General features: G+C 42.5%; 2 protein-coding genes across 2 annotated transcripts in view; one reads left to right on the forward strand and one right to left on the reverse strand.

Moving 5' to 3' along the window:
- Positions 1-13,583: 13,583 nt before the first annotated feature.
- On the reverse strand, positions 13,584-35,927 carry HSPB2 (heat shock protein family B (small) member 2). Its single transcript, XM_082274404.1, has 2 exons — positions 35,791-35,927; positions 13,584-14,274 (listed from the first exon to the last, which is right to left on the reverse strand). The coding sequence occupies exons 1-2, from the start codon at positions 35,882-35,884 to the stop codon at positions 13,844-13,846; spliced, it is 525 nt and encodes a 174-aa protein (XP_082130530.1). The 5' UTR covers positions 35,885-35,927; the 3' UTR covers positions 13,584-13,843.
- A 32,667-nt stretch (positions 35,928-68,594) lies between these two features.
- CRYAB (crystallin alpha B) overlaps positions 68,595-72,089 on the forward strand; it is a 9,653-nt gene continuing 6,158 nt past the window's right edge. Inside the window, exon 1 of the mRNA XM_082274405.1 lies at positions 68,595-69,149. Coding sequence (XP_082130531.1) covers positions 68,955-69,149 — 195 coding nt within the window. The 5' untranslated portion in view covers positions 68,595-68,954. The remainder of the gene's footprint in view (positions 69,150-72,089) is intronic.

Here is a 72,089-nt window from a genome sequence, read left to right on the forward strand (position 1 = left end):
GCAATTACATCTGGCAAAAGAATTTCGGAACTTCACTCATTAGGGATTGGTAAGGACCATATCTCCTTTTTCTCGGGCAGAGTGGAGCTTTGCCCTCTTCATGGATTCACGCCTAAATTCACTACTTCAAGTCACCTATTGGAACCCTGGGCATTGCCGGTATTCAGAATTGAATTCCTGTCATGATCTGGACATCTCCTCAGAGCCTACTTGGAAGCCACCAAATCATTCAGGAACTTTGAAAGGCTGTTCACCATCCTGCATGGTAAAAACAGAGGAAAAGAGGCCACCAGCAGAAACTTGGCATCCTGGGTGGTTAAATTGAATTAAGAAGGCTTACATGGCAAAGAGCATTGAACCCCCGGCTTAGGGGAATGCTCACTCAACTAGGGCAGTGGCGGTTTCTTAGGCAGCGAGGGCCGCCACCTGGTTTTCTTGTCATACGTTTTTCAGACATTACCGTATTGATCCAGGGTCTCGTACAATGGTGAAATTCTAAAGAAGAGCAGTTCATACTGCCATGTCCTTATCTAAATGAGTTACTTCGTGTTAGCATTATCCCACCCATGTGAGCTAGTTATTTATCACTTGTATGCTGCCATGGAGGCACCAGGAAAACGGAAAATTGTATCATACATACCGTAATTTTCCTTTCCTTGTGCCCATGAATGGCAGCATACACTCCCACCCTTGGTATTCTAAATTACAGAGAATGTTAGAGGAAGGGGCTATGCCTTTCTTATATGCTATTCACTAGTCCTGAGGGAGGAGTTGAGGCAGAGCTCCTCTATCACTTGTATGCTGCCATGGGTAGGCCCCAGGAAAGGAAAATTACGGTAAGTATGATACAATTTTCTGTTTTCCTGCTTGTGTGATTGGCTCACTGATTTTCCCAGAAGTCTGCACTAAGATACAAGTCAGATTTCAGGCAACAAAAATTTAATTTTTGGTGAGATACTCCCAATAGGAACACGTCTAAGGGTACTGATAATCAGTCATATACTGTATAAACCAACAAATAATAGTGTGTTTACATAATTATACTTTTGACCATATTCATGGGATCATCTTTGATCAATCTTCTGCCTGATAAACAGTCAAATTTATTGTTTATTGGTACTATCTATTGAGATGCTGTTTATCGGTAAGGGATTTTGTTATATCTATATAATACGCTTCTCTACCTTTATTATCAACATAAGGAAGCTTGAGAAGCCATGATAAATGATGTTCTAAAACTGGCTGGAGTTTCCAAGACTTTCTATTTATGCACATTATTCCTTATCTACCTCTACAATCTTCACGTGCTTGAGGGAACATACTCTGGTGATCCTCCACAAGTAGAGCCACCACAGACCTACTCACCACTGACAAGGGCCTAACTTTACCTCCCACATGCACTGCAAATTAGGAACTGAAACAGCTTGCATTCGAAAAGGTAAAATTAGAGATGCATTACCCACTTGCCAACCTGCCGCAGTACATATACTGTGGTGGGGTGGCTTATACAGGCACTGTAGCGTACCTGTATGTCAAGGCTGTCTTCTGGGTCTGCTCACGCATGTGCACCCAGATATCCAAGCTGACATTCGCTGCCGATCAGCGGGTCCTGGCCAATGTTTTATGGGCGAGCCCCCCTGATCAGCTGGACAAACTACAGAAAAGAGCCCTGTGCTGGTAAACAGCACAGAGCTCACTACAGAAAGCAGTGATGTGCCGTGTAGTAAAAGCCGGCACATTGCTTAGTAAAAACAGCACACAGTACACACAGTTAACCCCTTGATTGCTCCTAAATGTTAACCCCTTCCCAGCCAGTATCATTAGTACAGTGATAGTATATATTATTAGCACTGGTCACAGTATTAGTGTCAGCAGTGATGTCAGTGGTAGTTAGTCAGTCCCCCCATCCCATCACAGTCCCACTATAAATTTCTGATCACCGCTATTACTAGTTTAAAAAAATAAATAAATACAAATTCCAATATCTATATCATAGTTTGTAGATGCTAAAACTTTCATGAAAACCAATAATATACACTTATATACACTTATTGGTATTTTTTTTTTATTTTTTACAAAAGACATGTAGCAGAATACATTTTGGCGTAAATTTATGAACAAAATTGATATTTACATTTTTTTATGCAATATGTTTTATAACAGAAAGTAAAATATATATATATTTTTTTTCAACATTTTTGGTCTTTTTTTGTTAAAAAAAGCTCCATTTTGTGTAAAAAAAATTTTTTGTAAATTGCATTTGGGTACAGCGTTGCATGATTGTGCAATTACCAGTTAGGCCAGCCATAAACGGTTTGAATTCCTGCTGAACTAGCTGAGATTTGAACCGTGTATGGTCTGGCTGACTGTACCAAGTTGATCCATCGATCAACTTAAGTACAACCGGTCTGCCAGATTTTACTTGTGATTATTGCTAGCGGCTGCTATAGCAGCAAGCAATAATCACTGTCTTTTCTTGGCGGGGCGGCTTCCTCTGCTCCCCCCTGCTGGGAGGTTACAAGGTCTTGCAGGAGGGATCCCCCTGTCAGCACTGTCTGTGTTGATGGGGGAATTGTGTGACTTTCTTTGCCGGATAGAAATTTGCACCATCTTCGGCCTGCCTGAAAGTAGCGCAGTGCTAAATAGCAAAAAATTGCCTGGTCATGAAGGGGGTTATCTACTGGAGCTAAGGTGGTATAATGAATACAGAGCTGCATGTGAAAAGTTGTGTCTTTTACAGTATATCTGCCTGGAGTTTAGCTTTATTGTTAACTGTCCTTTTTTAAACTTACCAATTAAAATTTATGTCAAATGAAAAGCCAACAATACAACCTGGTTTAAAATGCTGAAACAGGTAATGAAATGCTGAATTTACCATTGTTACAATAAAAAAATACCCTATATTTTAGAGACCTCTAGTGGTAAGAAATCAAAACACATCACCATAAAGAATTCCGGTGCGCTTATGAAATGTATTTGAAATCCAATTTGCTAGGGATGGAGCAGGAGATCCCCAAGCCTGAGTATATTAGGTGGAAGTGATGGACTGGGCATAATGATTTATCTGAAGGTATCCATAATGTTTTAGGTGTAGCACCCTCCCAGGTAGGTGCTAGGTAAAACATATGTGTGACCCTGTTCTGCTTATCAGGAGGGTCTGATCTGTCAGTTAGCCAGTCACATGTTTCCATGTATGTTCTGTTGAGTCTGGGGAGTCTCCCCACTGTATCCAATAAGGGATCTTGTTGGACAGTGCAGGAAACCTAGCCAATAGCACACCATGGTTTACGATTGTCCCAGTGGGTGGACATTGCTGCAATGCATCCTGGGATTGGAAATTAATCTGGAGGGAGCATGTGACAGGGGGTCTTTGGGCGGGAAGCCAGGTCCCAAGAGGAGGGTGACGGCTGTCTCTCCTCCTGTTGCTGAGGAAGGTGGTCCAGGCAGTGGGCCTAGGGACCGGGGGATGAGCTGTGCTGTAGAGGAGAAAACACACATTACCAGTCCCTGCGCAGATCCTGGAGATTGATTCTCAAGCTGGGGAATCTTGTAATATGGCCTGTGGTGAAACACATGAATGAAGCGTGGCAGCTCTCCTAACCCTCCATGGGATATGAGGCAAAGCAGCTGTACAAAAAATAAAGGAACAGAGCGCACACCGCCCTAGTGTAACACCATTTATTTGAAGTTAATAGAAGCCATAAAAACAGGTACTCACAAACAGATAGGAAGTCATGCATGGAAATAAATATCCCCCGATGATGTAAACATGTAAACATCATCGGGGGATATTTATTTCCATGCATGACTTCCTATCTGTTTGTGAGTACCTGTTTTTATGGCTTCTATTAACTTCAAATAAATGGTGTTACACTAGGGCGGTGTGCGCGCTGTAGAGGATCCAGTGTGTGCTGACCAAGTGGAGCTGTGGGGCAGGATTCTTCTGGAAAACGGTATTGTGAGTACCTAAGCATCTGCCAAGGGGTCTGCCTAAAAGAGGGGACCACTCCAGAAAGGTCAAGGGGATCCAAGAGCCAGCTAACCCGGAGTGTTTTTGTAAAAGGGGGTGCCAAGTTGTAAGCCCTGAAGATTAGGGTGTAAAGGGGGCTCCAGGAAGGCCCCTGAAGTTACTCAGCAGTACAGTCTACTTTGAGGACAGTTACCTCAGGAAAGGAGTGCCTTAGGAAGCTAAAGAACTTTTTCACAGTCAAAAGGCAAAGTAAATTAAATGGCCTAGCCGTGACTAGTGCATAGTGCATAGTTTAGTTCTGTTGGAGTATCCCACTCTCCTATCCAAGTTCCTAATAAAACATAAAAAAACAAAGAAACTGGACTGGTCCTTGTCTGAGGTAAAAACACTTGGAAACATGTCTGAATGTTCTACTGTTGCTAATGGTAACCTAGGGGAACCCGTCATCAGAAGCTCCCTTGGGAGTAGTGCTACATAGGTTATTGGGGTGAACAGGTAACCATTTTTGTTTTATGTGAAACTCTGAATCAGTCAGCCAGAGTTCTAGAGCATTAATTCCCTCTTAGGCGCCTTTCACACTTGTGCAACTTGTCCTGCGACTTGGGACTGCAAAGTCGCATGACAAGTCATACCCCATTATTTCCAATGAGTACTGCTCATATCTGCGTGACTTCAAGTCGCAGCAACGTGACAAAATCGCGCAACTTTCCGATCTCACAAGTGTGAAAGGGGCCTTACCCTTCATTCTCATGTATTAATTGTTTGGTGGTCACACTGTCACATGCTTCACATCTTGGATATGAGACTTGCACACGACAACATAAAGGCGAGTGTAAATCGGCTTTTATTGCCTTCAAATTACTTTTGCATTTCCATACAAGTCTAGAGGAATGTAAAACCTATTTGAAGCAGATCAGATGCAGTTCAGAAGGAGGTCGATAGCAGGTCAAATGCACTTAATGAGTTATATCTCAAGCATCTCAAACAAATGTCAAACTATTTCCATTGACACAAGTCCAAAGCCCATTTTCTCAGGCTTTTAATCTGAAGTTATGCTTTAAGTATAAAATTTGGAATTTAAAGTTGAGACTGTTATACTAATTCTTGATGCACTACTTAGTTTTTCAATGTCTGGCACAACTACTGCCTACATGTTTTTTTATTTTATTTCAATGACTCATTAAAATACATCTCTAGGCAAAACATTTTTTTTTTTAATATTGGAATGTGTGAGGATGGGTTAAACCGTCTGCCAAGTTCTTATTACTGTCTGAGTAGCTCCCCCATTGGGGAGATCCATCGCTCTGTTTGTATTTGTGACCATTGCCCCTGGTAAAGAAAGTAAGGGTAAATCCAATATAGTTGTCCCGAGAAGAAGGGGTGATGGGAAATCCAATAGGACACTTGTTTTGGGGATAACAAATCTCAGTGTGAAAGATTTTCACTAACTTCCTGCTAATTTTCTGGGACAGGAAGTGAAGAGAAATTTCCCCAACGTTTTTTTTTTTTTTTGTAATAGCTTTATTTAGAAGAGTGCTGAGAGCCTTATATAAAAATATACTGATACAATTTTAACATGGCATGGTCCATAATACATAGTTGTTTTACAAAGCCAGACAGGTACAATTCAATTACATCTTATATTCAAATACAGGCTTTTTTGGCATTGAGAAGGTGCCATAGAATGGATCTACAGCAGCTTTTTGCCAGGATGTGGGAATTGTGTAAAAGGAAAAAGTAGGGATCATCCAGGAATTTATAATCTGTAAACGTTTGCAAGATTGATCATACTTTGCGTCAGAAGAATGCCCATTTCAGGCAAGACCAGAACATGTGAAGAATAGTTCCCTAATCACTGTGAAATCTGTCACAGTGACCGGAGGTGTTGAAATAGAACACATGCAGGACTGACAATGTTGTGTACCGTCTGGTTAAAATCTTGAATTTTCTCTCTTGGAGTTTGGTGCAGATCAAACTTCATTGAGCATGTGTGATTTTCTGGCACTGTTTTGGTGTAAAGATCTGCCGCAGATCTGTCACTGAGCACTTTGTACTTTGTACCCTAGCTTAGGATAAGAGGGTGTTTAAGGCAAAAAGAGAGTACTTGAGGGGACCTGTATCTACACAGAAAAGATTTAGGGTAGATAGGAAGTTTTTTTTTTTAATATGCCTGTGTGCATAAGGCCTCAGTTGGAAAGCCTTCCAGAGGTCAAGACCAAAGGGGCCAACATCATCTGTCAGGTTACTCACTGAGGGCCATTGATGGGAAATATTAAAGTGTGAGGCCTGAAACTGCTGTTTATTCAGCAGTATTTTGAATAATCCATTACACAGTCCCAGAGTAAATCAGGCATTGCCAAAAATAGAATATATGGGTAAATTGGCAGGGGCGATGTTGTGAAGGTATGGGCACATACCTGGAGAATAGGGCCAATAAGAGGGTGGACCTTCAAGACAGGGGGAATATTTAGGAAACACCATGAGACCCTAATCAAAGGGATGGTGGAGACAGACTTTGTTTCAGATGGGACCAGACAGAGGTTTTAATCCTTTCCTGCTCTTTACAAGACTAACAAAAAGAAATAAAAAAAAAAAGTTTTGGCTATTCCTATGCTTTAGGGCCCCATTTACACTTATGAATTAGGCTGTCAGCAATTGTATGCAGGAGACCCAGTGGGAGTTTCTGGCGATTCGCTGCGGACAGCAGCCCCATTGAAAGGAATGGGAGGCTGACCGCTCACACAACTAATTGTGGTCACTTACATGTAATCACTCATGGAGTGTTTACCTGAGAATAATCATCCCTGGACGGAATCTGCCTGCATCTCTGGATTTTCATTCACAGGTAATTGCTCCATGAGCGATTACATTCAAGCCTCCCATTGCTTTCAATGGGACTGCCATCACAGCTAATCACTAGGAAAACCTGCTGTGTCTCCCGCGTGTAACTGCTAACGGCCATTCACAAGTGTGTAAAGTCTAATTCCCTTTCACTTTTATATAATTTCCTTTACTAATTGCTGTCTGTCAGTGCTAAGTTGTGTTCCGGCAGCAGTACAGGGGATCCCTGTCTGCTGCCGAAACAAAATCAAGAATACGAGGCTTCCTCTGATTGGCTAAGATGGAAAGGCAGGAGATGACATCACAATTTCTACCTTAGCCAATCAGAGTAAGCCTTGTATTCACGGATAAAATACTAAGGCTTCCTGTGAATGGCTGTGCAGTGCTCAACCCAAATCAATTTTATTCCAGCAGTAGATGGGAAGTCTCTATACTGCTGCTGGAACACAGTGCTATATACTGTATGTAGCTGATGCAGTGGCCGCATCAATTAATAAAGGAAATAGTTTGTTTAGGTCAGCTTGGCCCAATCAAACTATTTAAAGTGAAAGTAAACATGGAGTTAGGCTTAGTAGTAACCAAAAAAAGGGCTAAGAAAAATATGGGGCTTTGTATGGGCAAATGGAAAGAGGATAATCACAAATATCACACAATTATATCACGGGAATTTGTACTTGGAGTTAGGCTTAGTAGTAAATTAACTTGTACCTTTTAAAAACCTGCAAAGTGTCAACTCCCATGTTTCCATCCTAAAATCTTCCCTTAAAAAAAAGGGGGAACTGTGGTTCAGTTTCAGTCACTCTTAAGCACAAGCCTAATGGCCCAGAGCCTAATTTAGACCATTAGTAATTACTATAATAACAATTAGCTCGACCCTCGGCCTTCTATTTTCTCCATAGCCGCTGATGTCTCTTTCTTCTCTCTCCCTCTTCCATTCCTGCTGCCCTCCTCTGCAGTTTCCTCCTTTTCCCCCAGTCTGGTCCCTTTCCCTCTATCTATTTTTTCTCTTTTTTCTTAATTTCTGATATTTTTCTGACGGTGCACGGACGACAGGCTGTGCCCCCCACTAGTGGAGGGTTTGCTATAGGGGTTGGGGTTCGCCCCCTCTGGAAGGGCGCAGTGAGTTCCCGTAGGGGCGCCATTGAGGGGTCGGGCCCGGACCGTCGGTCCTGTAGGGTGTAATAGCGGGGGCGCTGTCTGTCTGGGTGCCGCTATGCTTTCGCACAGTTGGTTGGATGCCTAACTTAAGTTTACATTTTAGGTTATAGTCTTATTGACTACCCATTTTGCTTTTGTGTTTTTCTGCATTGGCACTAATGTATGTCTTGTTTTCTGAGATATTTACTGTATACATACGAAGTATTTGAGCCATGTTGGCTCCTAGTGCACTGTTAACGCTTTCTTTCCAAAAAAAAACTTCAATAAAAACATTGAAACATAACAATTAGCCTACCTCCACCTGTATTCCAAGGTTTTGCCCAGGGTAATGGTCAGTTTTCACTGAAATATTTTAATTTCCCAGGACCCACCAATGTTTTGATGTCTGGTTTAATAAATGGGAAACTGGGTGATCTCAGAATCCCACCATTGCTGCCAAAGATACCAAACAAAAGAAGATCATCCGTTTGCTTTAGCAGCACCAAGTACAAAAAGAGACTAACAACACTGGCAGGGAAACAGGACATTTGGCCCGACACCTTGCATTCCTGGGAGCAATTGAATAAAAGAGGGGCTCCAGCCCAGATCACCAGCATTCTCATTCAATTATATTTTCTGCTTAGAAAGCATGGCAAAGAGATGTAAAAGCTCATGTAACCCTAGACCTGGCATCACAAGTGAAAGCTTGTCATTTTTATAATATAAATAATATAAACAAAGTAATGTAATGTTAGCACTGTTTAAGATTTGTGCAAATGCACAGTAGTAGATGCTAAAAGACGCAGACTCATTCATGGCATGTACAAATGTAGTGCTTCCCCAGGATTAGCCACTGGTTTGCTGGGGCTTCTGTTTTCTCCCAGTGATTATAATCCTTGTACCTGATCCCGAGAAACACCGTCACACTTGGAACTTTGGAAATAGGTTTTAATAAGCAGGCAAAAAACCTATTGGTTTAGATTGTTGGACAAATGCAGTAAGCTTTTGAACAGTCACAACTATTGGCACAGGCAGTGTCTGACAATATCCCAATAGAAAAAGACTCATATGGTAAGTGGAGAATTAACTATAGTCCTGTCAGCCTTGGGGTCCTTTATGTTTCTCAGTGGAATGCTCACTTACTCAACAGAGAGTACTTGTTATTCATAGAGTAAAGTAACAACACAGTTCCCTCGTGGCAGGAAACCTCTTTGAAGTAAATAACAGCAAACAGCAGCCAATCAGGCACTGAGTAGTGGCCCACAGGCCTCTCCTCGTCCTGATGATCTGCTGAGGTCCCACTAAGTGTAGTCTGACTCTTGATGGCTTCTGATATATTTAGGATGGATGAAGACTGAAAAAAGGCCACAGCTCTGTAAACTTATTCTTGTGGCTCTTCCCTGTATTTTGTTGCCCCCGAGGCTCTCTCTATGAACAAACTTTCTGCAACATGGTTCTGGGCAGCCTCGTGGTTCAGCCTCACCACCACTTGACTTTCCCTGCAGCTTTGTCCATCCAGATAGTGGGCTTACAATTTTAGCTGCTCAGCAGCCAATTGGAATCCTTCTCAGCTCATTAGTAGGGGTGCGCCTCTACCCTTGTCTGTACCGAAAGCCAATCAATGCCCTTCTGGGTCCTCTCACCTCCCTGTGCTCTGTCACTGGCAGGGAGTAAATAGTCTGTTACGGAGGCAGTGTGCTTCTGAGTGGCTTAAAGGGGCCACCGGCAGGAACCACATTACCTCTCTTATCTGTTTCTGTCTTTAGTGTCTTCTATTCAGATCACCTTGTAACATCCACCCTCTTTGGTTCATGAATGCATTGAATAAGAGTGTATCCAGTTTACATGTAATTGTTTAGAAGGAACATAAATAAACTGCAGTATGTACAGGTGCACAAGGACTCCTAAGCTGAAGTAGACTAGGAGGTGAATGGTGGAGACAGGTCCAGTGCTGTACCTCTCATTTGTGATTTGTTGCCCGAACCCATACCTAACAACATTCTAAGGTGAAAAAGGACACCCTATGGTACAAAGTATGTAGGAAAAATAAACACCCCTGACACATCTCCTTTTGCCTGGTCCAGTTGTTGTGTAAAAAGAAAATAGGTTAAACCCGCAAGCTCTTTTTTCACCTTTATTTCCCATGTATACCAGATTTTCAATTTCAGGTTTCTAATAAAAGGATAACATTGGATTGTGTGCTTTGAGACTGTTTATGGTGCCAACATCCACACCATCACATACAACCAGATAGATAAAAATAGCACAACTTTATTAATATCAGATTAAAATCATACAATAAAGAAATGCTCAGGTTGAGTGTTGAATCAACACCCTCTGTTACCCCCATCAAACACATCATTTGTCAAGCACATCCTTAACATGACATATAGCGTGCCCAAATTACTGACGTATTTCAAGTCTTGCTCTTCCTCAGGGGAAATACGCTGGACCCCTGCTGGGAACAAACACAAACTCATATACTGTATATATAGAAACAATCTGGACAACAGAAAGATATGTGCTAATGTATATAGGACTGTTGGAGGTTTGCTTTGTTATACTTACCGCAATGAAGAGGGGATGTATGATAATTAGCCTGCAGAAATATGTTAATAACATGCCAAGCTGTACATTCCTATGATGATCTGGATAGGGTAAAATGTTGTGGAGTCAATTGTTTGTAAGCAAACACAGTGACTTTGATGAGAACAGAGGGTGTTCATTCATTACTCAGCATTTCTTTTATTGTTGTAAGAAACCATGAATCAAGCTGAGACAGAAAATGCAGTAATATTCACACCTTAAATGTAATGGTAAAAAATGTTACAGAACCGTAATCGTTGTCAAACATAAGCCAGGGGTTGGAAGCCAAAACCGAAAGTCAGACGAGCTAGTGATCAGGAAATCAGAAATCAGCATAGTCAGAGGCAGAGGAACAGGTTTAGGAACCAGAAGGAGTGTCAGCCAGGCAAAGTCTTTCACAGGAACACAGCAGATGAGCAGATAATGATAACTAGATGAGCCACTGAGAAAGCAATGAGTGTTGACAATTATCCGACAGCTGAGCAGCCTGAGCACTGAGAAGAGAGCTGCTGCGAGCCCAGCCCTGACAATTGTATGATTTTAATCTGATATTATTAAAGTTGTGTTAATTTTATCTACAGTATCTTGTTTGTTATATGTGGTGCTGTCGAAGACCCCTACACTCACTGTCATTATTGTCAGTTCCAAGCAGAAAGAAAAGGTCTATGTTGCCTGATGACCATGAGACATAGATCATATGTACATAAAAATAGTCAGGGGAATTTATAAATCATATCTAAAAACACTCCTTAGAATTTCTACATGCCTCTACACAGCCAATGTCAGTCTTTATGACAAATGGAAACAGGTACATGAATCTGTGGCACACAGCATGTGGGAAATACACTGAAACTAGAATGCCTATGTAGCACACTCCCTAAGAAGCTGCAAGTAAACTGGGATCCCCCACCCTGCACAGCCAGGCACACTTTATTTTCACAGGCCCTCTTGAGACAAAGAACAGTCTGTGACTTTGTTTTTTTTTGTTATTTATTGAGGATAAAAACTTGGATAGGGATGGAAGGTTACGGGTTACTAATCTGACTTCAACAACACCTTCAGGGACAACTTCCTATATGCAGTCTCTATATACAGCTCCACTTCATCCTCCAAGGCATACTTGCTTGCAGAACCCAGCTGGAACACTGTAATTATCTGACAGTCATTCAGTCAGATAAGAGCAATGGCCCATTACAGGCAGGAACCCTGAGACCCCTTGGTTGTGTAGCAGAATTTCAGTGTCCAGCTTGCAACACTGCTGTGGCTACTGATCCCAGCACCACCTCTTTAAGCACTGCCAACCCACCTGGCTGCTCCTCCCCCTTTTACTAGCCCTCCAGACCTACTGCTGCTGTCCTCTCTCTTTGCTCCCATGCCTCCAGGAAGGGCTTCCTCCATGTGTTTTAGCAGGATCTTTCAAGCACCCAAGCCCCAGCCCGAGGTCACCCCCCCCCCCAGACTAGGGGGCACCCTCAAGGGCCACCGACAGCCTCTTCAGAAATCCATCTTCCATCCGACTTCCCCCTGGTGACATGACTCATGCTTATTTATGAGGTGGCCTGCCCCCTGCCGACTCTTTATTGGGGATTGGCTGAGGTCCTCATAAATATTCCATGCAGCTCCTCCTAACCTCCACCCACTATGTCTACTACATTCTTCAATGTCCCAGAGAACAGGAGGCACCAGAAAAGCTGCTAGGATGAGTCACCAAGCCCTAAGTCACTGAACCCTGAACCATATTCATAGCTCTTGCTTAGCCCTGAGCTAAAACAAATTTTTACCTTTACTTCCAGCTACAGTAACAACGTAGCATACTAGAGGGTGCTACATCTATATGGACATTCCACCCTCACTGCAGCTGAGCTTCCACCCCACCACACACAGACATATCAGCAGCCAAGGATTTAAATAACTTGGTGGGTTGAGCCTGATGGGGATTTACAAACACTAGTTCCCGATCAGGTCCACTACCATTGTAATTGACAGCTCCATAGCCAATATACAGTCTGCAATTGGCTATTGAATCTTCTCACTGCCTGCTGTCAATCACAAGAAGAGAGTGGACCTGATAGAGTACTAGTGTTTTAACTTTTTCATCAAGCTCTGTCCACTGTCAGCATCTATGGTTGCTAAGAGGCTGTTTGGCTGTGAAGCTTCACCATCGACAGGATCCTTAACAACTAGTAACAGGTAGGGAAGGGAGGAAGTAGAAGTGGCAAATTTGCTGCTCTGTTACACAGTGTATAGAGACAGGCGCTCTGTCTGTCTCTGTACACAAACTAAAGTCGGCCATACATGGATCGAACTTCTGCCCGTTCAGCAGGGACTGGTCAAACTTCGATCCATGTATGGGCAGGGTGGTTGTACAGATGTCAATTTACTGACTGACTTCTGTACAACTGCCCTCTTGGATTTTGGCACTTGATCAGCACCACTGGCTATAGCAAAGGCGGCAGATTTTTTAATCTGGCGCAGGCCAATTTAATGAGCCATGCTGCTGAAAAAAATGTTGTTAGGGCTTTATTCAATTCCTCCAAGGATCTTTCTATGCAATATTTAACAATTTGGTTTAATTTTTATATTGGACACTAACATAATACCATCCCTCTAATGTAAAGGCTTCTTAACATTGTACACATCTTATCTATAAGGTGCTAATATTACATAACAACCATCACATTTAAGTAAGCATTTATGCTAGCCAAGCTTTTGAAACTTGCACCCAAACAACAAGACTAAGATCTTGGTACCTTTTAATGATAATGAAATGCTTTTTGTAAATAGCTTTCCACCAATGGCTTCTCTGCATTATATTAACAATGGTAAACAAATGATCAGTTCTGCCGGACAGTTTTGGGAATAGCCATATCTTTCTATGATAGTACTACAAAGTTATTCCTTTTAATGTTAACTTTTCAGACTCTCTCAAGTATTTTAAATTGCAATAAATTACACTATGTCCACAGGAAAAAATAACAACAAGTACTGAAAATAGCCATGCTGAAATTTTAATGAACTTTTTGAATTAGGCAACCATTTCCATATTTGATTATCAGCAGTCTCAAAGCAATAGGTGTTCAGGTAGATGGGGGTTCTGAGCACCTGAAAGGAGCCTGCAATAAGAAACATTTAAGTTAGCTGAACAGCAGAACTATATCAAATATTGAGGTTCCATGTCCAATGAGTCATTGAATCATATCAGTTGGAAGCCCAGATTTCTTGTTAGTAATTTTCCCTTATTATTCGAACATTACTCATAGCTTCAGTTAATAAATAACTTCAGGCTAATACATGTCCCTTCCTATCTGCTTATTTATCAGTTGTTGTCTCTTCTGCCAAAGGTGGTTTCTCAACTTCTATCTTCACTGTATTCACCACTTCTTCTAGATCTACACCTTGCTTGGGAGCTTCAATCCTGAGGATCCCATCATGAGAAAGTTTAGCTTTCACTAGAAGAGGGTCCACATCCAGGGGTAGAATGTATGTTCTGTTAAATGTCCTGGTGATAAAACCATGTCTGTCTATCTTCTGTGGATGTTGGGCAGTCACCTCTAGTAGGTTGTCAATGGTACGGACATTGATCTCATCAGGAAGAAAATGGCAAACATCGAGGAAGACTTGGAATTTGTTCTGGTTCCAGCTAACTTCAGAGAAGCCTCTGTCAAGTGTTTTATTTCTTCTGGGTCTAACGTAATAGCCATGATATAATGTTGGGCAGAGTAGGTCCTCTGAAGCTATACCTATAAATTAAATAAAAGTGAACAACTTTATAGCTTTTTACAGTATAATACTATATAGTATAGAATAACAATGTACCATTGGTTTTAAGACATGTATTGGCATATTATCAACCTTTATCGGGCCTGAAAGGGTAATAATGTTTTTATATTGACACCACTGACAGTTCAATAGTAAAATGCAATACAGATGTGGCAAAATGTGTGACACATTTTTGGTTACCATTATTGTTAATGGCACCCCAAATGCCATGTGATTTTGCCATGATTGTCCCACGACAGAACTGCACAGCTCTATGCGCTTTTAAAAATTGCGCAAAGCGTGTCAACCGAAAGGGAGCAGGAGCTTCTTTTGGGTGACCAACGCACATAAGCACATTGAAGTGAATGGGCTTCCTTATGCACGACATGCGGAAACGCATGTTAATCGTGCCTCAGAAATCGCAAGCGAGCATGCTAGTTTCCACTAACGCAAGATCTGAACGGGGCCTTGATAAGATACTGATTATGGCTTATATCATGTTTTTTTTTTAAATGTCCAGATTACCCTCTTAAATAGTTTAGGGGAATGTTCAGGGGCTTTGATACATGTTTTTTTTTTTGCAAACACAAGAGTCAAAATATGTATGACCAAAGACCAGTCTCATAAAATAACTCACCCCGCGCACAAACGGACAAAATAGATAGCAACAAAGAGTTATGAAGACGCAAAGTCTCAAAGCAGCTGCTATACAGACAGAAATGTTAACAAAGGTGTTGTAGAATATTAAGCCAAGTAGAATAAACTAAAACACTAGCAGCGCTAAAACAAAAGGATCATTGTGTAAACCAGTGTCCTTAAAGACTCATAGACCGTAGCGATGTGCAGTCCATATAGTGATAAACCAGGCACAGTCCATCCACCAGGGTAGGGGAGTGAAGGATCTTGTCTATGCTTCCAAAGATACCACCACACTCTAGTGCTCCCCCCCTTTGAATGAAACACTCACCAGAACCTGGTGAATACAGAGCCTTCAACCAAATCCACCAAACTGCGGGTGTGCTGATCACTGCTGGGCTGCACCTCACTCCTCCTTCCTCCAATGTTCCTCCGCTCAAAGTTCATGCAATTGAACAAAGTGGGGGCAACAATAGTGTAATTCTGCAAACTTTATTTTAAAACCACACACAGTGAAGCCCCTCTCCCCTCCAGATGTCTACTTACAGGAGGGTAATGGAGTGAAGGCATAAAGGATAAAATATGCACACTGGATATCCAATTCCAAACATTCCTGTAGTCCAATAGGAATCCCGGATGGTGTCCTATGTGAGATGTTCTGCGACCGCGCACATCAGCTCTGACGTTTCGTCCTCACGACTTCCTCTGAGAGCCCATGTGCGCGGCGCGGTCGTAATGTTTAAATAATGACGCCGGCGCATGCGCACCAGCGTCCGTCTGAAATGTCACCCGGAAGTACACACATATTATTGCTGCCCAGCTCCCATCGGTGCTCCGATGTGCGGATGTGCACCTCCGGTCGGACGTGATGACGCACATCCGCCGTCGACATCAAGCTCAGTACCTGATGACAGCATCCGGTTACACCGCCGGATACACGTCACCTTCGGGATGCTCCGATACCTTCTCTGCGGACACCCACTTAGAACAGGCACAGGATCGGCATACATTACTATGAGCACAATATGCCCCCGGAATGCATGAACCCTCCCACTCGTCTGTGACTCTATCCCCACCATTTATCTATGGGGCAATTTAAAATGTATAAGCTATAGCATCCACATTCCATACTGAATGCCTTACACTTTACATCTATAAATTTCATAAACAAAAATACAATAAAATACAAAACGTTAAGCATCAAATCTGCAGTCTGGTATATCAGAGTAAATAAACCATATATCTGCATCAACGATATAGGAATAAGCTGATATAAATAAATATACATACATCTAAAACTGTTAAAATGCCATCATTATTAAAAAATATATATTATAAAAATATATAAAATTTGGACAAACATAAAAAAATATTTTATCAACACTATATATGAAGTTTAAAACAGATATTAGAAAGAAAGACACAAAGGGAAGAGAAGAGGTCAAAAAAACTCCTCCTTCTCTCTATATATATGTGTGAGCCTGAAAGACCCAAAACACAGATGTTACCAAATATATATTTTGGGAATATGCTGCCAAAGAGCGATCTGGATAAGAACTACCTATAAAAATTAATAATTACTAATAAAGCAGTTGATATCCAGATCAACATTTAGACCTTTGGGGTATAAGCTATCGGTCAAATAAATCCAGTGTGTTTCACGTTTCGATATTTCCCGGACCCTATTCGAGCCCCTCCATACCGGTTCAACTTTTTCTATACCCCAAAATTTGAGGTGAGATGGATCCCTATTATGGAAGTCTCGGAAATGGAGTGACACACTGTGATCCTTGAACCCATTACGAATATTTGTAATATGTTCTGACACTCTCGTGGCTATTGTCCGTTTCGTCCTCCCAATATAAAGTAAATTGCAGGGGCACTGCAGGCAATAGACCACGTGAGTGGTATTACACGTAATAAGGTCTTTTATTTCAAAAGATTGGTCATTCGATGGAGATGTAAAGCTAGTGAAATTCCTCAAACGTGTGTTCACCTGTTTGCATGTCTTACATCTCCTACATGCAAAGAAACCAACTCTTTCATCCCAGAACATAACTGGTTTCTTTGGAGGGTCCAATACTTTTTTTACTACCTGATCTCCAAAAGTTGGTCCCCTTCTATAAATGAAGTTTGGAGAATCTGGTAGCACACCACACAGGAGCTTGTCCATGCGAAGTACAGGCCAGTGTTTTTTAAAAACCTGTTCCACTTCGCGATGTTGTGCACTAAACTGTGTTATAAAGCTCCATTCGTGTTCCTGTGTCCTTTGTTTGACCGAATCCCTCAAACATTCTTCCTGCGTTAATGCACCTATTTCAGTTATTGTCTTATCCAATTTGGCAGCTACATAACCTTTTTCCATAAATCTCTCCTTTAAAATTTGGGATTGTTCAAAATAATCAACCTCCAGGGTGCAATTCCTTCTGACACTTCTGACACGAATGATGGCATTTTAACAGTTTTAGATGTATGTATATTTATTTATATCAGCTTATTCCTATATCGTTGATGCAGATATATGGTTTATTTACTCTGATATACCAGACTGCAGATTTGATGCTTAACGTTTTGTATTTTATTGTATTTTTGTTTATGAAATTTATAGATGTAAAGTGTAAGGCATTCAGTATGGAATGTGGATGCTATAGCTTATACATTTTAAATTGCCCCATAGATAAATGGTGGGGATAGAGTCACAGACGAGTGGGAGGGCTCATGCATTCCGGGGGCATATTGTGCTCATAGTAATGTATGCCGATCCTGTGCCTGTTCTAAGTGGGTGTCCGCAGAGAAGGTATCGGAGCATCCCGACGGTGACGTGTATCCGGCGGTGTAACCAGATGCTGTCATAAGGTACTGAGCTTGATGTCGACGGCTGATGTGCGTCATCACGTCCGACCAGCGGTGCACATCCGCACATCGGAGCACCGATGGGAGCTGGGCAGCAATAATATGTGTGTACTTCCGGGTGACATTTCAGACGGACGCTGGTGCGCATGCGCCGGCGTCATTATTTAAACATTACGACCGCGCCGCGCACATGGGCTCTCAGAGGAAGTCGTGAGGACGAAACGTCAGAGCTGTGCGCGGTCGCAGAACATCTAACATAGGACACCATCCGGGATTCCTATTGGACTACAGGAATGTTTGGAATTGGCTATCCAGTGTGCATATTTTATCCTTTATGCCTTCACTCCATTACCCTCCTGTAAGTAGACATCTGGAGGGGAGAGGGGCTTCACTGTGTGTGGTTTTAAAATAAAGTTTGCAGAATTACACTATTGTTGCCCCCACTTTGTTCAATTGCATGAACTTTGAGCGGAGGAACATTGGAGGAAGGAGGAGTGAGGTGCAGCCAGCAGTGATCAGCACACCCACAGTTTGGTGGATTTGGTTGAAGGCTCTGTATTCACCAGGTTCTGGTGAGTGTTTCATTCAAAGGGGGGGAGCACTAGAGTGTGGTGGTATCTTTGGAAGAATAGACAAGATCCTTCACTCCCCTACCCTGGTGGATGGACTGTGCCTGGTTTATCACTATATGGACTGCACATCGCTACGGTCTATGAGTCTTTAAGGACACTGGTTTACACAGTGATCCTTTTGTTTTAGCGCTGCTAGTGTTTTAGTTTATTCTACTTGGCTTAATATTCTACAACACCTTTGTTAACATGTTTTTTTTTTTATTTAGTATAGTTTAGTATTTAATTATAGTCTAAAACAATAATTCTGATAAATATGTAATATCTTATAGAATGATTTTGCATTTTCTTTTTGAACCAGCAGGAGAAGTTTTTGACTCCTTTTCACGTTTTCTAGCCTCACTGTTTACAAATATTTTATTCAAGTGACTCATCTCCAGACAGCTCAGTCTGATTTCTATGTATATTTGCTGCATAGAAGTTATGCAGTGAATGGTCAGTAAATAGTAAATATTTTATAACCAGCATAGGAAGAAGTGCCAAATAGACAATTATTCACAATTCTTTCACTTCCAAACCTTTTTTAAAAAAAAAAAAAAAAAACAGCGAAAATGCAGATTTACCACTATACTATATCTAAACCCAATAACAACATTTTAATATATTGCGCTTACCAGTCCTTAGATGTGGTGGCTGAATTGATTTTCATTTTTCAGTCTAATGCTGAGCATACACTATATGAATTTCGGTCATTTCCCTACTGCCCAACATCCTTTGATTGAAAAACTGAAGGAGCCAGGCTTGCAAGAAATCACAAACAATGTTATCTTCCTTTCAAGCTATTTTCTGTACACTAAAGATTCCCCAGCCCCCCTGTGTAATAGAAATAAAGTTAGGAAGACCTATCTGTAGTGCAAATCAGGACAGCAGCCTAGTGACCAGTGCTGCCAATCGTCAGTATTTTTACTGGTAGCCAGTAAAAAACAGGCACTTTTCTCCTGCCAGTAAATGCCAGGGAAAGGAAAAGGTTGCTAATAAAAAATATGGCTGTGACGCTCGGCTCAGAACTGCGCATGCTCAGTTCTGGTCCAGATCTGACAGAAACAATCCCAGTGCCTACTACAGTGTGTTCAGGCGGCGCTGGCGGAGGCAGTGGCTGAGTGTGTCATGTGATATCATGGGGCATGAGAGCTGAGCGTAGCGTCCAGAGCCTTGTGTGCGGGTCTGCAGGACAGGAGCAAGGCAAGCTGGGAGCGGGATTGTCAGAGCTGTTTGGAGTAGAGTGGACTGAAGGGACCACCTGGCGTGGAGAGAGACTGTCACTGTGACTCTGTAGGGGACGTGTCATGTCAGAGATCTGTGCCGCTGCACACTAGAGCTGCACGATTCTGGCCAAAATGAGAATCACGATTTTTTAGCTTGGAATAAAGATCACGATTCTCTCACAATTCTCTGTGTAACAAAAAAAAAATTGGGATAACTTTACTGTTACGTTTTTTTTTTTTTTTCATTAAAGTCTATTAATTGCGTTTGAAAGACTGCTGCGCAAATACAGTGTGACATAAAATATTACAACAATCGCCATTTTATTCTGTAGGGTCTCTGCTAAAAAAATATATAAAATGTTTGGGGGTTCTAAGTACTTTTCTAGCAAAAAAAACTGATTTTAACTTGCAAGCAACAAGTGTCAGAAAAAGATCTAGTCTTTTAAGAGGTTAAACTTTCTTTCTCCCTGGCAGAGGGAAGGAAAAGATACAATGTAATCATTTTGTTTATAGTTACTGGGAGACTTGTATGCTGATAGGCGTTTGTTTGCGGGAGGCTTTTTTTTTTTTTTCCACAGCTGTTCTCTCTGCAAAGAATCGAGCATATGTCAGGTTTAGATCGTCAGGGGGGGTGAATCGAGATCGCGATTTTCATACGATTAATCGTGCAGCTCTACTGCACACTGCTGTGTCGCTGGGAGAGTCAATTTCATGTGTGTATATTAGGAGAATATGGGTGCTTCCGTGAGACCGTAGCTGGGTCTAGGAGAGTAGTTGTCAGCACACGCTAGGGCAGTACTTTAGAAGGAGAAGCAGCTCTGGAGAAATGTGAGAAAAGCACAAGGCGCCTCTAAGTGCAGCATAGACCATTTTATTATGACACACAAGGGTTTGAAGCACTTACAGAATTGTCCATAGTGGTAAGGCATATAACATGGTTATCCTGTGAGCTCAGCATTGTCCTATGTAGATGTGGTGGAGAAGAGCCGACTCCCGGCTGTCATGTTTCCTAGAGAGCGCTGGTGTGTGCAGAAACAAAGAGACAGCGGTGCAACAGGGCTTCCAAAACCACGCTGGAATGCATACTGCCTATTTCAGGGGTCGGTGGGCGGTAATGCATTTTGGAGCATGCGCAGTTCCTTAGTCAGACCTACGCCCACTGGGGAACAACTGGTTTATAAGCGGCAGGGAGGTGGGGAAAGAGGAGGTGCTGTAATGCTCCTGCGTTTCATGTATGGTGTGGATTTTCAGCTGCAGAAATATTCCACTTCAGTAGTCATGTAAGAGAGATGCTGAGATACCATTCCCAACCTCAATGACTCATCATGTGTGGAAGGTCTTAATTCAGCTAGTAAATACACACACTCAACAAGCTGGTTCCTAGGGTGACTTTATGTATGTAGTAACACAGTGATGAAGATTTAAGAGACAGGTTGAGTGGAGGTGGTAGGTGACAGACACTTGAAGGTAAGACAGTAGCAGATGGATGCAGGTAGGTTTAGCAATCATGTATGGTAGCAGATGACAGAGTAGCAGGTGGACATACAAGAGAGATCAACCCAGTGCAGGAATAAGTAGCAGTAGTCTTAAGAGCTAGCAATCTAGATATGCAGATGTGATAAATAGTCTTTACTATGCAGAGCTAGATAGTGTAAGCTTAGTATAAGTTTATAGAGGGTTCCCCTGCGGGGTACTTAGCACTAATAGCAATACAGCCGAAGGTTGGTTCAGGAGGAGCGGATGATCCGGAAGCGGGATGCAGGGATCAGCGCAGTGAGGTTCCGTCAGCGAGGTATGCTTGCAAGCACGAAAGCTTCAAGCCAGGTAAGGGTGTTTGAACGAACACATGTGAGTGAGAACCGGCGATTTAAATAGCCATCTAGTCCGGCGCTGAGTGATGACAGCTTCAGTCTTAAAGGTGTATGCGCACCTTTCCAAAAGAGAATGGTGGGGCGCATACACTTGTGAAAAGAGTAATTTAGGGTACCAAAGGTACCGGAACATTACAATACCCCCCCCTTAAGGCCGGCTCCTGAAGGCCTCTGGAGCTGGTTTGTCTGGGTATCTCGCATGAAAATTGCGTATTAATCTAGGGGCATGTATTTCAGAGGTGTTTAGCCAGGTGTCGTCTTGGGGCCCATAGTTCTTACATCTAACCAAGTACTGAAGTCTTCTTCTGTAGATACGAGAATCCAGAATCTCTTTTATCTCGTATTCTTCTCCACCTTCAACTTGTTCAGGAGGCGGAGGTGGAATATTTGGCCTTATTCCTTGGTCCGGAACATGGGGCTTCAGTAGCGACACATGGAAAATGGGATGGATTTTTAGGTCTATTGGCAATGTAAGCTGTACTGCAGCTTTTCCAATAAGTTTTTTGATTGGGAAAGGTCCCAAGAACAGAGGTCCAAGCTTCTTGCTAGGGATCTTCAGTCTTAAGTTTTTTGTTGAGAGCCAAACGAGGTCCCCGATAGTGTACTGTGGAGAAGGTCTTCTGCGAAGATCATAGTACTTTTTTTGTTGACTGTGAGCGTGTGCAATGGTAGTATTTAATAAACCCAGAGAATCCTTTATTTGGGTAAGATAGTCTGAGGCTACTGGGTTGTTTGAAGGAAGGATGCGTGGTGGAAGAATAGAGGGATGAAACCCATAGTTCAAGTAGAACGGACTCTGCTTGGTTGTACTGTGGGTTGCGTTGTAGGCAAATTCTGCCAGAGGGAGAAGATCCACCCAATCATCCTGTTGGTAAGAAGTGTAACAATGTAAATACTGCTCGATGCATTGGTTGACTCTTTCAGTCTGTCCGTTGGTCTGCGGATGGTAAGGAGAAGTGAGCTTCCGCTCGATCCGTAGTATGTGACATAGTTCTTGCCAGAACTTAGAAATAAATTGGGATCCACGGTCAGACAGAAGAGTTTTTGGGATACCATGTAATCTAAAGACATGTTTCATCAGGAGTTCTGCCGTTTGTTTGGACGAAGGTAGTCTGCGAATAGCAATGAAATGTGCCATCTTTGTCAGATGGTCCACTGACACCAAGATGGTATTAAATCCTTTGGAAAGAGGCAATTCTACGATGAAGTCCAAGGACAAAACTTCCCATGGAGTTTGGGGTATTGGTAGACTGCATAGTAGACCGGATGGTCTCGTAGTGTCAATTTTGGACCTGGCACAGACATTGCATGAAGAGACGAATTTTTGTATAGATGTTTTCATGTCAGGCCACCAGAATTGCCGGGAAATCAAATTAAGAGTCTTTGTCATACCCATATGTCCTGCCATAGGCACATCATGAGATAACTCCAAGATCTTGGTGCGTAGGGTAGGTGGTATGTAAAGTTTGTCGTTGTAGTAGAGGAAGCCTTCTACATCAGTATTTAGTTGTGGTGGGGGTGAATCCAAACTTATACCATGCAAAACCTCTTCCTTCAAGGAACGGACAACTCCAATAATGCGTTTGTGAGGTATTATAGGAACGGAAGGGATTTCAAAGTAGTTTTTTTCAGTTAGTCGTGATAGTGCATCTGCCTTTTTGTTCTTATCTGCAGGTGTGTTAGTCAGTAGGAAGTTAAACCTTAGAAAGAATAGTGACCATCGTACCTGTCGGTGCGAGAGAGTTTTGCTAGTCTGAAGATATTGGAGGTTTTTATGATCCGTGTATATAATTATTGGTAATTGGGTGCCTTCGAGTAAATGTCGCCAATTCTCCAGAGCTAATTTTATAGCAAGCAGTTCCTTTTCACCCACGGGGTAATTTATCTCGGGACTGCTTAGGGATTTAGAAAAAAAGGCGACTGGATGAAGTGGTGAAGTGTGGATTGGTCGTTGGGAGAGTATTGCTCCTACTGCCATGTTTGACGCATCTACCTCCAGAATGTATTGGAGGGATGGGTCTGGATGGCGTAATATGGGAGCGGAAGTAAACCCTGTCTTTAACAAGTGAAAAGCTTTATTGGCTTCTTCTGACCATTTGAATGTTTTTTTTATGCTAGTGAGCTGTGTGAGGGGTCTCACAATAGCAGAAAAGTTTTTAATGAACTTTCTGTAGAAATTTGAAAATCCCAGGAATCGCTGTAGCGCCTTGCGTGTGGTTGGTGTAGGCCAATCCTGAATGCAGGATATTTTACTCATGTCCATCTCGATTCCTGTTTTGGATATGATGTAGCCTAGAAAGAGTACCTCGTCTTTATGAAACAAGCATTTCTTCAGTTTCACATAAAGGTTATGTGCAAGCAATCTCGATAGTGCAAGTCTTACATGTCTTATGTGTTCAGACAGGGATCGTGAATATATAAGTATATCGTCCAGATATACCACAACACAGACATCTAGTAAGTCTTTAAAAATATCGTTTATAAATCGTTGGAAAACTGCAGGGGCGTTGCATAGCCCGAATGGCATCACAAGATATTCGAACAATCCGTATCTGGTTCTGAATGCAGTCTTCCACTCGTGTCCATCACGGATTCGAATGAGATTGTATGCTCCTTTCAGGTCCAATTTTGAAAAATAGGTAGCTCCACGCACCTGCTCAATGAGTTCAGGGATAAGTGGTAGAGGATAGCGATCTTTTATTGTGATAGCATTCAATTTCCTGTAGTCGATGATAGGTTTGAGACTTGAGTCCTTATTGCGAACAAAAAAGAGTCCTGCTGCTGTGGAAGAAGTGGAAGGTCTAATAAAACCTTTTTCCAAATTCTCATCCAAATAGGTTTTGAGATGGGAAAGTTCATCCTGTGAAAGAGGATAAACATGACCGAACGGCAATTTGCTATTTGGGAGTACATCAATGCTACAATCATAGTCTCGATGAGGAGGTAATGCTTGAGCATTTTTCTCAAGAAAAACCTCAGAAAGATCCTGATAACATAGTGGTGCAATCTCATCTGTCACCATAGACAGAATCTTCCCGGAAGACGGGAGGTTACACGTATCCTCGCAATAGCAAGAGAGGAAGGCCAAGGACCGTTCCTTCCAATCTATGGTTGGTTGGTGTGTGTGTAACCAGGGAAGTCCCAACACAATGGGAAAGTGGGGTGAAGGTATTAAATCGAAGGTAGTAGTCTCCCTATGAGACTCGTTAATAGTGACTAGAAGTGCTTGTGTCTGATCGGTGATCGGACCAGAGGATAACGGAACACCGGTAATAAGACTTACTGAGACAGGTTTAAGTTTAGAAATAATAGGAATTTTATTTGAAGCAGCAAAACATATATCAATATAATTTCCACAAGATCCTGTGTCAATCATTGCCTTAGTAGTAATCCTGTTCTGGTCCCACTGTAATGTCAAACAAACAAAAATGTAAGGGTTAGTGAATGAAGTTGTCAATCCCCCTAGGAGGACATGTGAACACTCACCCTTCTTTTTGTTGACTAGGGGACAGACATTTATCTTGTGATCCGGGGATGCACAGTACAAGCAGAGATTTTCATATCGTCTTTTGGCTTTTTCCATAGTTGATAGCGGTGGGCGTATGGTTCCTACCTCCATAGGAACGGGGTTAACGGCCGGAATCCGAGAGGAAACGAATAATAGCATTCCCATTTTCTCAGCCTTTCTTTCTCGTAGTCTTCTATCTATGGTAATACTGAGTTGTATTAATGCATCCAGGGTCTTTGGTAGATCCGCTCGGGCGAGCTCGTCCTTAACGGCTTCTGATAGGCCAAGCCTAAATTGGGTTTTCAGAGATGCATCATTCCATTCTGAATCAAGGGTCCATCTCTTGAATTCCGCGACAAAGTCTTCTACAGGCCTCCTTCCTTGTTTCAAGGATCTTAATTGAAGATCGGCAGTACTCTGCCTATTGGGGTCATCATATAGGCTAGTGAGTTCTGCTAGGAACAAGGCATAGGAGTTGAGAAGCTGGTCGTTTTTCTCAAAAAAGAGAGTCTGCCCAGGCTCGAGGATCGCCTGTTAGGTAAGAAATAATAGTACAAACCTTAATGTGATCAGTAAGGTAGGTACGAGGTTTTAGCAAAAAAAGTAACTCACATGCGTTTTTAAATTCGCGAAATTTTTTGCGATCGCCTGTAAATACCAAAGGGGGATTTATCTTGGGTTCAGGGGACTGAGCAGAGGTAAGTTGTGTCAGTCTAATTACCTGCTGCGACAGAGCCTGATTGTCTTCTTTTAATTCAGCAAGTGCGTGTATTAACGCAGTTACTTGCTGTTTTAATTGTGTCACCTGAGTGGTTATTTCTGCTGAATCCATTTGTGGGTTCGTTCAATCTGTAACGCTCCTGCGTTTCATGTATGGTGTGGATTTTCAGCTGCAGAAATATTCCACTTCAGTAGTCATGTAAGAGAGATGCTGAGATACCATTCCCAACCTCAATGACTCATCATGTGTGGAAGGTCTTAATTCAGCTAGTAAATACACACACTCAACAAGCTGGTTCCTAGGGTGACTTTATGTATGTAGTAACACAGTGATGAAGATTTAAGAGACAGGTTGAGTGGAGGTGGTAGGTGACAGACACTTGAAGGTAAGACAGTAGCAGATGGATGCAGGTAGGTTTAGCAATCATGTATGGTAGCAGATGACAGAGTAGCAGGTGGACATACAAGAGAGATCAACCCAGTGCAGGAATAAGTAGCAGTAGTCTTAAGAGCTAGCAATCTAGATATGCAGATGTGATAAATAGTCTTTACTATGCAGAGCTAGATAGTGTAAGCTTAGTATAAGTTTATAGAGGGTTCCCCTGCGGGGTACTTAGCACTAATAGCAATACAGCCGAAGGTTGGTTCAGGAGGAGCGGATGATCCGGAAGCGGGATGCAGGGATCAGCGCAGCGAGGTTCCGTCAGCGAGGTATGCTTGCAAGCACGAAAGCTTCAAGCCAAGTTAGCATCCAGGTAAGGGTGTTTGAACGAACACATGTGAGTGAGAACCGGCGATTTAAATAGCCATCTAGTCCGGCGCTGAGTGATGACAGCTTCAGTCTTAAAGGTGTATGCGCACCTTTCCAAAAGAAAATGGTGGGGCGCATACACTTGTGAAAAGAGTAATTTAGGGTACCAAAGGTACCGGAACATTACAGGTGCTCAGTAACAGGGAAATTGGTTGTGCACAAAACTTTTGACATGTCTACACCCACTTGTTGGTGGGCAGCGAGGGGGGGGGAGGGAGGTACCGGAGGGAGGTGCTCTGTGGATATAACAGATGTTAGTGTGATGTAGCCAAAGGAATGTTTAGCAATGTGTTCTGATTGCATATGTATGGGATACTGTAATGATGATAGTCATGGTGGTAGTAACAAAACGTGGAGGGATAAAGAGAGCTTGAGGAGTGTTTTGGCAAGCAATAGTGGAGATATAAATAATGACATATGAGGCAATATATAAAATATAAAGGATATAAAAAGAATATATATATCTATATAAATATTACATGGGAACTATATAAAAAAAATTTATATAAAAAAATAGATAAAAAAGGGGTATGTTGTAAAGGATTTTTGTGATAGAAAATGACAAAACATGACAAAAGCAGCAGCCAGGTGTCTGCCGAAAGCACTGTATAGAACATGTATTTTTATTTTTGGTTTTATTTTTAAGAATTATGTTGTAGAATGTATGTGCTTGATTGTGGAAGGAAAGTAAGTACTTATCTACAGTCATAGCCGGGCCCGTAGTGGTATAAGTCTATAGTGTACGGTAGTTACAGTATGCTATTCATTTCTATTTCTTCATTCCCCCCTCCCGGTGACACTTCATCTAAGACATACTGTATATTCAATAGGTTTCTCTGCAGCAGAGGCACTGGAACCTCTTTGACTCAGGGAAGGTGGAAGGGATGCATTTAATGACCCATACCCTCAAACCGGTGGTGAATTTGTCGTGGTGTTTGGCAAAGTGTCTGGGAACAATGTGTTCGTCCCCGCCCACGTCAATAAACTGGTGGTGTTCACCAAACCGTTTTCGTAAGGTGCGTATTATCCTACCCACATAGTGGAGACCGCAGGGGCAGGACAAACAATACACAACCTACTCGGTAGAACAGGTGTAAAACTCTTTGATGGGATACATTTTTCCTTTGATGGTAAACTCTTTCTGTCCATGGCGGACAAAGCTATATGTGAGGCATAAAGGTTTCCGACATTGATACATCCCAGTGATGGAGAAAAATATAAGTGATGGTGATGTATGTTTGGCAGTTCTCAGTTTACTAGGTGCTATTTTTCATTCTATATTGGGAGCATTTCTGTAGGAGAATCTTGGTATGGCTGTATGTTTCAGGTGGGGGTCCTGTAGTAGCATCGAACAATGCTTACTCATTATATGTTCCATGTTCTTTTGTCGGTTGTGAAACTGGGTGGTAAAGCGGATCATGTTGGATGCATTGGTAGCTTGGTGTTCATGGGAATCGGGATTAATGTATAAAGCTTATGATTCCTCTATTAGGGGAGGTGGTTAACCCTTTTCTAAGAATTTCTGTTTAAGGGGTTCACTCTGGATTTCTTAGTCAGCTAATTTAGTGCAGTTTGTTGAAGACAACAGAACTGGCTTTTTGGAATGTTGTTTAGCCAACGTGGATGGTGGCAGCTAGTGTAATGTAAAAAGGTGTTACCTGATGTGGGTTTACTGTAATTCTTAGCGTGAATCTGGCCATTCTCATGGTATAGATCGAGGTCTAGAAATGCCAGATTTTCCTGATCTGTGTCTCCATCCCAGATAATTATAATATCATCTATATACCGGCTGCAGAAGATGATGTTAGACAAAAATGGGTTATTGGCCCATATGTGTTGTGCTTCCCAATAAACCCAGCATTAGGTTAGCGTATGAGGGAGCAAAGTTAGTTCCCATAGCTGTGCCATTATTTTGGAGGTAGTATATGTCTTGGAACTGGAAGTAGTTATATATTAGACAAAAGAATGTGGCATCTAAAATTATTGTGATATGGTTTGGGTGGATAGATGGATTTTTTTAGTACAGTAGTAGGTTTGTCCGGCCTGCTTACAGATGTCGTGAGGGATGTATTTATATAGGAATTAAACGTCCAGGGAAAGTGAGGAGTAAGTAGGTTCCTATTGATAAGGGTGTAGTAGTTCTAGGAGGTGTATGCCATCTCGAATATAGGATTGTAAGTTCTGCACGAGGGGCTGTAAGAAGACATCCACATATTGGGAGAACCCACTGGGGATGCTGTCTATGAAGGCAACTATGAGCCTTCATGGGGGGTTGTTGGCATGTTTATGTATTTTGGGTAAGTGGTAGAAGTATGGTGTGTGATTGTACTTTTTTACTAGAAAGGATGCTTCCTTTAGAGTGAGGATCTGTTCCTTTAGTGCCTGGTGGACCAAAGTACTAGCTTCAGCAATAAAGCCAGGTAGGGGGTCATTAGGTAATCTGACGTATATGTGGGAGTCATCTAGTAGTCTCATGGTTTCTCTGATGTAATCGTTCTTGTCCTGTACTGTGATACCGCCACCCTTGTTGGCGGGTTTAATGATTATGTTGTTGTTGGTTTTGAGGGAGTTAAGCGTTAGCCTTTCTGGCTGTGTGAGGGTATGTTTAAGGCCCAGGTGGTGTTCTCTGTTGCACATCTCTTTCTAGGCATGGGTCTTTGGATTGGGTGGGGTAGAAGTTGGATGGTGGTCTGAAGGATGTGTGTTAACTGTGGGGAGAATTGATGAGGTGTTGTGTAAAAATAAATGCCTCTAATTCTCTGTTGTCGGGATCTAGAGGTGGTCCGGTTCCTTCTAGGTATAGTTCCTCTAATATATCTAAGGAAATCTTTTCATCCATGGTGGTGTGAGTGGGGGATAGGGTGTGTGTGTGTGTGTGTGTGTGCCTGCTCATTCTAATTTCTTGTCCTGAGTCCTGTCCCTGAGCTGCTTACTTACTATATCGAAAATGAAATAGGAAATATGTTTTTTGCCTAAATATCAAATTGCATATTGTACTTGTTTTTAGCCTAAATACTCAAATTTCAATCTGCTAGTGACAGCCATGGCTCCTCAATAGATACAGTGAAGGAATGTGTGTGGAGACCTAAGGACAGGAAGGATGTTGTTCGCAGGATTCTCAAGTAAAATTTTTGTTTTTGGGTTTAGATATACTTAGTGTAAATTTGCAAATTTATGGTTTTCATTCATGTGCAGTAAAGGCAGGTTCACACCAAAATGCTGTGCAGGAAACCCAAGTTCCGTGTGCGTTTCTCGCACTGTGTTTAAAATGCCTTCCATTTGTGAACTGCAGCGGGTTTCAATATTAAGATAATGACACCCTAAACGCAGGTCGCAGATGCATTGCATTTACTCACACCGGATCACATAGTACAACAATGCAATCTGGTTGCAATGCATTTCCAAAAGTAGTGCATGCACTACTTTTGGTGTGGTGCAGTTTCAGCCTATTTAAAATGAATGGGCTGAAATCGCACTGCACAGAACTGCATGTGAATTTCACCGGAACACACAGCGCATTCCTGTGCTGGCATGGTGTAAACTGGCCTTAAATGCTACATTTACTGAAATACAAAATAAAGTGCAGGGTCTTTACAATGTAGTTTCACCCAGGTAAACTAACACCCCACACCCTCCCCAGCTCCCAGAAAGCCCTGCTCTTCTTACTCTTGTTTCCTTAGGATTTCTGGGACGCATCAGAATGTGATTCTGATTGATCACGTGCTGATTTGTGACCAATCAGAATACCTCTGATCTGTCCCAGAAGTCCTAAAGCTGGGTATATACTTGAAGAATTTTGAAAAAAGTTTATACAAAAAATTTTCAGGAAAATTTGTATGAAATTGCTCAGTAAATTCAAATGTCTTTCCAAAATAGTTTAGGATTTTCTGTCCCTTTAACATACGATTAGGAAATTAATTCACACTGAACAAAAACCACATACACTGTTAGAAATTTGTACATTAAAGGAAACTTTTACATCCTATTCCTTCAATTTTCTTCATCACTGTGGTCGAAAATGAATGTCAATTTGAACCCATTAATGATTAGAAAAATGAACAAATGTTCTGAAATTCTGCAAGTGTATACCTAACCTCAAGTGGAACTTCACTCTCTCAAGCAACAGGGACTCTTTCTAATCCCTAATGCTGCTAGCATTACTAAATAGAATGGAAAGTATATCATATTTACTTGTTTTACATTTCTTCAGTTACTTCCTGGTTTCCATGCCTAGGCAAATGGGAGGGTTCTCAGCTCAGCCCATGCCTCAGATGGATTCCAGGAAGTAAATGTTACATGAATCATCTGCCCTTACTCAAGATTGCCACGACCAGAAATGCCAGGGGCATTTTTCAAAATTTTTTCTCAGGAAAATAAAGCATGGAGACATAGATGGATGGGCGAGTTGGCTTGAAATACTAAAAATGAATGAAATGGCGTTTTTGGTTTGTGGTGCCCAAATGCAGTGCAGTTCCACTTTAAGGAAAGAAGGGGAGGAATGCATACCAGTTGGGCAACTATATGTGGTCAGTGATAATCACTACAATCAATACATTACCTTGTACCCACGAGCCTTGCTCAGTTCACACATCTGCGATGGCAGACATCGCATGTGATTCGGAGCGCACTGCTCTGAAAATCACATGCGATATCTGTGCGATGCAAATTCAGCCATACAGATAGTATGGCTGAATTTGCATCTGATTCGGCACAAACATGCACAGAACCCTTTTTTGGGTCCGCAGCAGAATCGGATCGCATGGTGGTTCACACCTATGCGATCCGATTCATGTCCGAATGTCAGATCGCACTGCGATATGTGAACTGATCTGGGGGTGTCGTTAACTTTGAATTGACACCCCCAGCAATTCGCATATGGCAGTGTGAACTGCCTGTGCTGGGAATGTGATGTGGGAGCCTGCAGTAGATTTGCAGGGTTTCCACATTGCATAAGTGTGAACCGGGACTTACACTGTATTGCTCTGGTCACAGTATGTAAAAAAAAAAAAAACTGAAAAAAAATGATTATTTTTTTTTTTTAAATTTAACATACAGTCACCAGTCACTGTCCCTGATCACTGCCACAGCAGTCACTATATAGCATGACACTATACTGCACTGGTGACAGTATATAAACAAAATGTGAAAACATACATTTTATTTAATTTCTTTATTTTCAAAAAAATTGTGAAAAAAAAATACAACTTCAATTAACTAAATGTCTCAGACTATCTACTTTCCAAAAACAGGAGTCATTTTGGGGGGAATTTATACCGTCCTGGCATTTTAGAGCCCCAAGAAATGAGACAGGCCATCATTACATCAGGATTGTTCAATTTTCAAAAATATATACCATGATTTTTGGACTCTATAACTTTCACACATACTAAATAATATACATTGATTTGGGTTATTTTTACCAAAGAAATGTAACAAAAATACATTTTGGCCTAAATATATGAAAAAATAATATTTGCTTGCAAAATTTTAGAAACAAAGAAAAATGAAAAAATGTTTGCTTATATAGCAAAAAAGAATAAAAAACACAGTAGTGATTAAATACCACCATAAGAAAATTCTAATTGTGTGAAAACAAGAAGTGATAAAAATGTAATTTACGTACAGTGTTGCATGGCTGAGCTAAGGTGGGACACTGACACATTACAGTGGGATGACTTAAAGCGGAGTTCCGGCCTCAAAATCTATAAAATCGATTTTGGGCCATCCTCTTGCTAAGGGGAACCTGAAAAAGAAATGGTTAATGGCGATTTTTTTTGGTCACTTACCTTATTATAGAAGAAAATATACTCACCTTCCTTCCACTTCCTCCCTCTGTGGCCGCGGCCCGCACCATCACTTACGGTTTGCGAGGATTCCTGGGAGCTGAACGTCATCGCTCCCAGGAATCAATACGCCTGCACCGGCCCCGCTCGTCACTTCCGGTCAGGCGCGGCATTCACTGCTAAACAGCTTCTGGGCATGCCCAGAAGCTGTGCAGGGATGCCGCGCCTGCACCGGAAGTGACGAGCGGGGCCGGTGCAGTGCATTGTGGGACTCCGAAGTCACGAAGAAGACATGGAAGAGGACACGTAGAGGGACGCTGCGGCTTCAGCTGCCCACACCTGAGATGGCGGCGCTGGAGAAGAAATTTTCAAGGTAAGTATTTCTTCTTTCAGGTAAGTGCGACCCGAGACAGTTCAGAGGCTATCAATTATGGAATGTACTAGCCCTGACTATCCCGGGGGTATTTTTAGCTAAAATTGACCCCCGAGGCCGGAACTCCGCTTTAACTTGGCCATATTAGGTCAAAGATGTCACCAGTATCTCTGTCCCTTTGTTACACGTGGCAGGACAGGGAATTCTACAGCCACAGCTGATAGGGATGGTGGCCTGCAATCATGTTTTCTACCCCTAATCCCAAAGTCAGGTGCTGTGATTCCTAATTTCTATTGCTAGGTCTAATGCCATAGTAATGACCTTGCCATCAACAAACAACCCAACTCAAGATAAGGGTTACACATGCTTTGTTATAAAAACCTGTGATGAGATAAAGATGTGGGTTACTGTTGATGATCTGAAAATGGTAGTTGATTGGCTGGTATGCTAAATCAATAGCTTCAGTACATTTGTATCCAAATAAACGAACTTGAAGCTAATGAAGTAAGTGATCTGCAGAGAGTTCTGAGTCAGCAATTCAAAAAGTATTAAGAACAATCCAACATAACAGCCAGGAAGCTAGCATTGGAAGCAGATGGTAAACATGACAGCTTACATATTACTTTTAGGACAGGTTTTCTTTAAAACTGGAACCTTGTGTATGCTTGAGTCATGCTGTTGATTGCCAATGATGTTTGCTATGGAGTAAATGCAACTTGTAAACCAGCATGTTTTAGAAGATAGGGGTTACAATAGTTTATATACAGTGCACAAGCCTGCTATAATTTCATTTGGACTAGATAGATGTTATATTTAAAGAATGCAAAGTCATCTGGATAAAATGTCATTGCCCTGGCCCTATGTATGCCAGCGGACAATCAGAAACAGAGCAGCTGTTTATCTATTTATACCCTCTCTCCAGCCACAGTTACCAGGTCAAAGCTGAAATAAAAAGTTCAATGTTATTAGGGCACACATAGTCCGCTACTATGATACTCTGAGGAATTTAAATGATGCTTAGTTGTTATTATGGAGCCTAATATATACTAGGTAAACATTATCTATACAGTTACACCACCTTCTGCCTGAACCATTGTTGCAAGGCAATACAGTTCCATGCCATCACTTCAACTGCCAGCATGTTGCAACATAAATAAAGATTTGCTAGATGAGGAATGTTTTACCAATCTTCAGTAGACTAGGTTCGAAAAAAATCCAGAACTAAAGGAGACTTTTGGTAAGTGTTGTCTTCCAGCTTGGTAAATATAGAGGTTTTTGTTCTCAGCTTCTCATACATCCTCCTGATAACTTACTGTACCAGATCCTTGAAGATCATCCAATTGTTCTTAGAATTTTTCAAACCCTCTCCAGAGGAAATAACAGGCTGATAGGCCAAATTTTGATAAAGTTTTGAACATAAACTGGTCAATAAACAGAAAATGTGGAAACATTTGTATTATTTACATATTACTATCGCATACTTCTGCCACACTGCTCAGTTCCCAGTTGCCTTTAGGCCCTGTTAACACCTGAGTGTTTTTCAGCTTGTAAAACGCTCATCTCAGAAGATCTAAAAATACTCAACAAGCAAAGTCCCATTCACTTCAATGTCCCCTGTTCACATAGGAGCGTTTTGTCGCCTAAAGCAGATTACAAGCGTTTTTTGGTCAGATGTCAATGCCTGCCTCCAAACACCTGCAAAAAAACATCCCAAAAATGCTTCAAAAACACAAATAAGAACGTCTGAAAAATGCCCGGAAAAAAAAACGCTTGAAAAACGTCCAAAAAAACGCCTGAAAACGATACGCTCAGGTGTGAATGGAGCCTTAAGCCCCGTACACACAGTAAGAAATTCGGAAGGGAAATTTCATCCGACGACCGATCTGCCGATTTTCGGATTGTTAGTATGGTGCTTTCGACAGCCAACTCCGACTTTTCGGCTGACAAAATCCTGATGTGCAGGCTATAAAATTTTTGTCGTCCGTAATACAACATCCGATTTTCGTCTCATTAGTACAGATTTCCAAGGAAAAAAATCTTAAGAGCAAGACTAGGCATGCTTAGAGACTAAAGAACACATACAAAACAATCCAACACATGACATCACTTCTGAAGTAGAATTCTGTCGTACGGGAAAATTCGTATGAAAATAACCCCTTCACTTTCCACATCAGACAAGCATGCCACAAAAAAACGGACGACAGATCGTTCGATAATCTGATCGTGCGTATGGGGCTTAAGAGTGGATTTTGAAGTACTTAAATGTGCCTGTACATAGGACTATCTTGTCAATATTTCTCCTGTGCATTTCCCAGCAGCCACTAATGTGGACAATACAGTATACCAATTTTACGTTTGTTCCCCCTGCTGTCACATCCCATATTGCAAAATGATATACCACCCAATGACAGAAGAGGGATTTTAATAAGTTACTGACATTTAACAGCACCTTGTGATGTCTACTTTTATCCCCTTATGCTGGTTTGTATTGAAAGTTTTAAGGACAGGTTTATTTTATGGGGCAACTCAGCACACAGCAGTAAAGTAGAGGTATGGGATTGTAAAATACAGGAATTTCAAAAATTTTCAATATTCCATGTTTTGAGATAATGTTATACTGCAGGTTATAAATAACCAACTTATTACAAGAATTGTGTGGAGCATTCTGAGACAACTACACAGAATTCAGATCAGCTGCTCACAGTAAGCAATCCAATGAAAACTGGCTAACTGTACCCTATTGCTCTTATGAACATGAGTAGTAGAACTTCCAGAAAACCAACTGCACTGTATTTTGGTAGGAAACATAATACAACTCAAAAAAAAAATTCCCAGCTAGTGAATAAGAAAAAATTTATAAAATGTATCAAACTCCAGCATTTGCCTAACAGCAGTAAACAAAATGTTATTGCTCACTTTATGGTGCTGTTTATTGCACATCTTTATTGTGCTCTGTTTTTTGACTACGACCACTACTCTTGACTTTCTTAATGGGACTAATAAGTAAATAAAATATCTTCACAGTCTTAAATAACATTATCAATTCTCCTTTTATAATTCAGCCATTGCAAGTGAAAAAAAAAGAAATTCTAACTTTTTCCTACTTACCTTCACCAAAGTTTTGATCAAATATCCTTGTTGGATTAGCAAACTCATACTCAACACTCATGGGATAGGCATGGGGCACAGTTTTATCCTCCATTAGATGAAAAGATACTCAGCTGGGGGGTTGATTGTCTTTATAGATTCCTCCTTGCAAAAGCAATGGGATGCAGTGGCTTCGTGTTTTTATTAGTGGAAAGTTAAAGGGAGGGGAGTGCTGTGACAAAATATATCGCCTAAAATAGTCCTAAATACTAAGGATTAGGACTTTCCTTGAATAGAAAAGAGATAAACTATAATGTATTTTCACCGTGTACAAATAGCATTAGTGCCCAGACACAATGAGCTATGTTCTCAGACTACATTCCAGAAGCTCACTGCAGAGTGCAGAATACAGGAAAGACTAGATTATTGAGCTACTATTGTTTCCATTTCTTTGTTGTACTATAATGCTTTATCATTTTGCATTTTAGACAGTGCTAGGTCATGGTTTATAATAGCAGAATTGTGATGATGATAGAGTTTGCTCTGTGCTGTTTAAGTACCTGAACTCAAACACTTAAACCAAATATATTTTTGCATATGTTTGTTTAATAACAAAAAGATAAATCCTTTTGTGTATTTTTTAGCTTTCAATATGATGATCCTATTAGCAAGATGGATTCATAGACACGTTGTTTTCCAAGGGTGTCACGCTTACCCCTAATGCAGGTGGTCAGGCACTATAGCTAGCTTCTGTGTTCTTCACCTCCAGCAGCCCCCTTTGCCATAAGGCAAGCAGATCTACCGGTACTCAGTTGCTTCCAGGACTTATATACAATGTTATAGTGCCTGGCTACCATTCCGGGCCAGGTGCGAACTGAGCAAAGCAAACTGGTACTTGCAGTTGGCAGACAGGCAGAGTGGTTCAATGACAGTCCAGGTACAAGGCAAAAGGCAGGCAGAGTTCAGAGAGTAGTTGATATCTGATCCAAGGTTGTCAACGAAGGAAACCAATCTAGCAAAGCAAGGCAGACAAACAGGGAGCTTGGAACATGTGTAACAAATGCTATCACAAGCATGAGACTGCAGGCTCGGCTGGCTTAAATCAGGTTCGGTCTCCACCCAGAGATTGGCCACATCAATCACCTTGCAGGTGGACAGACAGACACAGAGAATGTCACAGCCAAAACCAGGATGATGGAGCAGGAGCGCACATGCTCCTGATATAGGGTGACAGTGCCTATTTTTTTTAGCATTGTCATCATTATCTTCTGTCAGCTCCCATGTTGAACTACAAGCAGCCATGCTAATGCATGGCGCCACATGCTGCCATATTAAGCATGGGCTCTGTTTACCAAGGACATCCTCTTTTCACGACTCACCTTGACTACTCCTCATTTTATAGCTCACCTTCTTAGGCTTTGTTAAGACCAGACCATGTGGCATCCTTGTACGATGGCTACCAAAGGTGCAGCTTGCTGCTGCAGTGGTTATCTGGTTTTCAATAGAGGACTACGACTTACACATAGCTTCCTCAAATCTTCTTTAACCTCTTACATCCACCTTATCCTGGGCTTGTCTCCCATGCATGATCCTTCTCCTTTCCTGTTTAGTACCTTCTTTACAGCCTTGTTTTCTGTCATCCTCTCTCTACTTTCCTGAGCCACCTCAGTCTACCACTTTTTTATTCAAATATTACAGTTGGCTTAAAAACGTAACTTCCTCCTTCACTCCAAGCTGAACTTTCCCACTGTACCCTGAGTGCTGGGTGCAAATGAAGCCAAACTCACTCTAAACACACTAGTGGTAATTTGGTAAATAAGAGCCACTGCACACTGATAATGTCCCTATAATTCAAGTTTACTGCACAAATAGCACTTCTCCTAAGGACTGCCCTCTCTAACACATTTCACTCAATAGAGCTTAGTTGTAAAGAAGAGTTGTAGCCTCTATGAATAAGAGCTATTGAGTTAAATGCATCAGAGTAAGGGGGGTCCTTTGGCAGGGACTGCTACTGTGGCTATTTGTAACTTGGATTATAGTGATGTAATTGGTGTGCAGCAGCTCTTCTTTCCCTATAATACATGGGTGTCCAACCTTTCGGCTTCTTTGGGCCACATTGAGTTTTGAGAAATTTTCTCGGGCCGCATATAAAATACTATAGTTAAGGTATATAAGTAATAAAAGGCTGCCACGCCCTCCTGCGCCGTGTCACGCCCCCCTGCACTAATTTAACACAACTAGAGGATAATCGAATGAAATGCAATCATTATACAGAGGTTTACGTCTTCTGAGAGATTTTAAAGAAACACTCTAACCACCATGACCACTTAAGTGATTTGAAGTGGTGATGGTGGTAGGAGTCAGAAACACTGCACATGCCGGGATATTTACAGTTATGTGCTGGGGGATAGTTGCACCTCTAGCACATATGACTTAGGCAGACAGAAAATGTCATGTCCTTATTCATACATGTATAAACAAGGACATGACATATTATGACAAAACACAACTGGTTATTTAAAAACATATTGCAACAATTTACATGCACATACCCTTTCTACTTATTTAGCAGACTGCTGGCAGTTACTGCTGGTGCGGTTACTGCTGGCGGTTACTGCTGGTGGGTAATGCTGGTCATGTGGGTTCTGCTGGTCATGACGTTGGGTACTGCTGGAGGAAGCAGCGGCTGCAGTAGAGAGCAGAGCCACTGCTTCCTGTATGGCTCCTGTCACAGGCGGAGTGCATTTCATATCACTCCGCCTGTGACAGAGCTGCAACTATAGAGGAAGTAGCGGCTCTGTCACTGACTGCAGACATCCTAATTCTCTCACGGCAGTCGGGAGATCGCACGGCACTTGCAGCCTAGTGCATGCCCATCCAATGCAGCCTAAACCGTGCCATCCAATGCAGCTTCACCAGTGCGTGCCCATCCAATGCAGCCTCACCAGTGCATGCCCATCAAATGCAGCCTGATCAGTACCTATCAATGCAGCCTCACCAGTGCATGCCGATCCAATGCAGCCTGATCAGTGCTCATCCAATGCAGCCTGTCCAGTGCATGCCCATCCAATGCAGCTTCACCAGTGCATGCCCATCCAATGCAGCCTGATCAGTGCCCATCCAATGCAGCCTCACAAGTGCATGCCTATCCAATGCAGCCTGATCAGTGTCCATCCAATGCAGCCTGATCAGTGCCCATCCAATGCAGCCTCACAAGTGCATGCCCATCCAATGCAGCCTGATCAGTGCCCATCCAGTGCAGCCTCACAAGTGCATGCCCATCCAATGCAGCCTGATCAGTGTCCATCCAATGTAGCCTCACCAGTGCATGCCCATCCAATGCAGCCTCACGAGTGCGTGCCCATCCAATGCAGTCTGCAATGAAGAGAGAGGAGAGCCGCTGGATTACACAGAGCAGGGATCTCCCGCTTACCCAGCGACCGCTGTCATACAAAGTCCTGCCTCCTGGACCGGCTCCTATGATAGAAGTCACCAATGTGCTGTCTATCATAGGAGCCGGTCCAGGAAGCGGGGCTTCATATGACAGCGACCGCTGGGTAAGCAGGAGATCCCCGATCTGCTTGTAATCCAACACCCCCCCTCCGCTCCGAGGCAGCCTCTGCCTACAGTTAGTTGGAAGCCATTGTGGCTGTGCCCCCGACTCGACTTCCTTCCTCCCCAGCAAAAAAAAAATAATTGTCAGGGGGCAGTGGGCCACATTGCCTGCGGTTCCGGGCCGCATGCGGCCCTCGGGCCGCAGGTTGGACATGCCTGCTTTAATACATCTGGCTTGATCTCCCTCTTGCATCTTATAAGAGCTAACTTTGCCTAGGTTTCTCAGCCTTAGGTCATCTCCTGGTTTTAGTGGCAAACAAGTTCTTGTTTTTTGAAAATGTTTTCCAAACACAAGTAGATTCTGTATTGTGCTTATATTCTTTTACTAATCTCTTCTCTTATGTTACCATCCACTGTGATCACTTTGCTCTTACAGAATATATAAATGGCTTCTTTTAAAGTGGAACTTTTCCCAAAAGGGGAAGTTCTACTTCTACTCTTTCTGCTTCTGCCCTCTTCTTCTTTACATTTGGCACATATTTTTGGAAGGAACAGGTACCTGGAACAGGTACAGGTACCTAATTCAAACGTATTTATTTTTGTAAGGGACAAAAGCTTAAACCCAATTTGAGGGCATAAATTTCATCTTGAGAAAGGTGGTATGAGGACAAGTTTTTTTAACATTCAATGGTGAAAGTTCTAAATGTGCTTGGTTATGTGGGATCTAGTGTTCCTATTTTCTTTTCTCCTATTGGTGTCTGGGTTAGTGAAATTGGGGGTGTCTGTGTCTGACCTGAAGGGGATTTACTACAGTTAGTGGGTTGTGAGCCATGATGAAATTTGGGAACTGCACCCAGCTCCTGGTGTGTATTATACGTAATATTTGTGTCATCCTTGAACATTGACATTTGTGTTATACCCATCACCTGTTCACCACGTGTGCTTGGTGAGCTCTCTAAAACACCCAGCTTAGACCTCATGTATTAAGGCTACCCTCGTATCTTAAGGATACATTTGAGCTTCTTAAGGTTGTAGAGGACCTAACTTTCTGAAACACCTTTTTTGGAAGAACTTAATTTTGAATTTTGAGGAGAAACAATACATTTTTTGTTACTATTGCCTTGTGAATTATCATGGCAATAGTAACAAAAAACGTATTGTTTCACCTCAAAATTCCCAATTCAGTTCTACCAAAAAGGTGTTTCAGAGAGCTTGTGGAGCACACGTGGTGAACAGGTGATGCGTATAACACAAATGTCAATGTTCAAGGATGACACAAATATTACACGTAATACACATCGGGAGCTGGGTGCAGTTCCCAAATTTCATCAGGGCTCACAATCTACTAACTCAAGTGGATCCTCTTCAAGTTAGACACAGACACCCCCAATTTCACTCACACAGACACCAATAGGGGAAAAGAAAATAGGAAAACTGGATCCTTACATAACCAAGCACTCTTAGAATCTTCACCAATGGATGTTGTAAACTTGTCCTCATACCATCTTTCTCAAGATTAAATTGATGTCCTCAAATTGGATTTCAACTTTTGTCCCCTCCAAAAATTAAATAAGTTTAAATTAGTAAAGAACTTGCATTTATTTGCAAGGAATTTGACTTTCAAATATACAGTGTTTCACAAAAGTGAGTACACCCCTCACATTTTTGTAAATATTTAATTATACCTTTTCATGTGACAACACTGAAGAAATGACACTTTTCTATAATGTAAAGTAGTGAGTGTACAGCTTGTATAACAGTGTAAATTTGCTGTCCCCTCAAAATAACTCAACACACAGCCATTATTGTGTGAACTGTTGGCAACAAAAGTGAGTACACCCCTAAGTGAAAAAGTCCAAATTGGGCCCAATTAGTCATTTTCCCTCCCCAGTGTCATGTGACTCGTTAGTGTTACAAGGTCTCAGGTGTGAATGAGGAGCAGGTGTGTCAAATTTTGGTGTTATCGCTCTCACTCTATCATACTGGTCACTGGAAGTTCAACATGGCACCTCATGGCAAAGAACTCTCTGAGGATCTGAAAAAAAACAATTGCTCCTTTAAATAAAGATGGCTGTAAGAAGATTGCCAAGACCCTGAAAATGAGCTACAGCATGGTGGCCAAGACCATACAGTGGTTTAACAGGACAGGTTCCACTCAGAAAAGGCCTCACCATGGTCGACCAAAGACGTTGAGTGCATGCGCTCAGCGTTATATCCAGAAGTAGTCTTTGGGAAAAAGATGTATGACTGCTGCCAGCATTGCTGAAGAGGTTGAAAGGGGTAGGGGTTCAGCCTGTCAGTGCTCAGACCATACGCCGCACACTGCATCAAATTGGTCTGCATGGCTGTCGTCCCAGAAGGAAGCCTCTTCTAAAGATGATGCACAAGAAGGCCTGCAATCAGTTTGCTGAAGATAAAAGACTAGAGACATGGATTACTGGAACCATGTCCTGTGGTCTGATGAGACCAAGATAAACTTATTTGGCTCAGATGGTGTCAAGCGTGTGTGTCAGAAACCAGGTGAGGAGTACAAAGACAAGTGTGTCTTGCCTACGGTCAAGCATTGTGGTGGGAGGGTCATGGTCTGGGGCTGCATGAGTGCTCTCAGCACTGGGGAGCTACAGTTCATAAAGGGGACCATGAATGCCAACATGATAACGACCCCAAACACACCTCCAAGATGACCACTGCCTTGCTAAAGAAGCTGAGGGTAAAGGACAAGCATGTCTCCAGACCTAAACCCTATTGAGCATTTGTGGAGCATACTCAAACGGAAGGTGGAGAAGTGCAAGGTCTCTAACATCAACCAGCTCCATGATGTCGTCATGGAGGAATGGAAGAGGACTCCAGTGGCAACATTTGAAGCTCTGGTGAACTCTATGCCCAAGAGGGTTAAGGCAGTTCTGGAAAATAATGGTGGCCACACAAAATATTGACACTTTGGGCCCAATTTGGACATTTTAACTTAGGAGTGTACTCACTTTTCTTGCCAGCGGCTTAGACATTAATGACTGTGTGTTTGAGTTATTTTGAAGGAACAGCAAATTTACACTGTTATACAAGCTGTACACTCACTACTTTATATTGTAGCAAAATGTAATTTCTTCAGTGTTGTCACATGAAAAGATATAATAACATATTTACAAAAATGTGAGGGGTGTACTCACTTTTGTGAGATACTGTATATATGATAAAGAGCGGGGGAATAGCTGGAACCCAGAATGAGGACATGTTTAAGGACATTAAAGCCCAGGACATCCGTACATTAAAAATATTGATTCAAATCTTAGATGAGAATGAACAGACTAAGGCAGGTCAGGAGATGGAGTCTTCCTCCTCTAGTGATGAGGAGTTTGACTCTTAACTGACTCCTGTAAAATTTAGAGCAAAATTATGGAAATTTCCGAAACTTCAAACCTGTCCAGCAGTATGGACCTTTCTCAAACAAACCGTGAAGGAAGTTGAAAATCTGTCCTTAAAGCGGAGTTCCGGCCTCGGAAACGTTTTTGAGATAAAAATACCCCCGGGACAGTCAGGGCTAGTGCATTTCAGAATGGATAGCCTCTGAACTGTCCCAGGTTGCACTTACCTTTTAGAAGAAAAAATTACCTTGAAAATTTCTTGTCCAGCGCTGCCATCTCAGGTGTGGGCAGCTGAAGCCAGGGCGTCCTCTTCGGTGTCCTCTTCGGTCCCAGAATGCCCTGCCCTGGTCCCGCCCATCACTTCCGGGTCAGGCGCGTCATCCCTGCACAGCTTCTGGGATGACACGCCAGCACCGGAAGTGACGAGCGGGGCCGGTGCAGGCGCATTGATTCCTGGGAGCGATGACGTTCAGCTCCCAGGAGTCAATGCAAGCAGGAAGAGACGACGTAGGCCGTGGCCGCAGAGGGAGGAAGTGGAAGAAAGGTAAGTATATTTTCTTCAATAACAGGTAAGTAATTGAAAAAAAAAAATGGGACTATCCATTTCTTTTTTAGGTGATGTTCAGCAAGTGGATGGCCCAAAGTGGTTTTTGGGACCGCAACTCCGCTTTAAGAGCTGCCCCCACCCCCAATCTTACACATTCACAACTGTGACAGGCGTCGCCTTGGTTGGGGGGCCTGTGGAACCCAGCTTACCTTAGAGAGGTTGGGAAATCCCTGTCTCAGCTCCCTGGGCCCCTCTTATGTGTAAGTCACCCTGTGTCTATTAGTGACACAGGGTGACCAAGGAAATGATAGACAGCTATTTAATGGACACTGAGAATATGGTTTGAATTACTTCAAATGGGACAGTAAATTTATCAACCATATATCTCAGGAACAATATGAAGACTATTCCTGGCCTGTTTGATTCTGAACATGTTCCTCATGTGTGTATAAATTGTGTGAGACTGTTCAATAAAGTCGGTTAGTTGTTGTTTTCAGATACATTGCAAGCTAAGTTGTCGGCTAGTTTTGTATGTAGGGGTGCTGGAATATCTGATATCTATGTTCAGACTGGAGGAAGCAGTATACTGACAGAAGCCCACAAACACAATGTGGGTCGCGGTTCTGTTACACTGGTTGGCAGCAGGGGGATGCTTTCTGCAGTCTGGGACATCCAAACCTCCACTGGAATCCAAGGTGCAGACAGGAGAAGAGGAGAGGTACAGATATCAGCCGCTATGGAAGAGGAATTCGGAAGGAGATTGCGAGAGATGCGAATACAGCACAGGGGACCAGTGTCAGAGCAGGTCCTGCTAGCATGGTATGATTTAATCTGCTTGGAACTCTGGAAGGAAATGCTAGCCCGTGAGCAGCGACACCAGGGAAAAATCCTCCCCTCCATCCAGGAAAGGTACTGGTCACAGTATGGATTGTGGGTGCTGGTTTTGGGAGAGAAACTGCACAAGGAATGGAAAGCTGAGTTAAGTGGACTTGTCCAGGAGGAGATGCGGTTGGATGAGAGCTACAGATCTCTCCACTGGTATGTAACCCAAGTGTGCCCATGGACAGCGGACGACAGCCCAACGGGAGGCTTTGGCTACGTCGGCCTTGGACTGTCATTAGAGAAGTGGTTAGAGGACCCAAACTTTGGGAGCAATCTAGAGTAGCGGTTAGAGGATGTTATGGATTCCAGAGAAGAGATCCTGAACATCTTGGAAGTGCTCTGGGCACTGGAAGATATGGAGTTTCTGGCCGTTCAGGAATGGGAGCTGGAGATCGCTTTCTGACGGCTGCTAGACTCTGCTCAGCACCAGCCAGTGTTACCAGGAGAGGGGATTGTAGGTCCCTCGTCCCAGCAGCAGCCAAAAGCACTGGGAGTGGAGATGGTCGGTCCCACTACCCAGCACCAGCCAGCGTTACCAGGAGAGGGGATTGTAGGTCCCTCGTCCCAGCAGCAGCCAACAGCACTGGGAGTGGAGACGGTTGGTCCCACTACCCAGCACCAGCCAGCGTTACCAGGAGAGAAGATTGTAGGTCCCTCATCCCAGCAGCAGCTAACAGCACTGGGGGTGGAGATGGTCAGTCCCACTCCCCAGCCCCAGCCATGGATTACAGATTTAAATGACTTTTCATCAGAGGATGATGTGGATGATAAATCACCTGCCAAAGTGTTGGCATTGGGCCCAAGTGCCACCTGCCTGTGCCCTGGACTTTCAGAAATTCCAGAGACTGGGGATTTAATAGACATTTCTGCTGAGAAGGAACATCCCAGTGAGATTACAGCAGAAGAGCGGGCATCCAGGCATAGCGATGCTAACCTCTGCCTGCAACAATTGGTGACCCAGGAAGATGTGTGTAAGGCCACTGACTTTTCAGTTTACTTCCCTGCAGGAACAGCGGGCATCAGGGCCTAACATCACTGAACCCTGCCCTCAACTAACAAAGGATGGGTTTCCTGAGAAAGTGGATGGGACTACAGTCTTCACTTGTATACCCCAGAGATTCTGGGCAATCGACCCAGATCCCCAACAGCCTGACGAAGTGAGCCCCATCACCCTGTCTTCTCTCCAGCGGCTGAAAGAACTCCAGGGAGAAGGGCCAGTTCACGCTTCTCCCCAGCCGTGGGTATGTTCTACGAGAGAGGCAGAGGTTGGCTGGGTGAGTAACGTTGTGTTCCGGACAATTTTTTTGGGGTACTGTGTGGGTACAGACATTGGGGGACAGGAACTATGGACTAACTTCAAAGTCAACCCGTTTGGGGTCTCCTTCTGTGTTAGTCTACTTCGGAAAGGGGAGAGATATGACAGGAGTCACTTTGGTTGGGGGGCCTGTGGAACCCAGCTTACCTTAGAGAGGTTGGGAAATGTCTGTCTCAGCTCCCTGGGCCCCTCTTATGTGTAAGTCCCCCTGTGTCTATTAGTGACACAGGGTGACCAAGGAAATGATAGACAGCTACTTAATGGACACTGAGAATATGGTTTGAATTACTTCAAATGGGAAAGTAATATTTATCAACCATATATCTAAGGAACTATATGAAGACTATTACTGGCCTGTTTGATTCTGAAATTGTAAAGGGAAATAACTGCGCTAAGGTGAACAAAAAATCAAAAAAGCAGCGACTTCAAGTGCGACCACACCCTAAATAACATATAGAAAAATAAGTCGCGCTGCGTGATGTGGGTGAACAAAATGAATGTCCAAACAAATGAGTGTCCCAAATATCAAGTTGAACGATGTTGGAAACAAAGAGTAACTCCACAGTCTCCTTAGGAAATGCGCTTACCAGATAGCCATTAAAAATCAGCAAGATTCATGAGCCAAGGTGCAGTCACAGATCTGGGAGATTGGAGTAATCAGAGTCCTCAACGAATGGTGTAAGTGGTGTACATAAAAAAGAAAAACTTGCATAGTGTGATACCGTACAAATAATGATCAAATCATAAGTTCCACCACCAAGGGAAATCCATTAACGATTGTGCAGCAGCTCACCAAATGGAAGAAATAGTGATCAGTGAAACCAAGTATCAGGGAGCGAAAAAAATATAGGGAGGAACCTCCACCAATTGCAAAGCCTCTTACCGGAGTTAACAAAAAGTGCAAACAAGGTCAATCCAAAAGAGAACCAATATGCCAAAGGAATCACTCAGGTGGCACTGCAAGCCTCTTACCAGAAGAAGAATAGTCTGTGCAGTATGATCTCTTTATCGCATTCCCTGCAGACTATCCAGACTATTCTTCTTCTGGTAAGAGGCTTGCAGTGCCACCTGAGTGATTCCTTTGGCATATTGGTTCTCTTTTGGATTGACCTTGTTTGCACTTTTTGTTAACTCCGGTAAGAGGCTTTGCAATTGGTGGAGGTTCCTCCCTATATTTTTTCGCTCCCTGATACTTGGTTTCACTGATCACTATTTCTTCCATTTGGTGAGCTGCTGCACAATCGTTAATGGATTTCCCTTGGTGGTGGAACTTATGATTTGATCATTATTTGTACGGTATCACACTATGCAAGTTTTTCTTTTTTATGTACACCACTTACACCATTCGTTGAGGACTCTGATTACTCCAATCTCCCAGATCTGTGACTGCACCTTGGCTCATGAATCTTGCTGATTTTTAATGGCTATCTGGTAAGCGCATTTCCTAAGGAGACTGTGGAGTTACTCTTTATTTCCAACATCGTTCAACTTGATATTTGGGACACTCATTTGTTTGGACATTCATTTTGTTCACCCACATCACGCAGCGCGACTTATTTTTCTGTTTGATTCTGAACATGTTCATTGAAAGAGCTAATCACATTGGCCTCTGTTCCATGTTCTTCAATGTCAGAAACGGACGGTCTGTCACTGGTGGTCTCTTCCTATTGTCTGTGTATTAAGGTGTGATGTGTATTCTGTTAAGCCTGCCTGTTCCATTGTTAATTGTTAATGAACTCACATATTGTTTCTGTCCAGATGGCTAGATAATTAGTTCAGGTTAATTCTATTTCTGTATACAATTTCATCTGCTTATGATAATATAATCAGGCACATGACCTGATGGGGTAATTTGATCAAGAGAGGGAGGTCCTCATGTGTGTATAAATTGTGTGAGACTGTTCAATAAAGTCGGTTAGTTGTTTTCAGATACATACAAGCTAAGTTGTCGACTAGTTTTATATGTAGGGGTGCTGGAATATCTGATATCTATGTTCAGACGGGAGGAAGCCGTATACTGACGGAACCCCACAAATACAAAATGTGGGTCATGGTTCCGTTACAACAACGTAGGGCCCTAGATGATCTCGTCCATAACGACCAGATTGTGATCAAATCCTCCGATAAGGTGGTTAATGTGGTCGTTATGAATATAGATCAGTATGAGAATATGTGCGGAATAATTCTATCAAACTCCAAGAGTGGTACAGTGTAGTATCGCAGGACTTGAATAATGACCTGGTGACACGGTTTAAATCTTTTATTATGGATGCATACTATCAACACATAATTGACAAGGATCTTTTTAAATATTTGGATGTGAAATTACCTTTTTTATGCCCTTCCCAAGGTGCACCAATGTCTAAAAACACCCCCTGGAAGTTCAATTGTATCAGAATTTGGGTGCCAAACTGAAATGGCTAGTAGGTTTGTAGACAGCCAGCTTAGACCTCATGTATTAAGGCTACCCTTGTATCTTAAGGATACACTAAAACTCCTTAAGGTTGTAGAGAACCTAACAGTCCCAGAGTGAGGACTATTGGTAGCCATTGATATTGAGGCACTATATTCAAGTATACCCCACAAGATGGGAATAGAGGTGGTTTCCACCTTCCTTCATGAACAGGCTCAATCTAGCTTTCCATTAGCAGAGTTTGTGGTTAAGTTGCTGGATGATATTCTCACATCCACTATATTTTTATTCAATGGGACTGTCTACCTCCAGGTGGTTGTAATGGGGACATGTTGTGTCCTATCGTATGCCAACCTGTACCTGGGGGGTTAGGAAAGATCCCTATTTTCAGACAATGCTGTGTTGATCTACCTTCACCACATCATACTGTGGCTTCGGTATATCGATGACGTACTGGTTGTTTGGATGGGGACCCCAACTGAATTGACACAATTTATGTTGTTTGTATCAAATAGCGATTTTAATCTTAAATCCACAATGCAATTCGATACACACAGCATCCCTTTTTTAGATGTGAGACTTTTTAAATTCAAATGGGTCACTATACACCACTCTGTACCACAAAGAGACTGCAGGAAACACTATACTTCATTCGATCAGTGCCCACCCCCACCCCCTGGAATTGTGCCAGGGAGAAAGATTTCGAATGGAAGGCAAAGGCCCTACGCAACCGCCTCTTGGCCCGAGGATACAGTAAAAAGATGTTGAAGAAGGCCTATCAAAAAGCTAAACCTAATCAAAGGGAGCATCTTATTTTCGCACCTTTAACCCAGAGGAAAATCGACACCACTAAAGTAGTTACAAGATTTAGTGCCCATCAGGAACAGGTTTGTGAAATATTGACTCAAAATTGGCATTCTAGTGGAGGATAATACCATTTCGCAATATGTACATAACCACCCACGGATGGTATTTCGCAGATCCAAATCCATCAGAGACAGTCTGGTCCATAGCCACTACCTTCCCCTGGGGAACCCTGAGGGGGCTGTGAGGGGAGTAGGCACCTACAGATGTGGTGGTAGTGATCAATGCCCATGGGTTAGAGAAGGGGATATACTTCCACTCCCCAGAGGAGGAATTTTTAAATCCAAATCTTTTGCAGATTGTCAAACGGAGGTAATGGTCTATATAGCAATTTGTATATGTGGATCATTCTACATTGGGAAAACCAAAATAACTTTTGGGCAATGTATAAAGGATCACCTATACTATATTGTTGTTGGGCTCCTGTACACATCCATTGGAAAGCATGCGGGACTTAGACACAGTTATGACCCAAAGGTGATTCCTTTCTTTGTTCTTGAAAAAATTCCCCAAAACCTAAGAGGTATTGATTTTGACAAACAAATATTAAAAAAATAAGCGAAATGGATTTACAATTTAAAGGCAATGCCCCCCCCCCCCCCAGAGTTAAATACAGCTATGACATTTAAATCATTTTTATAATATAAATGAAATTAGAGTGAATTTGGGGCTGTCACATGCTTTGAATGGGATGATTAAGATACAACCTGCCATTCTCTTACACAGTTAACCTATGTATATAGCCATGTTTTATTTTCTAGTTACCTTTCAATGTTTTGTATACATATATATATATCTATATATATGTTTTATTGATTTTTTTTTAAAACCCTTTTATGCAGCGTATTATTCGGGGTATTGCTGACTGTGTTATTGTGATAGGCATTCGGGCGCCCAGCCTGGATGGGAGAGTGTTAACATCCTCTCAGCCATCCTTACCTGGTGGGAGTTTCTCTCCGACCAGAGGTGGCGATGCGTGGGCTGTGATGCGCACTAGACTGGGTGGACATGACGTATTGGGCCGCGCCATGGCCCTGTCATGTCCGGTGAAGTGTTTTTCTATTTTAGAAATTGGGCAACATCTTGGTCTGCCGGAGTCTCGTGTATATGGTCCAGTGTCCATCAGCCCTGGCCCTAGGTTTTTACCAGAGGCCGGATAGTCATCGAATAACCCAGAAATCGTCATTTGCGTCTGAAGGTTTTAACATTATATTATGGTAAAATTGGTGAGCACAGATATTCACTTATTTCTGAAGAATAAATGTACATTTGAATGAATTTTTGATGTATAATATGTTTCTTTTTTTTCAAATTTTATAATAATGTAGACTGAAAGTTCGTTGAAGCAGAGAAAGTGTTCTGCGAAACACGTTGGACCTTAATGTACTTGTACAAGCATTGGATATATGTAGCAATTGAAGCCGTTATGCTATGGTTTTGTACACTTATACTTTTTATGTCTGTATTGAATACCTTTTAATCATGTTTACATAAGAAAACATATTTTTTACGATAGATACATGTATGTGCTCATCTCAGGGACTTTAAAGTCTTGTTTCTTTAGTAGGGGTATGCTTTATCCCATCTTTTCTTCTACAAAGTGGCACATAATTGTGAAGTGGAAGGAAAATATAAATGGTTTTAAAAGTCTTTTAAAAAAACATTTACCTGAAAAGTGTGGCGTGCATTTGTATTCAGCCCCCTTTACTCTGATACCTCTAACTAAAATCTAGGTGAACCAATTGCCTTCAGAAGTCATGCAATTAGTAAATAGAGTTAATCCATGAGTAATTTAACTTTAGTATAAATACAGCTGTTCTGTGAAGAAGTTTAAAGCAGGGTTAGGTTAGGTTATACATAAATATTCCAAGCTGCAGAGATCCACAGCTCAGGTGGGAGAATCTGTCCGCAGGACAACTATTAGTTGTGAACTCCACAAATCTGGCCTTTATGGAAGAGTGGCAAGAAGAAAGCCATTGTCAAAAGAAAGCCATAGGAAATCCATTTGCAGTTTGTGAGAAGCCATGGGGGGGGGGGGGGGGGACACAGCAATCATGTGGAAGAAGGTACTATGGTCAAATGAGATGGAAATGTACTTTCCTGACAGACTCCATGGCAGCATACGTTCGGGTAGGCTCCGCCTCCTCTCCTACCTCATAGGACCCCACTCCCATAAATCTTTGCTCCCTTTCAGCATCAGTGTTCTTTTTTCGTCCTCCTCATACATATAGTTTTATGTTCCTACTTTCTTCGGTCCTATATGAATCGGTGGCAGATTGAGTCATGGAGTCTCCGATAAGCCCTGGCTCTTAGCGGGGTATGGAGGGGGCAATGGAAGAGACCCTTTGCAGGAGCTCTGTGGTCTGTCCGAGAGAGCCCTGCTGCTGCGGGTGGCCCTTTTTTTGCCTGAAATTATAAGCCGGTGTTGCGTCTCCTGGACTCGATTGTTCTGTCGGCAGGGTGGTAAGCCCTGATATGGGACCAAGTTTCTTATCTTTTCTCTATATTGTGTGTTTTTGTACTGCCTGCTAGCGCTTTGCCATGTTCTATGTGTTTCCTGTAATGTATTCCAGTATGGCCATTGTAGTAGTGTTACCTGTTATCATGCCAGTTTTTCCGTTTCCATGTCGGTTCCGGTCGTTCACGGCCGTGGCCGCGATCGCGTCCGCCGCTTCCGGGCTGTCCGGCGCCTCTGCGCATGCGCAGTGCGCGCCGGATAGGTCCTTTCGTCGAGCATGCGGTGTATTTAAACAGGCTATTTGACCAGAGCTGGTGGGAAGGTCGGCAGATCGATAGCCTCCCCCAGACTCTGGTCTACTATTCTGAGGTAAGATTTTTTCCTGTCTTGGGGTCTGTTTTAGTGCGGCATGGGACTGATAGTCTTTTGTCCTTCCTCCAGCTAGTTTGCAGTACAAAGTTTGCTTAAAGCTATGGACACTTCATCGCCGCCCCCTAGTGGCCAGCCTGCTCTTCTAAGGTATGTGCTGGTTCCTGCAGCTAGGTTGATCTGAGTGTCTCTTTTTTTCATGTTTCTTATGCTCTGCTGTATGTGTCTGTCTCCAGCTCTTTCAGGCCTGATCAACAGCCCCGCGCATGCAGCGAAGACAGACATACAAAATCGCAGCACCGGCGCTCCTCATCCAAGTCAGCTCCCCCCATAGTAGGGGACGCGATGGCCAGTCTTCCACACATTATGGCCAAATGGAGTCTTCCCCCAGTGTGGATGCCGCAGTGATGCGTCTTGCTAAGCACGTCACTCTTCCAATGGAAGATACAGCATCATTTAGGGATCCTTTGGATAGGAGGATTGATGCTGACCTTAAACGGGCATATCTTTCAGCCGGTATGGCCTGCAAGCCAGCTTTGGCCTCGGCTACAATTTCTAAAGCAATGGAAGTTTGGGTCAACGCCCTTGAGGAAACTCTTGGAGGAGTTTCGGAGGAAGTTCTTCGGAGCTCCCCGTTTCAGGAGCTGAAGATGGCTGCGGGTTTCTTGGGGGAGGCGTCTCTAAACACCATTCGCCTCTTGGCCCGAGTTATGCTGTCTTCTGTTACGGCAAAACGTGCCCTTTGGCTTCGTCCTTGGGTAGCCGATGCTGCCTCCAAACAGGCTTGGTGCCGAATTCCCTTTGAGGGTTCTTCCCTCTTTGGGAATAAATTGGATGCAGCCATAACTCGGGCCACGGGTGGAAAATCTGGGTTCCTCCCTCAGGATAAATGCCCAGGCGCTCAGAAGCGTTCCTTCCCAAGACGACAGAACGCTAATCGTTCGAGGGAAGCGCGCAGCTACAGACCAGGAAAATCCTATGGAAGAAGCTGGAAGTCAAGACAAACCTCCTTTCAGAAAAGTTCCAAGGGCTCTTCGTCCGGCGACCGGGAGGCCGCCAAATCCTTTTGAGGTTGGGCCCGTCCAGTCTGTTCCGGTAGGGGCCAGGTTGCTCCAATTTCGGGACGTCTGGGCGGCCTCGATCCAGGATCCTTGGGTTTTAAATATCGTGTCCCAAGGGCACTCTTGGGCGTTCGACAACGTCCCAAAACCCAGGTTCGTTGCAACTTCCCTCCCTCCTGCAGCAGAAAAGAAGAAGGTTCTTCTCAGTTATGTGGATACCCTACTGGATCAGCGAGCTGTCGTACCAGTTCCCGAAGCGGAAAGAGGTCAGGGAATCTATTCACCTCTCTTCCTCGTTCAGAAAAAGAACGGCACATGGCGCCCGGTAATAGATCTCACATATCTCAACAAATCTATCCATCGGGAGAGATTCAAAATGGAATCCCTAGTCACAATACAACATTTGGTCCTTCCAGGGAATTGGTTGGCATCAATAGACCTAAAGGATGCGTACTTCCACGTCCCTGTGGCAAGAGAATACCATCAGTTCCTCAGGTTTGCTGTCAATCATGTCCACATGCAATTTACATGTCTTCCCTTCGGGCTCTCAACTTCGCCTCGCACCTTCTCCAAGACGCTGTTGGCAATTGTGGCTCTCATCAGAACCAGAGGTATCAGATTGCATCATTACCTGGACGATCTTCTTCTTCTGTCCCAGGACAAGTCCCAGCTACTGATACATCTGGAGCAGGTGATCCTTACTCTTCAGGAGTTCGGGTGGATTCTGAATTTGGAGAAGAGCCATCTGGTGCCCACACAGTCCCTGGTATTTCTCGGAGCACTGTTCAACACGGTGAAGTGCACCATATCTCTGCCCGAGGAGAAAATTCCAGTAGTTCAGAGCAGGGTGGCTCTTGCTCTTGCTGCCTCCCATCTCACTGCTCGTCAGTGTCTAAAGGTGGTAGGGACTCTAATAGCTACCTCGCCCATGGTGAAGTGGGCTCTGTGGAAGCTGAGACCCTTCCAGAAAGGGTTTCTCCATCAATGGACGAAAGAGAACTTGTCACAAGTCATTTACCTAACACCATTCATGAAGGGGTGCCTTCCGTGGTGGTTACGCCGTGCGAATCTAACCAACTGCCACTCAATTGCTCCAATTTCCTGGGTGACGATAACCTCTGATGCCAGCAGTACCGGTTGGGGAGCCCATTGCCTGTCGGAAGTGGCACAAGGCAGGTGGAATTTCTCCAGTCACGGAGTGGTATCCAACATCCTAGAGTTACGAGCCGCCTTCAAAGCCCTTCAGGCTTTTCACCATCTGACTCAGGGAGCCTCAGTGTTACTCAGGATGGACAACACCACGGCAGTGGCATACGTCAAGAGGCAAGGTGGAACCCGCAGCATGTCTCTACTCCACGAAACAGAACCAATTATGTCCTGGGCCCAGCAACATCTGGCCAATCTCTCGGCGGTCTTTGTACCAGGAGTGTTGAATACGGAAGCAGACTTCCTGTCCAGATTTCAATTGAACAACAACGAATGGTCCCTCCATCAGGAGGTGTTCAATTGGGTTCTGTCTCTGGGAATCTCACCGGAGGTGGATCTCTTTGCGAGTCCACACAACAAGAAGCTTCGGAAGTATTATTCGAGGTTCAGGGATCCTCGAGCCTTCGGAGTGGATGCCCTCACAGACAGATGGAACTTCCAGTCTGCCTATGCCTTTCCACCGGTTCCAATAGTACTCCAATTCCTTCGGAGACTGAAGATGGAGGAAGTGGAGGTCATAGCAATAGTTCCCTTCTGGCCCAACAGGCCTTGGTTTCCTCTGCTTTCCCTTCTCAGCTTCAGGGATCCGATTCCCCTGCCTCTCAGGCCAGACCTTCTGTCGCAGGGTCCAACTCTTCATCCATGCCCTGAGCGTCTACACCTCAAGGCCTGGTTCTTGAGAGGGAGAGGCTGGAGGCCCTCGGATGTCCAGAAGAGGTGATTCCTACTCTTATGAGTTCAAGAAGAGCTAGTACCAACAGGGTTTATGAGAGGATCTGGGCAAGATTTATGAGTCATCAAGCCCAGAGTTTGGGTCCAGCAGGCGCTCCTACTATTCAGCAAATCTTGAGTTTCCTGCAGTCTGGTTTGGATCTATCCCTCTCAGTTAGTTCTCTCCGGGTGCAAGTTTCTGCCATCTCTGCTTTCACCGGAATTCAGTGGGCAAGACATCAACTGATCCAACAGTTTTTTTAGGGTGCAGTCAGATTAAGGCCGCAGAGAAAGCCAAGATTCCAGAAATGGGATCTTCCATTGGTTTTGGACTTCTTTGCTTCTAAAGAGGTTGCTTCCATGTCCATCAAGGAGCTTACGCTGAAGACGGTATTTCTGGTGGCTATCACCTCTGCTAAGAGGGTCTCAGAGATACACAATCTAGGTTGCAAAGAGCCTTTTCTGACTTTCTTTCAGGACAGAGTGGTCCTGATCCCTATACTAGGGTCAAACCCTAAAGTAACATTTGTCTTCCACGAAAATTCTGAGATAGTTCTTCTTACCTTCAGAACAGATGAGGAATCAGTAGTCCATCCTCTAGACGTGGGCGACACTTTAAGTCAATACTTAGAGGCCACATCCTCCTTCCATCAATCAGATTTCCTGTTTGTCCTTCTCCATGGGAATAAGAAAGGAATGCGGGCTTCTTCGAGAGCAGTGGCTGCATGGATTGTTCAGGCTATCCAATGGGCATATAGAGCAAAAGGCTTGGCTCCTCCAGAGGCGATTACAGCTCATTCTACCAGAAGCATTGCTACGTCCTGGGCAGTTTCTAAACACGTCGCGCCTGACGTGATCTGCAAAGCAGCCGCTTGGTCATCTGTGAATACCTTCCTCACACATTACTGTGTTGAACCTGCTGCTTTATCTTCCGTTAATTTTGGCGTTTAAGTCTTGTCAGTTGACAGTGCCAATTAAAGTTTTCTTTGTTCAGCATCTTCCCACCCGGGAGTGTATAGCGAGTTATTTCCCGAACGTATGCTGCCATGGAGTCTGTCAGGAAAACGGAAAATTGATATCAAATACTTACCGTAATTTTCCTTTCCTGATGGACTCCATGGCAGCAGGAGTCCCCTCCCAATTCCTGAGTAGGCTAGTTACAGAACACTGATGCTGAAAAGGAGCAAAGATTTATGGGAGTGGGGTCCTATGAGGTAGGAGAGGAGGCGGAGCCTACCCGAACGTATGCTGTCATGGAGTCCATCAGGAAAGGAAAATTACGGTAAGTATTTGATATCAATTTTCCGTTTTTTGGCCAAAATGCTAACTGTGGCAGAAAACTAATATTGCACATCACCCTGAACACACCATCACCACCGTGAAACATGGTGGTGGCAGCATCATATTGTGGAGATCCTTTTCTTCAGCAGGGACAGGGAAGCTGGTCAGAGTTGATGGGAAGATCGATGGAGCCAAATACAGGACAATATTAGAAGAAAACCTGTTAGAGTCTGAAAAAGACATAAGACTGGGACGGAGATTCCCCATCCAGCAGCACAAGGACCCTAAAGATACAGCCAGAGCTACAATTGAATGGCTTATTACAAAGCATATTCATGTGTTAAAATGGCACAGTTAAAGTCCAGACCTAAATCCAATTGAGAATCTGTGGTAAGACTTGAAAATTGCTGTTACCAGATACTTTCCATCCAATCTGACAGAGCTTGAGCTATTTTGCAAAGAAGAATTGGCAAAAATGTCACTCTCTAGATCTGCAAAGCTGGTAGAGCTGAATACAAATGCATGCCACACTTTTCAGATATTTATTTGTAAAACAATTTGAAAACCATTTATCATCATTCTTTCACTTCATAATTATGGGCCAACATATTGTGTGGGTCTATCATATAAAATCCCAATAAAACACATTTACAGTTTTGGTTGCAACATGACAAAATGTGGAAATTTTCATGGGGTATAAATACTTTTTCAAGGCACTGTAGGCTCAAAGATACCACGAATTAGGATAATTTAAGCCAAATGGTAAATGGATCAGACACAACAGTCTTCAGGAATTTTGTCTCAGTCTCTAGCATAGAGAGCTACTTTGAAAAATTTGGCACAGATGGAAGCTTTATATTTTGGAACTGCTCGAAACTGCAGTTTATGATAATAAGGTAAATCTGCAAGAAGCATTCATGCGGAGGTGGACTGGTTTCAGTTTTAGAAAATATGATCCTATGGCTATTCCAAGGTTGTGTTAACAAACGATGGCATGGCAGATGTAAGATATTACACAATTCTCACATCTATTTTAAGGAAGGTGAGACATCCAGTTACCGGTATATGGCTTCATACCAAGGTTAATATATATAGGCTGTAATAAAAAAACAGGTTTTCTGGGTCTTCATATTTACAGCTGGCAGGATGACTAGCGCTAGGCACCAGAGTTAACAGAGTTATGCTCTCATTGAACCATGGTTTACTTTTATTTGCAGTGGTGTCTTCTTACTAGAAAATAATAGAATCAATTGTCACTTTAGCACTGAGTTCCTCCCTTTTAGCATTAAGCAATGGCAGCAATAAGATTCCAGGTCACATGTGAATTTTGTTTTTCTATTCTCAAGGTTATTAAGGGAATCCGCTCAAAAAACATATTTTGAAATGGGTAAATTGATGAATGGCCATATCTGAAGTATAAGTATTAGCATGTGCATTGGAGCCCTCCCAGTTAATAAATTGACACTGAATGTGTTGATGGGGGAACCGTGTGCTTTTCTTGGAAGGAAGGAAATTCGAATCATCTATGGGCTGCTTTAGTCTACAATAGATATTGGGCTGGTTTCTTGCTGTTCACAAAAGGTACACTATTTTTTTTCTTGGATTTAAACCAACTTTAAGATCTAGAGGTCGCCATATGAATATTTGACACACATTTCTTGCTTAAAGCCTACATGTAGCTAGGGTGAAAAAAAGAGTCAGCAAGGGGGACGTGGTCGTGCGATCAGTGGGTTGTGTCCCTTGTGCTGATTTCTCTTCTGTCAGTGAAGGTTTTCTGGTGCGGCGGGGCGCGGGGGGGGGGGGATTGTTGTGGCTGAGGGGGCTGTCACTGGCTCTCATCAAGAAAGCCTGACTATGCCCACCCTTTCTGCCCAGCTGCTTCATTTATGGAAGCCATACTACAGCTTGTGTCCCTTGTGATAATTGTTCTGGTTTTTATTTGGCTACACTTGGACTTTAAACATTTTGCTACCAGAACCATTTTTTTCAGTTTTTTCAAAAATGTTAAAATGCATAGTTTAGGCCAATAGCAAACATTATGCATGTTGAACATTTTCTAAAAGTTCCTGGAAAAGACACATACAGCAAGTTGTGCTGTTGAGGGCCAGTTCGCACCAGAATATGGTGCAGGAGATGCGTGTTTAGTGTGCGTTTTACACACCGTGTTCAAAACACCCTGCCTTTGCGATTTTCTGCGGGTGTCAATACACTGCTAATGGCATCCCAAACACAGTGCTGTTGTGGGCTCTAGATCGCATGGTGCAGCAGTATTATGCGAATTGGTGCTGCCTGTTTTTCAAAAGTAGTGCATGCAGTACTTTTTGTGCATTCTAATGCGATTTTGCTGCCCATTCAAATGATAGGACTGCTGGGATATGCACAGGAATCGCTCAGGAACGTGGGTCACGTTCCTGTGTAATTCTGGTGTTAACCACCCTTGAGACTTAAGACTAGGCACAGACCAGCTAATATTGATTTGAATAATATTTAAATCCAATTTAGCAAAATATTGTAACGCACAATGACGATGTATAAAGTGCAATAACCTATAGCAATCAGAAATCATCTCTGACTAATCTGCCTATAGTGACATTTCAGTGATGGCTTTAGATATCTGATCCTGACTGAGAGTATTCTAGGTATTAAAAGCTATGGAGCATATATTGTAGGCAACTGCAATGCAAAAAATGTTAATCTGTGCACTATGCAAAAATTCCATTGTATTACCCTTTCTTTTTATTTTCTTTCTTTCTTTCTTTCTTTCTTTCTTTCTTTCTTTCTTTCTTTCTTTCTTTCTTTCTTTCTTTCTTTCTTTCTTTCTTTCTTTCTTTCTTTCTTTCTTTCTTTCTTTCTTTCTTTCTTTCTTTCTTTCTTTCTTTCTTTCTTTCTTTCTTTCTTTCTTTCTTTCTTTCGTATCTTGCTGTAATTTTTAACCACCACATGCCTTCCTTGGGCTTTATTTACCAGTGTCTGAAATAGGAAATAGAAACTTGCTGCTCAACCCTAACAAGTAAAGCTCAAGATTTCAAAAGCCAAAAGTTATTTTCCAGAACATGTTCTTTTTTTTCTCTCCAATTCTCAGGGATTCTTATACTCCCACCATTGTTATTTATGGCTCTTTTTATGTTGGGATTGTTATATGGGTGCTTTATGCTTTCAATACATTGCATCATCCTTTTTATACAATTATACAACATCATGTACACTGCAGTAACTACCACCTGGACCATGATCTAATGTACGTTGTTGATAATTTCCATTTTTTTTTTTGTATGTATTAAAATGCATGTAAATATAAAATATATATAAATTGTTGCATACTAGTTATTGTTTGTTGCAGTAAAGAAGAGTGCAAGAGCCAACACACATAACATTGTATTACCAAAAGTATTGGGGCGCCTGTCTTTTCAAGCACATATACTTTGATGGCATCCCTGCTATTACAGCTTCAACTCTTCTGGGAAGGCTGTCCACAAGGCTTATAAATGTGTCTATAGGAATGTATGACCATTCACCCAGAAGCGCATTTGTGAGGTCAGAAATGGATGAGAAGACCTGGCTGGCAGTCTCCACTCTAATTCATCCCAAAGGTGTTCTATCAGGTTGAGGTGCAGGCCAGTCAAGTTCCTCCACTCCAAACTCCCTCATCCATGTCCTAATGGACCTTGCTTTGTGCACTGGTGTGCAGCCATGTTGGAACAGAAAGGGGCCATCCCCAAATAGTTCGCACAAATTTGGGAGCATGAAATTGTCCAAAATGTCTTAGTATGCTGATGCCTTAGGAGTTCCCTTCATTGTAACTAAAGGGCTAAGCCCAACCCCTGAAAAACAACCCCGCACCATAATCCCCCCTCCACCAAATGATTTTGACCAGTGCACAAAGCAAGGTCCATAAGACATGGATGAGCGAGTTTGGGGTGGAGGAACTTGACTGGCCTACACAGAGTCCTGACCTCAACCCGATAGAACACCTTTGGGATGAATTAGAGCGGAGACTGCGAGCCAGGCCTTCTCGTCCAAATCAGTGCCTGACCTCACAAATGCTACACTGGAAGAATGGTCAAACATTCCCATAGGCACACTCCTCTTAAACCTTGTGGACAGCCTTCCCAGAAGAGTTGAAGCTGTAATAGCTGCAAAGGGTTGGCCAACTCAATATTGAACCCTACTGGCTAAGACTAGGATTCCATTAAAGTCCATGTGCATGTAAAAGCAGATGTCCTGATACTTTTGGTAATACAGAGCCTTGCGAAAGTATTCGGCCCTCTTGAACTTTGCGACCTTTTGCCACATTTCAGTCTTCAAACATAAAGATATAAAACTGTAATTTTTTGTGAAGAATCAACAACAAGTGGGACACAATCATGAAGTGAAACAAAATGTATTGGATATTTCAAACTTTTTTAACAAATAAAAAACTGAAAAATTGGGCGTGCAAAATTATTCAGCCCCCTTAAATTAATACTTTGTAGCGCCACCTTTTGCTGCGATTACAGCTGTAAGTCGCTTGGGGTATGTCTCTATCAGTTTTGCACATCGAGAGACTGAAATTTTTGCCCACTCCTCCTTGCAAAACAGCTCTAGCTCAGTGAGGTTGGATGGAGAGCGTTTGTGAACAGCAGTTTTCAGTTCTTTCCACAGATTCTCAATTGGATTCAGGTCTGGCCATTCTAACACCTGGATATTTTTATTTGTGAACCATTCCATTGTAGATTTTGCTTTATGTTTTGGGTCATTGTCTTGTTGGAAGACAAATCTCCGTCCCAGTCTCTGGTATTTTGCAGACTCCATCAGGTTTTCTTCCAGAATGGTCCTGTATTTGGCTCCATCCATCTTCCCATCGATATTAACCATCTTCCCTGTCCCTCCTGAAGAAAAGCAGGCCCAAACCATGATGCTGCCACCACCATGTTTGACAGTGGGGGATGGTGTGTTCAGGGTGATGAGCTGTGTTGCTTTTATGCCAAACATAACGTTTTGCATTGTTGCCAAAAAGTTTGATTTTGGTTTCATCTGACCAGAGCACCTTCTTCCACATGTTTGGTGCGTCTCCCAGGTGGCTTGTGGCAAACTATAAACGACACTTTTTATGGATATCTTTAAGAAATGGCTTTCTTCTTGCCACTCTTCCATAAAGGCAAGATTTGTGCAGTATACGACTGATTGTTGTCCTATGGACAGGGTCTCCCACCTCAGCTGTAGATCTCTGCAGTTCATCCAGAGTGATCATGGGCCTCTTGGCTGCATCTCTGATCAGTCTTCTCCTTCTCCCAGGATTGTAAAAGTTTAGAGGGACGACCAGGTCTTTGTAGATTTGCAGTGGTCTGATACTCCTTCCATTTCAATATTATCGCTTGCACAGTGCTCGGACCTGCCTTGTGTGTTCCTTGTTCTTCATGATGCTCTCTGCGCTTTAAACGGACCTCTGAGTCTATCACAGTGCAGGTGCATTTATACGGAGACTTGATTACACACAGGTGGATTCTATTTATCATCATTAGTCATTTAGGTCAACATTGGATCATTCAGAGATCCTCCCTGAACTTCTGGAGAGAGTTTGCTGCACTGAAAGTAAAGGGGCTGAATAATTTTACACGCCCAATTTTTCATTTTTTTATTTGTTAAAAAAGTTTGAAATATCCAATAAATTTCGTTCCACTTCATGATTGTGTCCCACTTGTTGTTGATACTTCACAAAAAATTACAGTTTTATATCTTTATGTTTGAAGCCTGAAATGTGGCAAAAGGTCGCAAAGTTCAAGGGGGCTGAATACTTTCGCAAGGCACTGTATAGTGTATGTCCAAGTGAAGCCATTATTGAGTGGTGAACCACTATGGTCTTTGAGACCCATCATTAATGCATGTTTTCCCCACTACCAGGCAGGTGCCCAGCTTCTTTAAAGGAAAAGCGTATGTATGAGGCACAAGGCTCCCCATTGCCCCTTTTACTATTCTCTGAATATTAGCACACATGCATAAAAAGTCAGACATTAGATTTAGTCATCTTAGGTTATAAATTGCCTTACCGTACCTACATCTGGATAGCATTTTAATCTCCCCAGGTACTAACAACTTTTAAATAACTGTACTTTTGAGAGTGTCAGTGCCAGAAAAATATGCTGTCCATCTCTCTGTTATGCATCAATATTTATAATCTCATTTACAGTAGATCTAAACCCAATCAAATAAATATTATGTAATCTTTAACATAATCATGTATTATCAAAATATTTTTTCATCCTATATAAAACCTAAAGTGTTACTAAATCCACAATAATAAAATCAGTCTGTATATGCAGTAAAGTCTGCTTGTTATACTCACTGTGGAACCTAAGGGGTTAATATTCTGCATTGTGCGTTAGGGCTGTTTGATCCTGTGTTCTCTGATCCTCCCCTTCTTCCACTGTCCCCAATCCATCTGCTGATAGTACAGAGCCTTTGGAGTCACTCTGCACATGCTCAGTTTGGTGTATATTGCTAGAGTTTTATTTTTTTTCCCTTGGGAGGGTGCATGCGGTCAGCACAGGGCCAATCAGCATTGTCCAGACAGAGGATCAGGGGTCCTGCAGCCTCATAGGGCACTCAGAGTAGAATGAAAACTCCTCCTACAAGTTTTTAGCAGACACTGATAGAAGTCACAAGAGTGCTATATACTGCTAATGAGAAAGGGTATTAAGCAGCTTATACTTACTAAAATAATTGTATTTCCATGTTCTATGTACTGTGGGAGACCAGATATAGTGAATGCAGGGTCCTGGGTTTAGAAACACTTTAATTAAAACAATATATGATAACCCTGCAATGAAGATCCTTGTTCATGTACTTCCTGTTATGAGAGGACAGCTCTCTGTCTCTGTCTTCCATTCGTGCTCTTGCATTATCACTTGTCACATGCGCCCCATGTGCAGCCTGCAGGGGGGGTGTGCCAGCATATATTACACAAGCATGGCCCACTGACATCTGTATTAGGAAAGCTGAGTTGAACAGTGACATGCAGTCAAACGTTGTCGTTGAGTACATGCATTGAGACTACTTTAAAGTTCTGAAAAATAGATAAGCAGTGCTGACATGGAAAGAAAGGGTGAAAAAAGGGTTAAAACAATATGTTTTAGGCTCCTTTCACAAGGGCGGTGCGCACGACGGAGTCCGTTCTGCTTAGCAGGGGATTGATCCCCCGATCCCCGCTGAGCAGGCGGATGACAGCTCCGACTCTGCTCTGTGTGCGGAGACGGAGCTGTCAGATCCCCGCTGTCCTCTATGAGAGATCGGATGAGAACGGACGGCCTATCCGTTCTCATCCAATCTTATCCGATCCGATCCTCCAGACGGATGGAAAATAGGGTTTCCATTCCCCCGGATTTCACGGACAGGATCGGATAGCAGCGAGTGTCAGCGGAGGTGTCTCTGCTGACATCCTCAGCTCCATAGGGCTGCATGAAAAACTGACAGGCGGATTGGATCAGAAAGCCCGTGTGAAAGGGGCCTTAGACCAAAAATTCAAGTTGTTAGTGCTATGGCAAAAAAATATCAATTAAAGTTCAGAGCTACTTTAATAAGGCAAATAGCAATATGGTAAATTTCATCAATTTGACTTGGAATCGGATCAGTTGTGAGTTTTTTCAGTTTACTGTCACTTTAAGAGCCCATTCACATAGACTCCCATTCCCATTCCATTATGTGAAGTCTCTGCAAGTCGTGCCGAAGTCGCAGTGCACAGCGGTGCACGCAACTTCACAGGTCGCCCCCCAAAGTCGTGTCGCGCTAGTCTGAATGGGCTCTGAATATGCTTGTTTATCAGATATTACATATACAGTAATACTAGCTCCACTACAGAAGAGTTAATAGACTGAAAGAATGGATTCTTGGCCAAATGGCACACAAGTCTCACACAAGAAAACAATGTCTCCTCTATTGCACGTGCTTGTTTATTTCTGTACCCACAGCACATTCCTTGAGGACAAACAGGCAAGTGTCAGATGATAACTAGTCGACTGCCTTTATTTGTAAAAGTAGCAGGCGGCAATGTCACCAGATGATCAATGTGTAGATGAATAGACGTCCAAGTGTCATTATCATGCCATTATCAAGTCCATACAGTGCACCCAGCATTACCTATTTTTATGAAGGAAGAAATAAATGCTCCTGCGATTGAGAGTTGCTACGCGGCTTGATCTATAGAAGAGCGACTCCTCTCGTCTGGCCGCTATTTCGGCTGTGCTGCCACCCAAACAGGAAACCCAAATAGGCTCTAAAAACAAAAAGAATACAGAGGGAGCACCAGCCTAGCGCATTACCTTTGCAACTATTTATTATAAAAAAAGAAATTCTGTACATCATACTCACAAAGGAGATGACTTATTCAAGCATGATAAAAAAAAAAAAAAAAAAAAAAAATATATATATATATATATATATATATATATATAGATAGATAGATAGATGTAACAACCTCCTAGGTAGGTGCTAGGAAAATGTATATGTGGCCCTGTCTGCTTATCAGGAGGGCCTGAATTGTTAGCTAGCTCTCACGTGTTTTCAGGTGTGCCTATTGAGTCTGGTGAGTCTCCCCGCTGTGTCCAATGAGGGATCTTGTTGGTCAATGGAGGAAACCTAGCCAATAGCACACCAGGGTTTATGACTGTCTCAGTGGGCGGGGTCTACCGCAATGCACCCTGGGATTGGATATAAATCTGTGGAGAGCATGTGATAGAGCGTCTTTTGGTGGGAGCACCAATCCCAGGAGGAGGTGATGGCCGTCTCTCCTCCTGTCAGAGAGTGAAGGTGGTCCAGGCAGTCGGCTTAAGGGGACCAGAGGTTGAACTGAGCTGCAGAGAGGGATCCAGAGTGTTGCTGGCCGAGTGGAACTGCTGGGCAGAAATCTTCAGGAAAAACAGTATCGTGAGTACTCAAGATCTGCCCAGGGTTCTGCCTAGGAAAAGGGACCACTTCAGAAGGTCAAGGGGATCCAGGAGCCAGCTAACCAGCAGTTGTGGCAGTGAAAGGGGGTGCCAAGTCTTAATGCCCTGAGGATAGGGAAGTGAAAGGGGCCACCAGTGTAGGCACTGAAGTGTTCAGCAGTACAGTCAACGTGCAACGTGTACGGTCAGCTACCTCAGGAAGTAGTACCTCAGGGAGCTAAAAGGGACTTCGTTAGTCAAAGGCAAAGTCATAGTGTCAAGTCAGCGTTAACAGGTATTCAGCTCATGTTAACCAGCGTCAAGTCAGCGTTAACAGGCATCCGGCCAGCGTTAACCAGCATCAAGCAGCATTTTCCAGAGTTCCTGCCTAATTGTGCATAGTTCAGTTGTTAGAGTATCCCACTCATCCCTTCTCCCATCCAAGTTCCTAAATAAACCTAAAAACCCAAAGATACTGGACTGGATTTTGTCTCAGTGCTCACACTTGGAGAAACATGTTCAAAGGTACTTTTGTTGCACCCGGTGATCCAGGGGGACCCACAGCCAGAACCTATGCTGGGAATTCTGCTACATATATATCCACCAAATGTCCATACATTATGATCTACTGGTTATAAACAGTTGTGGGATGTAAATCTCCATATGAATCTGGCGCGTTTCGAGGGTGACCCCTCTTCTTCAGAGCTTACTTACCTATTTTTATAACTAGCCACACAGGGACTGAGAAATGTTTGTGTTTAGAAAATGTGAAAGTGTGTAAAATTATGTAACAATTTGTCCATATACAGAGCATATAATACGTATACCCATGGCTCTTGTCCATTAGCTTGTACACCAAGTCAGGCTCTTTAATTGCAATGATGACCTGCCTCTCTGACAGAAGAGCCGTTTTGCATTGTTTACATACCCGACAGCTCTCCTGTCAATTTCTCTGAAGATTGTGGGAGGCCGGCGGCGATTGAGCCCGCTCCCCCCGTGGTCTGCCTCCCGCTGTGTCTAATCACAGTAAAAGCATGGCTCCAGCAGCGCATGTGCGCCGCCAAAACCGTGTGCGCATAATCACGTAGATCTAGACTTATTGCTAAAATGGTTTCTATATGAATTTTACCTTCAGGGGGTTAAATGTATGTTACTTTCAAAACTTGAGACAGTTTTGGGAGTGTTGGATGCCCATGTCCCCCACTACGTTTTATAGTTACATCCTCTGACCAATATGTCACTCCGGGTCCTGTATGGACATGGGGATTGGAGGATCAAACTACATCCCACAGTAGGGGGACATACGCATCCAACATTCCTTTAAGTGTTGAATGCTGAAGTGTCTGAGAAAGGCTGTAGCTTTGGAATGGGGCCATGGCAGGAGACAGGAATATAATACAGTAGCTCTTTTATTGCAGGAAAATGGCCTTTCAGTTATTTGATTAAAAAAAAACACTTTTTTTAACATGAAAACCCACTTTAAACCACATAACATTATATTGTTTCTGAAAGCAGAGACCCTGTAGAATAAAATGGTGGCAGTTGCAATTTTTTATGTTAAACAGTATCATAAATATTGTGTATCAAATCAATATTTTGATTTGAGTGGGGGCACCCACTGTCACAATTTAAAAAATGCGCAGCTGTGAGGGGCTCCGCCCACACAGTCACATCATTCATTCACACACATCTGTGAAAGAATGAACTACAAGTCCTGTCTGCCACAACGGCAGATGACCTGTAGTTTTCAATGAACTGCAAGGGTGCTAGTGAGCACACTTGTAGTTCATTGACACTTTTTGCTCTTCAGTAACTGTATGGGAGGTACAGGCAGCCAACCGTACTGGCAGTCTGCAGGAGCCTGGCATTGCACCTGCGAAGTGTTGATAGAAAACCCAGTTTTGCCTGCATGCTACACCAAACAGTTTAATCTCTGCAAGGAGGGAAGGAAGTGATGGGTGTTCTATGTGATATTCTGCAGTAGGTGTTTTACTATACAGATATGTTCCCCGCTCCTTTAAGTTGACATAGCAATATAGGTCTGATTTTAGTATGGAGATGTTTATTAGTTTTATGTTGTTATCTCCCTTTCCTGTTATTTTCCACCTTCAGGGCTGGATCACACCTGAATGCACGCAATCCCATGAAAGTTCAGCGTGTTCCTGTGTGGTCTAGTTCTGCAGCCCGTTCATTTGAATAGGCTGAAAAAATAAGTGGATCGTGGAAAAAGTAATGCAAGCACTACTTTATCAGAATGCACTGCACCAAACTGCATGCAATCTGTGTTTTAGGTGCCATTATCATATCATTTATTTTTTTATTTATTTCAGGTACTTATATAGCGCTGTCAATTTACGCAGCACTTTACATATACATTGCACATTCACATCAGTCCCTACTCTCAATGAGCTTACAATCTAAGGTCCCTAACTCACAGTAGGGCCATTTTTTTATACAGGATCCAATTAACCTACCAGCATGTCTTTGGAGTGTTGGAGGAAACCGGAGTGTCCGGAGGAAACCCACGCAGGCACAGGGAGAACATGCAAACTCCAGGCAGATAGTGTCGTGGTTGGGAACCAGCGACTCTCTTGCTGCTAGGTGAATGTGCTAACCACTACACCACTGTGCCGCCCCAGATATCATTGGCACATGAATGCAGTGCGTTTACCTGTGGTGCAGGAAACATGCATGGAATGCACCTTTCTCACATTTGGTTTTGGTGTGTACCAGGCCTTAAACCAAAATAATCAGAAACATCAGGTGTGCTCAAAAGTTCATCTTAGGGATCACCCTAAAGCTGACTCAATGCGATACATCATTTAGAGCAGAACTAAACCCTCTTATACTTTACAACCAAGGAAGCTGCCATATTGGTGTCCATTTTATCTGCACTTGCAATGGTGCTGCACATGTGATCAGTTATCGTTACTGGCATGCCTTGAAAGAAACCGTTTTGGGAAATAGTTAAACTGATGGGTTTTCTTACCTGGCTCCGAGGTGCATTGCTGAGAAACCATGGGTTGCTTCTCGCATGTGTAAAATGTAAACTTTTTTCTGCACTGGCAAATGTTACTTCCCTTGTATGTTTGCATTATCATGGCTACTTTCGTGTATTGAATTTCATACTATATGCATCCTCTGTTACCTGGTTATAAAAACTCTATTTAAAAAAAACTGATGGGTTTAGTTCTGCTTTAATAAATATAGGGGTTGCCTATTTAAATTAGCAGTATAGGTTGGCTATCAGAAGATAGCATCACTTCTCTTATCATTGTCTGCTACTCCTTTCAACCTCATCACCAATATATAATCATAGGCTCTAAAATATAGTGCTTATCACATTTATACATCTCCATTATGGTATGCTATAAATTGTGCAAGAATGTAGATCAGGAATTCTAATGTCACTTATTTTCACATGCGGCATGCTTGTTTTGTGGCTGTGACCGCAGCTAAAGACAGCCAGGCAACTAGCCTTTTCAGAAGGAGGTTAGCAATGGGCAGCCTACATTTATCAATACAGGTTTTCTTTAATGGACGTCATACAATAGTATTCTCAGCTAAGCTTTAGTTTGACATTACCAATTCCATATTCTATAGTTCAGATTTGGTTCTGTTTTGACTGTACTAATATTCTGGAAAAAACATGCCACTAATTATAAGAAGAACAAAATCCCAAGTAATGTATGCAGAATATACAGAATGAATCCCCAGGGAAACCAGAGGTGGCCAACAATGCATTATGAATAAATAACAGTCCCCAGCCCACTGTATACCCACAGAAGGGAAATAGGGCCAGTGCTGAGATATTCACAACTGTAATGGAATGAATAAGCTACTCTCTGTCTGCAGCAAGCTGGGATCACACTATCTGCTGTCAGATCTGAAAATGAACTCATCCCTTGTCATGTTACAGAACAGTGGCTGAAATGATCCCCCTGTCTGTTAATCCAATGTGCAAAACACTGAGACAGAGGGCACAGACATAATGAGAACCTCTTCTTGCTGATCCAATGGGATGCTGACTGAATAGAGGATGTGTCACTGCTTATATCCTACATCTAACTACTGAATGGGAGCAGACAAGCGTGGTGGCATAATTAAGCCATCTGACAACTCTTTTCCAGAAAGTTCAATGTTGGGGTACTAGGGAGGGGCCCAAGGTTGGCCACTTTGTATAAAAGACCATTTGGTTTGTTGGATAGTTCCAACATTGAGTTGTTCTCTCTCTCTGACAGTTGTCATTGGAAGCCAGAAGAAGATGGACATAACTATCCAACACCCCTGGTTTCGCCGCCAATTTTACTCCTTGTTTGGACCAAACAGGATCTTTGAACAGTTTTTTGGGGAGCACCTCCAAGATGCTGACTTGTTTCCATCTTCAGTACTGTCCCCATTCTACTTCAAATATCCATTTCTCAGACTGCCATCCTGGATCGAAAGTGGCTTGTCAGAGGTAATCCCAAATTGTGTGCCTACTGAATGTGTTGGGTTAGAAGCTACACTGTATTTATAAGTAAAGTTATATATGTAGTGTTAAAAAGTAGCAGTTTTCATTGCAGCCTTTTGGAACTAAGTTTACATCTCTTTAATTTCCAAAGCATTGAGTATCTATGCAAAGAAGCACAAACAATTTGTAATCAGGTTCTGAAATATAACATATGTGGATAATTCTACAAATTGCCTATTCTGAAGAGAAGGAGGCAACAAGTGGGCTGTAAAGGAACAAGGGTACAGAATGAGCACTTTTACCAATTTGAAACCATATGCTACCAACATAACAGTTATACTGTATACATTCTATATTGATTTTGAAATTTACTAAACCTGCAAGACTTTATAAATAGTGAATATTTGATGATTCAAAAATGACAGTAAAATGAATATTGACAATGACAAATTGTTACTTTTCTGTACTTATCAAATGCTGCAATAAGGATTAATAGTGGGATTTTAGATAAATTAAAGTAACAGCTGATTTTGTACATTTCAAATAAAATTGCAATAGCAATCATTGTATAGTACAGTATATGGTGCAGTAACTGACAGCAAATGCTGAAGTCAGATCGGTACTAAGCGTTACTGGAAATTGGACATCATCATTCCTCTTACATTATGTAGACATCATCATTCCTCTTACATTATGTAGACATCATCATTACTCTTACATTATGTAGACATCATCATTCCTCTTACATTATGTAGACATCATCATTACTCTTACATTATGTAATGACGGAATTGGAATTTAACAGACTCATTTTTCAATTTTACAGATTAACCTGTCGCCTTATTTCTTTTATTATGATTAGACATTGTATAACATATTTTCTGCTTTAAAATACTCCTATTTACCCTCTATATGTATTTTCTGATAATATAATACGTTTGTTTTGGTCCTGTGTTCGCAGAGGGGAACATTGCTGAGCTATCATACAGTCCTAAATCAGTTGTTGCCAAGAAAGTCCCTTATTAATGTGCATGGATCACATTACATCATATTGCCCAATGTGTGTATAATGTTACACTGTATGTCAACAACACTTCCTAAAATACTTCTTGTGTCAATTCATCTTCACTGATTAGGAAAGTTCACATCACACACAGTACAGCCATGTTATGGGAATATTATGTAATTATCTCCACTTTCACGTCTTTGATGCCTGCTAACAATAATAATAATATCTTCCAGGCAGAATGACTGTCTTGGTGCATTGCACAAAATTGTATTTGAAGGATATATTTACTGAGAACTGATATGTATATTTGAGAGTTCAATCCCCGTTTGCTTTTTATATCTGTAGAGCAACTCTCATGGAAAAACTTCTGCACCTAAATTCCCAGTTACACCCAACTTTACCACCTGACGCACAACAACTTAGGGGGGGGGGGGGGTGTTGGCATCAGGAACTCCAGTAGAGAGATTTTAAGATTTTGGGAGTTGTAAAAAAAAAAAAAAAATAGGGTGACTGAGCTCCCTAGCATGGACCCTAAAATTAAAAAAAACCCCTAAAAACTTTTAGGCCTGGTTCACTCCAGCTGTGGCTCGCAGCAGGGGGTCCGATGTGTCCCTGTTCTGCCATTCAGGTGGCAATAAGGTCTGACTTTTTGCCTGAATTCAGACCTGAAACGGAGCCAAAGACTCACAGGACCCTTTTCCAGTGCGGAACGCGGCCGTTCCGGAGATATGTGAACCAGCTCCATTGAGAGTCCGTCACACTCTCTTGTCATGCAAATTCAATTGGCATAAGTGTGAACCCAGCCTTAGAGGCAAATAACTATTTTATTTACAGGTTAGAATATGGGGATAGTTTAGTTGCATATAAAAGCCCATAGCTGCATTTGTTAAATGTATTGCTTAAACAGAAAAGAAATGGACCATTTTATAAAAATATTTTCTATGTAGGCCAAACTAACCTTTGTAAGCTATAATGTTTATCAATGAGCAGGACTGCAAATGAATAAGCCTTTACCATGTGTTTGTAATTTCACTTTAGGGAAGGCTTCCAGTATCTATTTTAGTCCATAAATAACTCACAGTTTAATGTTTAAAAGGACTGTTTAAAGCGGAAGTATACTAAAAAAAAAAAACAAAAAAAAAACCCTGCAAGACAAAGGCATAATGAGCTAGTATGCATCACATACTAGCTAATTATGAAATAGTTACCTTAGAACGAAGCCCTGACACGGACCCCCGGACACCGCTGTGGGAGCGGACATGATCCCTTGGCGTCTCTTCCGGGTTCGTCGGCTCCGGCGCTGTGAGTGGCCGGAGCCGCGATGACGTCACTCGCATGCGCACGGGATTAACTTTCCGGCAACTTCCTGGCAAGGAACTCTGAAGGTCAGCGGCTGCATGCAGTGCAAATATCTCCTAAACCGTGTAGGTTTAGGAGATATTAATTGTACCTACAGGTAAGCCTTATTATAGGCTTACCTGTAGGTAAAAGTCACAAAAATCGGTATACTACCGCTTTAAAACTAAGGTTTAAATTATGGGAGGACAATGGTAGTCTGAAACACTTCCTGGCTCCCTATACCTGCTGGGGATTGGAGCATTGGGAGCTACCAGCTACTGCCCCTATCCTGGAGTCTACGTCCTTCTGCATTCTTCATAATATTAAACAGCTGAGTCTGAAAAGGATGAGATAAGTAGAGGAATTTGGGAACCCAGATGCTGAGATCTTGGTGTTCGAGTCCTTCACAAAAAAATGATTTGGGTGATATTATTAACACACTAAAATTTTATTTTTGTATGGACTTACTGTTAAACCAAAGAGTATGTATATCCTAAACCTTTTTTATAAAAAGGAAATAGAATGGTGAGGGATTTAAACCTCAGCTCGTTTTTTTTTTATTGCTCTAAATGTCCCCATAGAGAGAACCACCCTCTCCA

The sequence above is a fragment of the Pelophylax lessonae genome (genome assembly GCF_965119305.1).
Source record: "Pelophylax lessonae genome assembly, chromosome: 12".
NCBI lineage: Eukaryota > Metazoa > Chordata > Amphibia > Anura > Ranidae > Pelophylax > Pelophylax lessonae.

Bases quoted from the DNA above. Each gene is read 5' to 3' on its own strand.
- HSPB2 (XM_082274404.1), bottom strand. From the start codon at position 35,884: ATGGAGGATAAAACTGTGCCCCATGCCTATCCCATGAGTGTTGAGTAT. The intron at 14,275-35,790 runs GTAAGTAGGAAA...TTTAATTTATAG, and splicing joins TGATCAAAACTTTGGTGAAG to GTATAGCTTCAGAGGACCTA.